This window comes from Myxine glutinosa, chromosome 9 (genome assembly GCF_964187855.1).
Source record: "Myxine glutinosa chromosome 9, kmMyxGlut1.1, whole genome shotgun sequence".
In the NCBI taxonomy this organism is placed as follows: domain Eukaryota; kingdom Metazoa; phylum Chordata; class Myxini; order Myxiniformes; family Myxinidae; genus Myxine; species Myxine glutinosa.
Genome location: NC_136269.1, coordinates 7,085,049 through 7,157,137, shown reverse-complemented (window position 1 = coordinate 7,157,137; position 72,089 = coordinate 7,085,049). Strand labels below are relative to the sequence as shown.

The 72,089-nt window shown below is 44.4% G+C and overlaps 1 long non-coding RNA gene across 1 annotated transcript; it reads left to right on the top strand.

Annotated features, from left to right (window-relative positions):
- Positions 1-15,761: 15,761 nt before the first annotated feature.
- On the top strand, positions 15,762-64,020 carry LOC137418930 (uncharacterized). Its single transcript, XR_013624440.1, has 3 exons — positions 15,762-15,887; positions 63,185-63,261; positions 63,418-64,020. It is a non-coding gene; the product is annotated as an uncharacterized LOC137418930 (long non-coding RNA).
- Positions 64,021-72,089: the final 8,069 nt, after the last annotated feature.

Below are 72,089 nucleotides of genomic sequence, written 5' to 3'. Positions count from 1 at the left end.
GCCATTGGAGAAGAGGAAAGATTTCATATCCGAAGCAATGATGGATTCCATGACTTTGCTGATAATTGGGAGAAGGCTGATTGGTCTGTAGTTGCTAGGATGTGTTTTTGCACCTTTTTTGTGCAAAGCGGTGATGTTGGCTGATTTCCAAGCAGATGGCAGTTGACCTTGAGCAAAAGAGAGGGTGAAGAGAACAGAGAGAGGGAGTGAAAGAGCGGAAGAACAGGATTTTAGGACCCGTGGGCTGATGCCATCAGGTCCAGTTGCAGAATCAGAATCAGAGTCGAGGGTTGACAGAAACTTTTCCACCTTGTCAGGAGGAAAGGACACGGAGTCCTGGAGCAGCTGGGTACGACTGGGTATGGTGGGTACAGAGAGGGATGGGTTTGGGAAACAAAATTTAGAGGCAAACACAGAGTTGAGGCATTCAGCTTTTTCAAGTGCGGAGTCAGCTGTGTAGCTGTTTGAGGTAAGGGAGGGGATGGAAGGGGAACAAACACCAGAAACAGATTTGACCAGATGCCACCAGGATTTGGAAGAGGGACAAAGATAAGAGAGTTCGGTCTTGAGAACGGAGAGATATTGTTTCCTGGCACTCCTGAGGGTGGACACACACTTGTTTCGGGCTTTGTGAAAGGAAATGAGATTTCCTTCCGTTGGATTTGCTTTCCAGGAGACGAAGGCAAGTTGTTTCTGGGCAACAGCCTCATCACAAGATTCCGTGTACCATGGACGGGAGGAAGGGTATGACAACTGAAGACGAGATGGGATAAATCTGTGCATGAGAGAGAGCAATTTACTTTGGAAGAATTCCCAGGATGAGTTGATGTCAGAGGTGGTAGAGATTTGAGACCAGTCCAGATGATTGATGGCTGCTTGAAGACCGTGCCAGTTGGCCTGAGTGAAATGCCATACTCGTCGACGCTGAGCAGGCTCCCTGAGAATGGTCAGAGAGATGTCCACTTTAACAAGGACATGATCAGATGATCCGATCGGAGCAGAAGAAGAGCAGCAGACATTTTCAGGGAAGTTAGTCATAACCAAGTCCAGAAGAGAAGATGCTCCGTTGACTGAGATCCGGGTCGGGAAATTGACAGATTGTGTCAGTCCCAGTGAGTCGCAGAAGTCCTTTGCTGAGGAGCCATGGCTGGTGAGAGAGGTACCCACACCCATCCAACTGGCATGGTGACAATTGAAATCACCACATATGAGGAAGAGAGAGTTGGGATGAGTAGCTAGAAGTTGGTCCATATTATCAGACAGCAAGATGTAGATGGAGTCATCACTGTTTGGTGGGCTGTACAACACACATATGAACAAGAGGTGGGAGCGAAGGGGAAGCCGCAGCCAGAGGTATTCCTGGGGGTGAGGTGGAGAGAGTGCAGTGCAGGGCGAGTGAGGAAGAGAGTTTTTGATAAAGATAGCAACCCCACCTCCAGGACGAGGCTCAGGTCTATCATACCGGAGGAGGGAGTAAACCGGGAGAGATACTAAGGAATCAGAGACATCATGAAGGAGGAAAGTTTCTGTTAAGCAGATCACGTCTGGTTTGACAGAAGCAACCTGTATGGAGAGATCAGTTAAGTTTGAACGAAGGCCCCGGATGTTTGAGGTCCATACCGTTAATGAAGAGGAAGGGGGAGCATCGGATACAGAATGGGGGAGGAGGGGTAGGGTAAGATGTGGAAGAGGTGGAAGAGGTAGGGAGAGCAGTTGAAGTTGTGTCAGAGATTTCAGAATAGCTCGGAGAAAGGGAAGGATGGGGCAGCCAAAAGGTTTGATGGTGATTGGGTGAGGCACAATGAGGTGTTATTTGAGGAGGGGGAAGAGCGAGGCAGAAGGTTGGGGGAGATGGAGGTGAGAGTTGAAAGCGGGAAGAAGTGGGGAGGACGCTTTGAGGAGGGGGAGTGAGAGGGGGGAAATTGCGAAGAAATGAGGGTGGGGAGATTTGAAGGGGAGGGGCGAGGGGGAGTTTGGGAGGGTAGGGACAAGGGGAGGGATTTGAAAGGGATTGGATATGGGGGAGATTTGGAGGGGAGGGGTGAGGGAGGAGTCTAGGAGGGGAGGGCCGAGGGGGAGTCTTGGAGGGGAGGGGTGATGGGGAAGATTTGGAGGGGAGGGGTTATGTGGAAGATTTGGAGGGGAGGGGTGAGATTGGATTTTAGAGAGTGTACGATTAATGGGAAACGAACATTTATTGCAAAATGAGTTTCTTGTGACATTCGAGTTAAAAATACGTTTAGGGACGCTGGATGGAGGCTGGAGTGCAGGAGAGTTTAGGGAATGTAGAAAAAAGGCACTATAGGAGATGGAATTTTTTTTTGGGATGAATAGATTTGTGAGCAAGTCGAAAGCAGCCTTTTAAAGAAGAAGAAGAAAAAGGTGTTATAATATATGATGGAATACAGAACTTGAGGGGAAAGTGTAAACATTGAAGGTTAATAACAGTGAAAACTATCTGGGGAAATGGGGGAGAAACACGTGGTCGAAGAACGAACGAATGAACGAACGAATAAGAATGAATAAACGAATGAGAACAAAGAATAACAGAGAAGGAAATGTTTTTTTTGTTTTTTTTGAGTTGAGATTTACACTAGGAAGTAGGCTATGGGGTGAAAAGACTGGGAAAAGCAGAGAACGAAAGTTATTGGAGCACAAACGGCGGACCGCTGAGAGAAAAACAAAGCCTCAAGGTTGTACACTGTACAAGGCCTCAAGACACGACACAAATTAACACGATTTTCAATGCAGGTATGAAAGATTTGCACCGAAAATCTTCCTCGGGACACAATATACGTACACACACCATAAAATAAATACAGTTATGATGAAAATACAAATGGGAACAATTACTTAACTTCAATTTCAAATCGCTCGCGACGCGGCAAAGGCCTTGCTCGCGATGCGGCAAACAGACGATTAATTTATGAAAGATAAACACCGAGAAACTTCCAAGGTGCGCACTATAACTTCACACACCGAAAGATAAATACAGTTTCGACAAAATACGATTGTGAACAGACTTAACTTTGAAAACGTGGAGACCGTGTGGAGCTTCGAAAATCCCTGCCGCCGTCTCCAAGATCTCGCGAGATCTCAATGGTAAACATATTATTTTATAATTACCAATACAGATGGTAAACATATTATTTTATTATTACCTATACAGATGGAAAACATGATTTTATAATTACTAATACAGATAATAAACACTATTTTATTTTTTACTAACACAGATAGTAAACATTTTATAATTACTAATACAGATAGTAAACATATTATTTTATATTTACAAATACAGATGGTAAGCATATTATTTTATAATTAATGATAGATAGCAAACATATTATTTTATATTTATGAATACAGATGGTAAACATATTAGTTTATAATTACTAATACAGATAGTAAACATATTATTTTATATTTACAAATACAGATGGTAAACATATTATTTTATAATTACTAACACAGATAGTAAACATATTATTTTATATTTACAAATACAGATGGTAAGCATATTATTTTATAATTAATAATAGATAGTAAACATATTATTTTATATTTATGAATACAGATGGTAAACATATTATTTTATAATTACTAATACAGATAGTAAACATATTATTTTATATTTACTAATGCAGATGGCAAACATATTATTTTATAATTACTAATACAGATGGTAAACATATTATTTTATATTTACGAATACAGATGGTAAACATATTTTATATTTACGAATACAGATGGCAAACATATTATTTTATAATTACTAATACAGATGGTAAACATATTATTTTATAATTACTAATGCAGATGGTAAACATATTGTTGCGGTTCTGTCGCCGGCCATCTCCCCTTATCAAGGGGGGATCAATCCCCTTGTCTTTACTGACCTGGCGCGAACCGAGACCTATTACGTCCCTTCCGGACAGCGCAAAATAGGGTTTCGGGAACAAATTCTCGCTCGTACCTAAGTACTCGCGCTGCCCTGGAAGCGAGGAAACAAGCCTCGCACGAACCACTTGAGGTTGGAATACGCCGAGCGGTTTGCGTACACGTGATCCGCGCAGTTATAATTAATGGACCCCGATTTGAGCGATCTTATTCGTGCCACGCTTAGTCAATGGAGAAATCACGGGAACGATCGAATTCAGAAGAAAGGAAGAACAGATTGATTTTATGGTTATCACACGTATATACAGTTCAGGACGAAGAGACACAGGGAAATCCTTATACAGTCTTATTCTTAATTCCAAAGACAACGGGCCCGTCTCACACACTCACACGGGGTATTGCAGATGGTCAGGTGTTCCCCAGCGCGTCCAAGGATGGTACTCGTTCAGCTCTCCACGGTCCCCGGCACGTCCGCGAAGATGGGGATCGGCGAAGACAAGGCTACGTAGCGCGTCTCTCGAGCAAAGGCGATACATCAGGGCAAACTGTAGGGATGGCTTTTACGGCAAAGGCGGGACGGCTTTTATGGTGAAGGGCGGTTATGCAGCCTCGTTCACTCGCTTGGCTTGAATGCTCAAGTTCGTTATAAACCGCGCCTGGCTGCGCCCGCGTATCTCTCGCGGCCAACTCTTCTTCCTCAACCCTTGTGTTGGTTAGCGCACGCGTTCTTATTCGATCGTCAAGTTCAACAATCCGTACAATGCAAGCCCTCTCTCTCTCCTTTGCAAGTCCTCTTCCCCCGGCAAGTCCTCTTCCCCCGGCAAGTCCTGTTGAGGGCTTTGCGCATCGGGTTATATAGGCCCGCCCTGCGAGCCTTCTGGAACTCACCAGACTCTTCTCACCACGCCCTCTGACGCAACCACCTCTGAGCTCTGATTGGTGGCTCATGCTTACCGTTATCGCCTCTGCCGCCCCCGACCTCAATGCCGCCCCCATCTTTTTAGGCCTACCTCGTGTTAACTCGACTAGTGAGAAAGCAAAGGGCAGCGAAAATGGATTGCGCCTACTGAGGTAGAATGGTTTGCCGAAGTAGGACCTATTCTCCTGTCTTTACACAACGCAGGATTAACACTGGAAAGGGCCTACTCTCACACATACCAAGAAATAACTATACCACAAATGAGGCTACATGTTACTTGTGTGACTATCTATGGGGGACAACCTTTAACCTTTATTGAGCTCACTGTACACATCTCAAAACCGTAGCAATATTATTTTATAATTACTAATACAGATGGTAAACATATTATTTTATAATTACTAATACAGATGGTAAACATTTATTTTATAATTACTCATACAGATGGTAAACATATTATTTTATAATTACTAATACAGATAGTAAACATATTATTTCATAATTACTAATACAGATAGTAAACATATTATTTTATAATTACTAATACAGATAGTAAACATATTATTTTATAATTATTAATACAGATAGTAAACATATTATTTTATAAATACGAATACAGATGGTAAACATATCGTTTTATAAATACTAATACAGGCGGGAAACATATTATTTCATAAATACTAATACAGATGGTAAACATTATTTTATAATTACTAATACAGATGGTAAACATATTATTTTATAATTACTGATACAGATAGTAAACATTATTTTGTAAACACCAATACAGACAGTAAACATATTATTTTATAAACACCAATGCAGATAGTAAACATATTATTTTATAATTACTAATACAGATGGTAAACATATTATTTTATAATTACTAATACAGATGGTAAACATATTATTTTATAATTACCAATACAGATAGTAAACATTATTTTATAATTACGAATACAGATGGTAAACATTTTTTTTTATAATTACCAATACAGATAGTAAACATTATTTTATAATTACTAATACAGATGGTAAACATTATTTTATAATTACCAATACAGAAAGTAAACATATTATTTTATAATTACGAATAAAGATGGTAAACATATCATTTTACAATTACGAATACAGATGGTAAACATATTAGTTTATAATTACTAATACAGATGGTAAACATTATTTTATAATTACCAATACAGAGAGTAAACATATTATTTTATAATTACAAATACAGATAGTAAACATATTATTTTATAATTACTAATACAGATGGTAAACATATTATTTTATAATTACCAATACAGATGGTAAACATATTATTTTATAATTACCAATACAGATGGTAAACATATTATTTTATAATTACCAATACAGATGGTAAACATATTATTTTATAATTACCAATACAGATGGTAAACACATCGCACGTGACATAGCCGAATGCCTCAACTCTGTGTTTGCCTCAAAATCTTGTGTCCCAAACCCATCTCTCTCTGTTCCCACCTTTCCCAGTCGAACCAAACTGCTCCTGGACTCTGTGACCTTCTCTCCTGACAAGGTGGAGGAGTTTTTGTCAAACCTAGACTCTGATTCTGCAACTGGACCAGATGGCATCAGCCCACGGGTCCTAAAATCCTGCTCTGCCGCTCTATCTCACCCTCTCTCTGTTCTTTTCACCCTATCTTTTGCTCAAGGTCATCTGCCAGCATCCTGGAAATCAGCAAACATTACCGCCTTACACAAAAAAGGTGCAAAAACAGATCCTTGCAACTACAGACCAATCAGCCTGCTCCCAATTATCAGCAAAGTCATGGAATCCATCATTGCTTCGGATATGAAATCTTTCCTCTTCTCCAATGGCTTGATCTCTGACCATCAATTTGGTTTCAGACCAGGTCACTCTACTCTGGACATGCTGCTTCTGCTGTCTCAACAATGGATGGAGGTCCTCAATGCCAAACAGGAAATCAGAGCTGTCTCCCTTGACATATCACGGGCCTTTGATACGGTCTGGCACCCAGCTCTGCTCACCAAACTCTCCTCCTATGGTATCCATGGAAATCTCCATGCATGGCTTGCGGACTTCCACTCTGGTCGTAGTCAACGTGTGGCCCTGAATGGATTTCTCTTATCTCCCCCTTCCTGTTCAGGCTGGAGTTCCCCAAGGAAGTGTGCTGGGCCCTGTCCTTTTTCTGGTCTTTATCAATGATCTCTCCGACTCTCTGGAAAATCCTCTCTATCTCTTTGCTGATGACTCCACTCTCTGCCGCTCCATTCCTCTTCCCTCAGATCGGCAGTCTGCAGCCTCCTCACTCTCTGAAGACCTGGACAAAATCACAGACTGGTCAAACAAGTGGAACATGTCTTTCAATCCTGACAAATCTCACTCTCTTACTATGTCTCTCCGAAAAGATCGACTGGACAACCCTCCCATCTACTTTCTCAACAATCCTCTCCAAGAAGTTCTGTCGCTCAAGCTTTTGGGTCTCACTATCTGCCATGATCTTTCTTGGGAAAACCACATTTCCAAGCTGGCCTCCAAAGCCAGTCGCCGACTGGGCAGCCTCCGTCGTGCGAAGTCCTTCCTCGGCACACCTGAGCTCCTCACCACATACAAGGCTTTCATCCGCAGCTCAATGGAATACTGTTCTCCCCTCTGGGCTGGTGCTCCTGCCTCACACCTGGCTCGGCTTCACGCTGTTGAATCCAAAGCTTTCAAAATCATTGGAATCTCCCGCGATGAAGCTATCTCTGAGGGCCTTTCACTCACTCACCGCAGGCAGGTAGGGGGTCTTTCTGTCTTCTACCGACTCCTCTCCGGCCTTGCTCCCCCAGCTCTCTCTGTGCTCTGTCCCCCAAATATTCCTACAGGTCGCACAGGATCTGCCAGCAACCCTCTGATGGTTAAACTGCCGAAATCTCGGCTCTCTGCTCACCTTCACTCTTTCATTCCTCTTTTCTCCCGCCTCTGGAACAAACTCCCACACTCCCTTCAATCCCTCTCCTCCCTCCAGGTCTTTAAAACAGCTGTTCACCACCATCTCTTATCTTCCCCCATCCAAAACCTTGATCTTTTCTACCCCCACTAATTCACCCCAGATTCACCTTGTTTGAAATTCCAACTTCCTTCCTGGAAATCCTGGCAGTGTCCATATGTTTATACCTCTCCCACCCCCCCCCCCTTCACATGCCTCCCCCCCCAAAGCCCTCTCCCTCCCACAGATCTCTCGATGTCTCCATGTCTCTCGGTCCCTGCTCTCAAATGTTGTGTTTGTGTCCTTCCCCCTCTCTCCCCATCTTGTCTACCGCTCCCGATGTTATTTGTTTTATGTGTCTGTTTGTCTTTCTGTGTGATTCATGTTCGCTCTTTCACGAGCCTCGATCTTGTATACAAAAAAACAAACAAAAAAAAAAACCCCAACACCCAACACCATCCCTGTACTGTATAATATTACATAATTTATTATTTTCTCTCACGATGTACCTCCTGTGCTTTATGCTGTGGGTGGTGTCGAGACTGGGTCGTTTCGTGCGGAGAGGCATCCACTGCAACTTTGCGGAATTGCAGAAGTACAACCGCTTCGGTCTATGGGGTAGGTGAGGAAGATACAAACCACGTGATGAGTAAATGAAACATTGGTGAGGAAGACACAAACCATGTGATCAGTAAATTAATTATTTAAAACGAGTAGAAAACCCGTCAAAAATGACAGGTTGGAACAGTTTATTTGCCGGGGCAGCCTCGTGATCGTGCCAAAGTCTGAAGCCTGGGCCTCGTGTCAGGTGTGCTTATATCTTCTTTATTTATTAGACATCCTGCAGACGTAAATGAACACTCGGTTTACTCTGCGCATGTTGAACATTACATGCAGTGAATTTCACCTCCACGTGCCTTGTATTTATTGTGATGAAAAAAAACTCCCGCTTCTGTACAACATCCTTGAGGTTCAGTTTGCAAGCCACCATCTACAATTCCAATGTAAGAGACATAATTACTCTTCTTTTATGTCTTTGGAGTCCTCAAGGTCTTTTGGGTTAATTGGGTCCTCGGGGTCTTTTGGGTCTTCTGGTTTCATGGCATCTTTTGGGTCATTTGAGTCTTTTGGGTCCTCTGGATCTTTGGGGTCCATGGGTATTTTCGGTCCTCTGGGTCGTTGGGGTATTTTAGGGTTTTTGGGGTATTTTGGGTCATCGGGGTGATTTGGGTATTTGGGGTCCACTGGGACCTCGGGATCTTTTTGGTGTTTTGGGGTCTTTTTGATGTTTTGGATATTGCTTGGGTCTATGGAGTCGTTAAGGGTCTTTGGGATCTTTTGGATCTTCAGAGTCTTTTGGGTCTTTGTGGCATTTTGGTTCTCAGGGTATTTTGGGTCTTCGTGGTGTTTTTTTCGGCCTTTCGTCTTTTTGGATATTTGGGGTCTTCATGGGGTCTTCGGGGTTTTTTGGTTCTTCGTGGTGTTTTGGGTCACATGAAGAGTCACATGAAGTGTATGAGTCACATGAAGAGTGAAAAGTGTTCGCATTAATTATATAGAGTGAATGAATCATGAATGACTTATGAAGGGTGTTTTATTGATAGCATAAGATAAGAAAAACCAATCGTGTTCTTACGTTAACTAGTTAGACCAGCGACGAAAGAATCTCGTCACAGAGCAGTAACTGAAGTCTCATTCTCAACGACAACGGTACTCAGTGGAAAGCACACCTCCGCCAGGTTGAACAGTTTACGTTTTGTGTCAACTGAACCGTTCGTTCTGGATCCGACATCAACCAAAATCGAATCAGCTTGTTCTCGTCACAAACCCAACTCATCCACAAAGTTTTGTCGTAACTCGTCCACAACTTTTTTCAAATTTCATGCTGCATATCGTTTTTGTCCCGATCACTCAACAGTGAAGAATCGCTTTAAAATGTTTAAATCCTGGTATCCGTTTTTCGGATCTTCACCAAATTTAAATCAACTCGCAACGGCACCTGCCCTATGGGCGGGGCTCCAATTGGGAAGCCCAAATGAAAAGGTAAAATATCAGAAATTGAAGGTTTTTTTATTTTAAACGATTCATATAAACATCCGATGAATCATATCACACGCAAATCATCAAAATCTAAACAGCATCTTAAGAATTTCAATAAAAGCCACATCACTGTTCATATCGGTAAATATTATTCCATCGTGTTTCAAATCGTGATCGATGCACGATGATCGTGATGATCGTGATCGTGAATCGTGTTCACAACCGCGATGTCGAACGTAAAACAATTATTACCTGACGATCGTTTCTCTTCCACTTTTTCTTCATCCTTGTAAACCAAGACCACATCTTGCTTTGAATGCAGAAGGTGGATAAAGGGAGCGCAAAAGACTCACACGCGAACTCGAACACGAAAATTCCGAAACGCAACAAAGCTCCGTGCGTCACAATGATAGGGGGCGGGGCTTCATCTCCATCCACTCAAACACCAACGTTCCGAAACGCAACAACAAAGCACCGTGTCACAATGGATGTGGGCGGGGCTTCATCTCCATCGTTGCCCTCATTAACAATGACTTATGGAATAAACTTAAAACTGGTGACACATCCACACCTTTTGGTTTTTAAAATATCGATTTGAAAAAAAAACAAAAAAAAAACACTTTTCTTCGGACCACAGAAGAGGCTCAGTTTTCTCGACCTCACTGAACTTGATGGTTCTGGTTCGGGAACGTTTGGTGCATCGCGATGAACCCGAACGTTCATTTCCAGCCCAGGTGTGGGTGCGTGGCAGGATGGTCTCGAGGTGCACACCTGACCTTTAAGCTGCACTGTCTAGCCTGCGTACGAATGCCGACTCAGCTGTAAACTCCCATCCTGGTGTTTCACAAACATCTTGCCACCACTGTGCTTCCCTTCGAAAAATCACTCCGCGTGCCATTCCTCAATCGTCCTATGATCCTCCCGATACAGTTGGTGTGACTTTTGCAGCAGATGTCCTAAAGCGTGGGCGTCAACTGATCTTGATCTTGCGCGAGTGCATCACTTCCTGCACCCGTTCCCCTCTCATTTATGACGAACGCCATGACACCCTACGTGACGGCCTGCTCAAACTCATCAGTGAACTTCATCCGATGGAGGAGCTCCCTGCTGTCATCCGGACTGATCAAGCCTCTGCATTCAAGTCTCCCACTAATGACAAGCTCCTGCAAGATCACCGCGTCTCCCTCGAGCTTCGTCGCGTCAAAAACCCTGTCGCCGAGAAAGCCATTCAGGAATTAAAAGCTGAATTATTACACAAAGACCCGTTAGCAGGTCCAGTGTCGCCTCGTCAGCTTTCCACGGCTACTGCCCGATTAAACTCACGTATCAGATCTCGCGGTATGTCTGCACGGGAGATGTGGATACAACGTGACCAGTTCACTAACCACCAGATTCCAATCTTGAATCAGAACCTTGGCCGAGAGCAGCATGCCCAACGCTCCAGGAACCAAACTTATAGTGAGAAGTCCAAGTCCCCATCAACAAAACGCTCTGCTACTCCGACAGCTCATGTTGGAGACCTGGTGTACTTGCACTCACATGGATCCAAGTCTCGAGCACGGGATCGTTACCTGGTTGTGTCTGTGGACGTGAACTGGTGCGACATCCGCAAGTTCGCTGTCTCTCAACGACGACGCTCGTCGTATCATGTACTACAATCGGAATGTTACATGGTACCTACATGGACTACACATACCATCCCACACCCGCACAGAGGTTCCTGTGATGATTCTCTCGGTGATGAAGACGACTTGGATGGGCCACCTATTGCTCCCCCCCCCCCCCCCCCCCGATCCACCCCACATACCTCCCATTCTCTCAACTCCAGCTGAACGTCTTCTGCGCCCAAGTCCTCCTCCTGTGGTTCTACCCTCTGTCCCTCTATGCTTGCCCATCCCTGTGATTCCCAGGTCCAACGCCATGTTACTGACAGCACGGCAACCGCATCACCTCCTATCAGGTCAGGACGTCTTCGTTCACGCCCCCAAACACTTGGATGACGACGTTCTTGATGGATGACTGGTTGCATATGTGTCAATGGGGCAGGAGAATCCCGAGGCATCTGAGGACAGCCTATCCAGTGATGCGGTTGCAATGGTAAAGTGATGCGGTAAACGCTTTTCCTCTTAACCTGACATCATCGGTCTACTGCCTTCAGGCACGTGTACAAATACTGTTCTGCTTTTCAGTTTTGTGACCCGACAATGCAGCATTTCATGGTTTGACTGAATTTTTGCTGTTTTTATATTCCCATACATGTGTACATGAAAAACCATTCAACGGAGGAAATTTAAACTTCACCACATGTCTCATGACCATTTGATATCGCGCATATTGAGTGTACATGAAAAATCATTCAACGAAGGAAATTTAAACTTTACCACATGTTACATGACCATTTGATATCGCGCATATTGAGTGCACATGAAAAATCATTCAACGGAGGATATTTAAACTTTACCACATGTTACATGACCATTTGATATAGCGCATATTGAGTGCACATGAAAAATCATTCAACGGAGGAAATTTAAACTTCACCACATGTCTCATGACCATTTGATATCGCGCATATTGAGTGTAAATGAAAAACCATTCAACGGAGGAAATTTAAACTTTACCACATGTTACATGACCATTTGATATAGCGCATATTGAGTGCACATGAAAAATCATTCAACGGAGGAAATTTAAACTTTACCACATGTTACATGACCATTTGATATCGCGCATATTGAGTGCACATGAAAAATCATTCAACGGAGGATATTTAAACTTTACCACATGTTACATGACCATTTGATATCGCGCATATTGAGTGTACATGAAAAACCATTCAACGGAGGAAATTTAAACTTTACCACATGTTACATGACCATTTGATATAGCGCATATTGAGTGCACATAAAAAAACAATTCAACGGAGGAAATTTAAACTTTACCACATGTTACATGACCATTTGATATAGCGCATATTGAGTGTACATGAAAAACCATTCAACGGAGGAAATTTAAACTTTACCACATGTCACATGACCATTTGATATAGCGCATATTGAGTGTACATGAAAAACCATTCAACGGAGGAAATTTAAACTTTACCACATGTTACATGACCATTTGATATAGCGCATATTGAGTGTACATGAAAAACCATTCAACGGAGGAAATTTAAACTTTACCACATGTTACATGACCATTTGATATAGTGCATATTGAGTGCACATAAAAAAACAATTCAACGGAGGAAATTTAAACTTTACCACATGTTACATGACCATTTGATATAGCGCATATTGAGTGTACATGAAAAACCATTCAACGGAGGAAATTTAAACTTTACCACATGTCACATGACCATTTGATATAGCGCATATTGAGTGTACATGAAAAACCATTCAACGGAGGAAATTTAAACTTTACCACATGTTACATGACCATTTGATATAGCGCATATTGAGTGTACATGAAAAACCATTCAACGGAGGAAATTTAAACTTTACCACATGTCACATGACCATTTGATATAGCGCATATTGAGTGCACATAAAAAACAATTCAACGGAGGAAATTTAAAATTTACCACATGTTACATGACCATTTGATATAGCGCATATTGAGTGTACATAAAAACCATTCAACGGAGGAAATTTAAACTTTACCACATGTTACATGACCATTTGATATAGCGCATATTGAGTGTACATGAAAAACCATTCAACGGAGGAAATTTAAACTTTACCACATGTCACATGACCATTTGATATAGCGCATATTGAGTGCACATGAAAAACCATTCAACGGAGGAAATTTAAACTTTACCACATGTTACATGACCATTTGATATCGCGCATATTGAGTGTACATGAAAAACCATTCAACGGAGGAAATTTAAACTTTACCACATGTCACATGACCATTTGATATCGCGCATATTGAGTGTACATGAAAAACCATTCAACGGAGGAAAGTTAAACTTTACCACATGTCACATGACCATTTGATATAGCGCATATTGAGTGTACATGAAAAACCATTCAACGGAGGAAATTTAAACTTTACCATATGTTACATGACCATTTGATATCGCGCATATTGAGTGTACATGAAAAATCATTCAACGGAGGAAATTTAAACTTTACCCCTTGTTACATGACCATTTGATATAGCGCATATTGAGTGTACATGAAAAATCATTCAACGGAGGAAATTTAAACTTTACCACATGTTACATGACCATTTGATATAGCGCATATTGAGTGTACATGAAAAATCATTCAACGGAGGAAATTTAAACTTTACCACATGTTACATGCCCATTTGATATAGCGCATATTGAGTGTACATGAAAAATCATTCAACGGAGGAAATTTAAACTTTACCACATGTTACATGACGTGACGGCCTGCTCAAACAGGCCAAAGCCAAAGGCCAAAGATTGCATCTTCTCAGGAAGTTGAATTCATTTGGTGTTCTCTCTCGTGTGATGCGGATGTTGACAAATTCCTTACTGATCAGTGTTTTGTCATTTAATTTGATTTCCTGGTACAGTTATCTTAATGTGCGGAATAATTCACGATTGAGAAAGGTCATTACACTGGTATTTAAAGCTGTCGATGGGCCTCAACCAGTCTGGAGTCTCTATACTTGCGAGCACTGAAAAGGAGGGCGGTGCAGGTGTGTACTGATGAAAGTCATTTCTTGAACGGACTTTTTGAAAAACTGCCATCAGGGAGACGTTTTCGTGTAAGGAGGTTGAAGAAGAACATTTTCAAACGGTAATTTGTACCATGTGGAATTCAAATGCTAAATTCAAATTCATAGACATTTAGCTGTTTCGTCCATCTTGCATATTTTTATATTTTATATTTATTTTATATTTTATATCTTATATTGTTTTCTTATTCCCTTTGTGTTTTACGTGTTAATGATGGTCAACTTACGGTGTCACCAAAGAATAATTTCCCTGAATATTGGAAAATAAAGATTTATTATTGTTATTATTATGACCATTTGATATCTCGCATATTGCGTGCACATGAAAAACCATTCAACGGAGGAAATTTAAACTTTACCACATGTTACATGACCATTTGATACAGCGCATATTACTCGGGTGACGCCCGTCCCCTCAGAACTTACCTGTTGAATTAAACAAAGCCTAACGCCCAGAGATATATATACAACAGGTGTTGTTGTCGTTTGCGTTAGCACTGGCTGGGGGTGCTGCTGGCCCACCTTTGCTGACGGTATCGAGGTTGAAGGGCCGAAACGGGATGATGCTGAGGACCCCGTCAGTGCGGCACACGTGTGACCAGGTGTGTTTTGAACTTATATATATATATATATATATATTCGCACCAAGTCCATCTGAAGACTGCGCGGGGTAAGTATTCTCTGAATACTTCTAGTTCATGGGAAGTAATTGCCATTGAAGGAATGTCATTCAGTGTAGTTTACGAGCTGTAAAGGGACACGAGGACCGGAACTTGTCGATGTTTCAAAAAGAAACAATCACAAACACCTTCTGTTTGTCTCTGTTTCACTGGTTACATTCAAATCGTTCAGCGTGTGTTTCAAGGTCTTTTTGTGGATTCACCATCGACATACTTTGGATGTTTCAGTTCATGTACAATAAACACAATGGGCTATCTGTTCTCAAAGAGACGCCCCTCGTGTTCCGCCATGATTCGTTTTGCTCTGGAATTCATTCGGTGTGGGCGCGAGTGTCGATGGACGAACGTGTGTCGCGTTTGCAAAGGTCGAGTGTACATTTCCCAACTCGGTGAGGGTGCATGGACCTCGTGCAGGAGGAGGAGGAGCTTGCATCGAAGGTACTCTGGAGGCGGTGCTTGCCACGCGGAGGGGCGGAGCCAAGGGGGCGTGGCCAAGTGCGAGTCGCGCTCGCGCAGCGCATTTAATCGGGACATTTCCGCCGGCGTGGACCTTCTGACCGTAAGGAGACATTCGGACCGGCGTTCGTGTTCACGTCTTCCGAAGTCGGTGCTGCTCTCTAGCGACTCCGCATGTTGGGCTCTTCCTGCTGATTGGTGAGTGACCTTACCGTACGTGGGTGATGGGGTACGTCTTGGGTGCGACTCTTCAATGCGCAGTATTCCACACTGGAACGTCCTGTCCTGGAATGGTACTTTATATCTGATTCCATGGTAAAGCACAACACGGACGAGAAACCATGCTGAGAATTCTGCTGATACGGGTATCCTTTGATTCATCTTATTCTCACCAAAAAATCCTTGTCTCGGTATATCATGTGTTAATGTGTGTTGTGTAGGAGCTGTGCTCCCACGTCAATCGGAAGAATCGACGCGACAAAAAGCTGGAATTCGCCCGAGTTTCTTTATTCTTTGTTTTCACTGACGTCACAGTTTCTGTGTACACACTTCAAATTACCCATCTCGCATTGCGCGGCGGCCATTTTGATACCCATGCTAATCTGTCCGTGTGCGCTGATATTGATTTGTTGCGTTGGTTTATGGTGAATGCGGATCGCAAAAAGTCTGTTTTATAAAGTAATTTTGTTTGTTTTGTCACGTTCATGTGGAGTGTGGTGCCATCTAGTTTATATTACGTATTGTTGCCCAACAAACACAGAACATTCGGTTTAAGTTTGCCGTGGACCAGTGAACTGGTGAACACCTGGGCAGTGGGTCAACCTGCAACCAACTACCTGTAGAACAGACTTGGAGTGTACGTAAGGATACGGTAGATCCAGGCTTGAGTATGGCTAGCAGTGCGAGTGCCAACCATGGCTACCAAGAGACGCTCCCCCCGGACGTTCTTGTTCGTTACAAAGAGAAGATTTCTGTCATTGGGTGTGACCCTTATGGTCTATCAAATGATCAATTTGAGAAGAATGTGAGCAAGTGGCCTCAGGTGACCCACATCGACGTGATCAACTACCTGTTGTTCAGCAAATCGGCCTCTACCAAAGATGAGCAGAAAGAAAGATAACTTCAGACCCATCTCCAACCTACCCTTTCTGTCAAAGGTTTTGGAACGCGCTGTAGCCACTCAACTCAAACATCACCTCTCTGCCAATAACCTGTATGAAACATTCCAATCCGGATTCCGCTCCAACCACAGTACTGAAACTGCTCTCCTCAAAATCACCAACGACCTTCTCCTCTCCTCTGACGCTGGCAACCTCAACATTCTCATCCTCCTCGACCTCAGCGCCGCCTTTGACACCATCGATCACACCATCCTCCTCACCCGACTTGAAACCACCTTTAACATTACCGGCACTGCCCTCTCTTGGATTAAATCATACCTCTCTGACAGACGTCAGTTCATCTCCATCAATAACTGCAAATCCCCCACTGCTCCCCTCCCCCAAGGTGGCCCCCAAGGTTCAGTTCTTGGCCCCCTCCTCTTCATCCTTTACCTGTCCCCCCTCGGTCACTTAATCCGCCGTCATGGTCTCCAATTCCACTGCTTTGCTGGTGACATCCAGCTTTTCATCTCCACCAAGTCCATCTCCACCGCCACCCACTCTATCCTGACAAACTGCATCACTGAAATAAAATCCTGGCTTCAAATCAACTTCCTCAAACTTAACTGTGATAAATCTGAAATAATCATCATTGGCCCAAAAACGCTCACCAAGTCCACCCATAACTTTGCCCTCAACATCGACGGTTTCCCAGTATCCACTTCCCCTCACATCCGGAATCTTGGCATCATCTTTGACCAAACCCTCTCCTTCGACAAATACACTAAACAGATCACAAAGACAGCCTTCTTTCACCTGAAAAACATCGCCCGTCTCCGTCCATCCCTCTCCTCCGTGGCTGCAGAAACCCTCATCCACGCCTTCATCACTTCCCGTCTGGACTACTGCAATAGCCTCCTTTATGGTTCACCCTCAACAATCACCAATAAACTCCAATACATTCAGAACTCCGCTGCCCGTCTACTCACCCATTCCCGGACCCGTGACCACATCACCCCCGTCCTTTACAAGCTTCACTGGCTCCCCATCTCCCAGAGAATCCAGTACAAAATCCTCCTCTTGACATACAAAGCCCTCCATAACCTGGCCCCATCCTACCTGGCTGACCTCCTCTCCAGACACACTCCCACCCGCAACCTCCGCTCTGCTGATACCAACCTCCTGACCCCCCCCCCATCCGGACCAAATTTAGATCCTGGGGGGACAGGGCCTTCTCCATCGCTGCTCCCACCCTCTGGAACTCGCTACCTCACACCATCAGAGACTCCTCCTCACTCACCACATTCAAAACATCACTCAAGACCCACCTGTTCAACACTGCATTCAACATTTAACCCACAGCATCTAACCCCTGACTATCTCCTCTCATTCTCCCTCCTTTGTGCTTTGAATATTTCCCTATTGATTCTTCTTTTTTTGCAATTGTTTTTATGTTTTGCTATGCATTATGTTTTGCACTCTGTCAAAGCGTCTTTGGGCTTCCTGAAAAGCGCTATATAAAATAAATGCATTATTATTATTATTATTATGAGTTGAAGAAGTATAAATCCCTCGAGGCATACAGGTTGTACCAAGATGGATGGGTGCGACAAATCCTACACAAAGAACTGAATGACGTCCACTTGATTCGATCCAAGGTATTAATATATTAAACAAACATGTATTTTTTAAAGCTGCTTGTGTTCATCTTATGGACCTGATTGATTAAGTGCCCTCCATTTGTTCAAAAACCACTGCAGTTTTAAGCTGTGCATGCATGTGTGCATACTTTGTAGACTTGTGACGCACAGTGCGAAGTGAGTGCCGCCATGTGTGCTTTGTGCGTATGGCCATAAGTCATCACCTATATTTATCATGTAAGCAACGAATACATAGCACGTTCTTCACATGATAAAATCGAGATTCATTTTGACCGAGTTGATAAGAGTACATAACTTTAGAAAGTTTATTGGACAGTTTCAAATTCAATACTTTTATGTTCCAGGTTTCGCATTCCATGAGGATCCATGACAAGCCGCTGGAGCCGTGGATAATCCTGAGCAGTAATGGTGTGATTCAGTCAGCCCATTGCACTTGTGTGGCCGGTCTTGGCGAAGGCTGTAGCCATATAGCAGCCGTGCTGTTTGCGCTAGAAAATGGAACGCGCATCACACAAGAAACATCTGTCACTGATGTGCCAGCCTACTGGATGTGTCCCACACCAGCCAATTTTCAGACTCCATTGAAAAGAATACAGGACATGGACTTGCGATCTGCTGCCAAGAAACGGAGATTAACTGAAGAATTTCCACCCAATGAGCAAGTGCATGCATCCAGTGACCTCAATACTTTGGGCACCATACCTTCCCCCACAAAGCAGGAAGTAGATGCATTCCATGCCAAACTGTTCAAGGCGCTGCCAAACTCTGCTCTATTATCACTGACGGACACGTACAGTGATACCTTTGTGCCAAAGTCTGTTCTAGGGCTACTACCCAAAGAAATGACATTGTATTATGACAAAAAGTTGGAGAAGAAAAGCTACAAGGACTTAATGGCTTATTGTGCTGATTTAGAGATCTCTGTCAGCACCGAGCAGAAAAAACAAGTAGTGAAAATGACATCAACACAATCATCTTGTGCTTTGTGGCATAAAATGCGACTTGGTCGTGTGACAGCATCAAATTTTTATGCTGCATGCCATTCAAGTGTGCTGCAACCTGCACTATCAACAGTGAAAGCGATTTGCACACCCCAGTCCAAAAGCTTCACTTGTGCCGCCATAGAATGGGGGAAGGAAGTACGAAGGTGTTGCCCGTAAACAGTACGAACTGGGGCAGCACAAGATGCACAATGACTTTATTCTTCAGCCGAGTGGCTTGTGGTTGAGTGAGGAATATCCAATGTTTGGAGCCAGCCCAGATGGACTGGTGAGCTGTGCGTGCTGTGGATCCGGATGTGTCGAAGTAAAGTGTCCATACACACTAAAGGATGCGGATGTCAGTACTTTGAAGTGGATTGAAGTGGATGACAATGGCGATATGCACTTAAAAAGAGGCCACAAGCATTATTACCAAGTGCAAATGCAGTTGTTCATGACAAAGACACAGTATTGCGATTTCATTGTCTGGAGCCCCGACAAGATCATGAAAGAGCGCATATTCGTTGATGAGGAATTTTGGGAGAAGATGTCGGAAAGAGCAAAACAATTTCACCAAAAATGTGTTATGCCGGAACTTTGTGCAAAATATTTGACCTCTCGTGCCACACTGAAACCTGGGAGGGTCAGCGAGAACACTGCTGCAACGCCTGCAGCACAGGACACCGAGCTGTACTGCATATGTCATGGGCCAGACAATGGGACAAAGATGGTGTGTTGTGATGGAGAGAACTGCAAGATGCGTTGGTACCACACACACTGTATTCAGATGAAGCGTGTGCCTAAAGGTTTGTGGCTGTGTCCACAGTGTAAATTAGATTTGTAAAGTGTATGTACTATCATGTCTTGGATGGCAGGCCTTCCAGAAGGAAAACCTACAACTCCCAGGACAGGATCAATATTTGTGATTGAGATATTTGTTTATTATTATTAACAAGAGTTCCCTTGTGCATTCCAATTCTATACATGAAACCGAAAATAAGACCATATATATTTTATTTAGAAGAGTATCAGATGAAATGTGGGTTTTGAAGCCACCTTTCTGCAATCTGTGTGCTAAACCTGGCCAGCGAACTGCCTGGGTAATGAGATGAAGAGTGAAACATATATTATTTTATCGGATTGTCTACGACCAGCACATTGATGCAGTTCAGCATAGATTTCATTCGAATGGAACAACAGAAGGACAGAGACTTGCAAAGCAGCAACACACACGGACAACTTTATCAATGGTTGGCGTTTTATCACTTTTCTTTTTCTTCAAGAATTCCAGAGGTATTTCCGTGTCGAAGATTCTGAATTTCCTCACGACAAGCCCGATGACGCGTTCAACGTGGATGCGAACACTGGCGATTTTGCGAGTGTTTTCCACTTCCATGGGGTGGAGTTGGTTTTTTCCACCTTTGAAGTCGGGAATCACCAGCTTTGCCTGATAAAAGGCAATATCATCCGCAATTTTGAAGCCTCTATCTGCAAGCACAATATCTCCAGGCAACAGATTTTGTAAGAAGCCAGATTTCTGTACAATGTGCTTGTCAGATGTCCGACCCCCCCAACCAGCAGAAATGAATATGACTGTCCCTTGTGGAGAAATACCGATCAAGTATTTCACTGTATGGTGTTGCTTGTAGTTGGAATATGTGTACACCTGGTTCAAAGCACCACTAGGTTTTTCTGTGAATAGTTCAAAGCAATCAATTATCACCGATACTCGGTCACCAAAAGTTCTCCGAAAACACATGGGCATAGACTTTCGTAGATTTTCACGATCAGGCCATCTGACACAAAACTCTAATCTCACATACAGCACATCAAGTGTGGCATGGAACACGCGCTGTGCTGTGGACAGTGATATATTTAACTGATATGCTATATCTTGGAACACATAATTCATTCTCAGTTTTATCAGACACAATAAAAGTTGTTGATACTTTGAGATATTTTGCATATTTGGAAGCTGGTGTTCTACCATCTCATAAACTACGTCCATAAGTTCAATATTCGGCAACCCAGTGTACAACAGAACCTTGTCGGGGGATGCAACATAGGTACATCGGTCAAAATTGTTGTTTCTTTGTTTCACCATGTCTTCTGCTTCAACAATTCGCGCTTTGTTGTCACTTTCAAGTTGTGATATTGCATACGACGTCAAATCAGTCTGGACCAGCTGGTGTGCAGATTCAATGGTGTCCAAAGAGGATGTGCTTCCTTCATTATCAATCATCACACTTACCGCTGGCTGCTCCAGATCAGGTGACTCTGAGGCAGAAGCAGCTTCACCAACGCTGCATTGCTGTCTTCTGTTCAGAGACAACAGCGATGAAACGGCATCAGCTTCTTGTCTTTTCCGTTTGCGACCGCGCGCTCTGTCATACCTCCCAGAGGCTGGTGTGTCCTGTCCACACTTGGTATAACCAAGTTGCAAGGTTGGCAACCAAGAAGGATTTGTCTTGAGATGGAGATAGCATTTCTCATCTGAAATATCACAAAACATACAATAATTGCAAATAATTTAGGGTGTTCAGAATAACTAAAAATGTGTCGAGAGACACAGCTGATGCCCTCCCCATTAAAAGAAATACAAGGCGAGTTTCTTAAGTCCAAATACATGGCCAAAAAAGTGAAATATTCAATCAACAGTCAATATTTTATATTTAAATGTCACTATCACTGATATCATAAAAACCAAATATTGTATTCAATATCATTAATGATTTATAGTAATTGTATGGTTATACAATGAAACATGTTCTTACTTACTGTTAACAAAATGCTCGGAGCAGACAAGTGTGCGATCCCACTGTGATTCTGTTTGGATGTCACTGCGATTGATGGCAGCCTTCCACAAACGCTGCCTCTCTTCACTTAAATTTCTTGTTTCCTCACCCTGATTCAGTAGAAGTTTGGGTGTTTTGTAAAACTTAACTCCTGGCCTAACGCCTGGCCTCTTTGAACAACGAAATACGCCGCAAATTGGCATGACTGGTCGTGAACAAAAACTATTTAATGTGAATCCGCTGACGACGTTGTTCGAGAGGGTATCAAAATGGCCGAGGTGTCCCAGGGTGCCCTGCGCGCGTGCTCCGATGGTCACAAGAAAACAAAGAATTGTCACAAAACAACTCAGGTACTCTGAAAAGCCCGTTAATCGGGCAGCAATATATATATATACACATTATCCCGGAGCGTTTGCCCGGGAAAGGCGAGAGGGGATGTGGCCGGGCGTCCTGGCCGCGGCCTGGCAAGTCGAGAGCGGGCATGGCAGGGCATGCCCGGGCGTCCCGGCCGAGGCCTGGCAAGTTGAGAGCGGGCCTGCCCGGGCGTCCTGGATGAGCCCGGCATGGTGATCGCTCCGCATCCTTGGTAGGTGCAAGGCGATTGTGTAAACCCAGCGGTAGCCGCTATACACGTCCCCCCAGAATCGACTTGCACCGGCAGGGTCAATTTAATGGGGGTCGTGATGACCTGACCGAAGCGACCCCTGGCGGGTCGTGGGGGGGGGGGGTCCGGTGTGGTGGTGGGCGGTCGAGTGGGGGGCACCGTGGACGGGGGGCGGCCTCGCCGCGGCGGAAGGGCCAACCATGGCGGTTGGTCGATGTCCACGTGCGCCGGCTTGAGGTGGTCCACCGCAATCCGGTCCGCCCTGCCGCCGATGTCGATGACGAACGACTTGTCGTCCCGTCGCAGGACCCGGAAGGGTCCGTCGTACGGCGGCCGGAGTGGCCCCCGATGTGCGTCATGACGCAAAAAAACGTACTACGCTGTGCGAAGCGCTGGGGGGGACGTAGGACTGGGGGTCACCGTGGTGGGACGTTGGGACGGGCGCAAACCGTCGGGCGGCCGGCCTCCTGGAGGTCCGAGCGCTGGTGAGCTGCGGACCAGCGACTGGTAGCGTCGGGCACGAATTCGCCCGGGACGCGTAGCGCCTGGCCGTAGACAAGCTCGGCGGTGGATGCCCGGAGGGCCTCCTTGGGGGCCGTGCGGAGGCCCAAAAGGACCCACGGCAGCCGGTCGGCCCAACCGCCGTCCTGAAGGCCGGGCATGAGTGCGGCCTTCATGGGGCGGTGGAAACGCTCGCACAACCCGTTGGCTTGGGGGTGGTAGGCCGTAGTACGGTGAAGCTTGACCCCTAGGTTGCGGGTGACCGCGCCCCACAGCTCGGAGGTGAACTGCGGTCCGCGGTCCGACGAGATGTCCGCCGGTGCGCCGAAGCGGGCGACCCAGGTGGCGATGAAAGCCTGCGCCACGTCGGCGGTGGTGGTGGAGACGGGAACGGCCTCCGGCCACCTGGTGGTCCTGTCCACCATGGTGAGCAGGTGTGTGAACCCCCGTGATGGGGGGAGGGGGCCCACCAGGTCCACGTTGACGTGGTCGAAACGTCGTTCGGGCACGGTGAAAGGTGCCATCGGGGCCTGGGTGTGTCAGTGAACCTTGGCCTGTTGGCAGGCTGTGCAGGTGCTGGTCCAATCGCGGACGTCCCGTCGAAGGCCGTGCCAGACGAATCGCGCCGACACCAGCTTCTGGGAAGCTTTCCGGCCCGGGTGGGAAAGGCCGTCGAGTGAGGCGAAGATGCGGCGTTGCCAGGTAAAGGGCACGATGGGGCGAGGCTGGCCTTGGGAGACGTCGCAGAGCAGGACAGTGTCCGCGAAGGGGATGTTGGCCAGGCGGAGGCCCGTGTCCGCCGCCCGGAGGGCTTGCACCGTGGTGTCGGTGGTTTGTTCTGCCGCCATAAGCGCGAGGTCCACGCCGAGGTGGACCATGTTCGCGCTGGCCCGAGAAAGACAGTCGGCCACGGCGTTGTCTTTGCCGGCGACGTGCCGGATGTCCGTGGTAAACTCCGACACGGCGGAGAGGTGGCGCTGTTGGCGGGCCGACCACGGCTCCGTGACCTTGGCCATTGCGTAAACCAATGGCTTGTGGTCGACGAACGCCGTGAAGGGTCGGCCCTCCAGGAGATGGTGGAAATGGCGAACGGCCAGGTGTAGACCGAGGAGCTCACAGTCAAACGTGCTATATTTGAGCTCGTTCGGCCGGAGCTGCCAGCTGAAAAAAGCGAGTGGCTGCCAAACCCCGTTCACCCATTGCTCATGTACGGCGCCCACCGCGTAGTCGGAGGCATCCGTGGTGAGGGCGATGGGAGCGTTGAGCACCGGGTGAGCGAGCACTGTTGCGTCGGCGAGGGCCCGCTTTGAGCTGTTGAAGGCCGCGTCCATTGCTGCGGACCAGACGACGTCGTGCTTGGCCGGCCTGCCCCGGAGGGCTTCGTAGAGGGGCCGCATGAGTTGAGCAGCGCGGGGCACGAAGCGGTGATAGAAATTCACCATTCCCAGGAATTCCTGCAGGGCCTTTATGGAGCGGGGACGCGGAAACGTGGAGATGGCCTCGACCTTGGTTGGCAGCGGCACAGCCCCGTTCTTGGTGATGTGGTGGCCCAAAAAATCAACGGCCGTCGTGCCGAAGTGGCATTTGGCCGGGTTGACGAGGCCGCGCTCGCTGAGGCGCCCGAACAGTATTCGGAGGTGGAGGAGGTGCTCGGCCCGGGACGTGCTGGCGACGAGGATGTCGTCCAGGTAAACGAAGAGGAACGGCAGGTCACACAGCACGCCGTCCATCAAGCGCTGGAACGCCTGAGCCGCGTTCTTGAGGCCAAACGGCATCCGCAGGAATTCGAACAAGCCGAACGGCGTGATGACGGCCGTTTTAGGGACGTCGGCCGCCCTGACAGGTACCTGGTGATATCCCTGTATTAGATCGATTTTTGAAAAAATGACCCGTCCTGCCAGACGGGCGGAGAAGTCTTGGATGTGCGGGATCGGATACCTGTCGGGGGTGGTAGCGTCATTAGTGCGGCGGTAGTCGCCACATGGGCGCCAGCCACCCCCTGGTTTTGGGACGATGTGTAGTGGCGAAGCCCACGCGCTATCGGAGCGCCGCGCGATGCCGAGGTGTTCCAAAGCGTCGAACTCGGCTTTGGCCACGGCGAGCTTCGCTGGGTCGAGGCGGCGGGCTCTGGCGAAGACCGGCGGGCCCGTGGTTGGTATGTGGTGCTCGATTCCATGTCATACCGCGACGGCCAAAAACGTCGGCCGCGTGAGGGCCGGGAACTCCGTGAGCAGGCGAGCAAACTCGTTCGCCACCTGGAGGGCGCATGCCAGCTCGGTCGGAGCGGAGCTGCTCAAGGAGTCTCTCGTTGAAAAGGAGTCTCGCGAGATCACGGCGAGGTCACGTCTTTTCGAAGCTGCTCCATGCGCTCACGCTTTCGAAGCTAAGTGATATTTCTCAATCGTGTTTTTGTCGAGACTGTATCTATCTTTCGGTGTATGTACCTATAGCGTATCTTTTGGAAAATTTTCGGTGCTAATTTTTCGTACATGTATACACAATCGTCGGTTAATGGTATCGAGTATTCTGCGGCCTAGTACTCGTAGGCTTGGACTACCGTACCGTCTCCGGCCTTGTGGTTTGTTTTTCTCTCAGCGATTCGTCGAATGCGCTGAAATTATTTTCGTTCACTGTTTCGTCCCAGTCGTTCACCCCGTACCTCCTTGTTTAATATCTGTACTCACAAAAAAAAAAAAAAAAAAAAAAAAAACCCCCAAAAAACTATTTCCTTCCCAGGTCTTATTCGTTTATTTGTTCTTTTTGTTCGTTCGTTCTTCGTTCGTGATCACGCGGTTAGAAATGTATAATCTCTCCCCTGAACAACTATTTTCTCTCATATATTATAACACCCTTTTCTTCTTTTCCTACAAAAGGATGGTTTCGTCTTGCTCACCAAATCTATTCATTCCAAAAAATATATATAATACCATCTCTTACAGTTCCTCCTTTCTACATTCCCTAAACTATCCAGAACTCCATCCCTCCTCCAGTGTCCTCAAACGTATTTTTGACTCGAAGGTCTCAAACTCATTTTGCAAAAAATGTTCGTTTCCCATGAATCGTACACTTTTCAAAATCCAATCTCACCCCTCCCCTCCAAATCCTCCCCATCACCCATCCCTTTCAAATCTCCCCCCTTGCCCCTTCCCTCCCCTCCCTCCTAAACTCCCCCCACACCCCTCCCCTCCGAGACTTTCCCTCGCTCCTCCCCTCCTAGACTCCCCTCTCACCCCTCCTCCTCAAAGCATCCTCCCTGCTTCTTCCTCCTTCGAACTTTCACCTTCATCTCCCCAAACCTTCTGCCTTGCTCTTCCCCCTCCTCAAATAACACCTCACTGTGCCTCACCCAATCTCCATCAAACCTTTTGTCTGCCCCATTCTTCCCTTTCTCCAAGCTATTCTGAAATCTCTGACACACCTTCAACAGCTCTCCCTACCTCTTCCTCCTCTTCCACATCTTACCCTACCCCTCCCCCCCCTGTTCTGGACCCGATGCTCCCCCTTCCTCTTCATTAACGGTATGGACCTCAAACATCCGGGGCCTTCGCTCAAACTTGACTGACCTCTCCATACAGGTTGCTTCTGACAAACCAGATGTGATCTGCTTAACAGAAACTTTCCTCCTTCATGATGTCTCTGATGCCTTGGTATCTCTCCCAGGTTACTCCCTCCTCCGGTATGATAGACCTGAGCCTCGTCCTGGAGGTGGGGTTGCTATCTTTATAAAAAACTCTCTTCCTCACTCGCCCTCCACTGCCCTCTCTCCACCTCACCCCCAGGAATACCTTTGGCTACGGCTTCCCCTTCGCTCCCACCTTTTGTTCATATGTGTGTTGTACCGTCCACCAATCAGTGATGACTCCATCTACATCTCACTGTCTGATAATATGGACCAACTTCTATCTACCCATCCCAACTCTCTCTTCCTCATATGTGGTGATTTCAATTGTCACCATGCCAGTTGGCTGGGTGTGGGTACCTCTCTCACCAGCCATGGCTCTTCAGCAAAGGACTTCTGCGACTCACTGGGACTGACACAATCTGTCAATTTCCCGACCCGGATCTCAGTCAACGGAGCATCTTCTCTTCTGGATTTGGTTATGACAAACTTCCCTGAAAATGTCTGCTGCTCTTCTTCTGCTCCAATCGGCTCATCTGATCATGTGCTTGTCAAAGTGGACATCTCTCTGACCATTCTCAGAGAGCCTCCTCAGCGTCGACGAGTCTGGCATTTCACTCAGGCCAACTGGCACGGTCTTCAAGCAGCCATCAATCATCTGGACTGGTCTCCCATCTCTACCGCCTCTGACATCAACTCATCCTGGGAATTCTTTCAAAGTAAATTGCTCTCTCTCATGCACAGATTTATACCATCTCGTCTTCAGTTGTCATACCCTTCCTCCCGTCCATGGTACACGGAATCTTGTGGTGAGGCTGTTGCCCTGAAACAACTTGCTTTCGTCTCCTGGAAAGCAAATCCAACGGAAGGAAATCTCATTTCCTTTCACAAAGCCCGAAACAAGTGTGTGTCCACCCTCAGGAGAGCCAGGAAACAATATCTCACCATTCTCAAGACCGAACTCTCTTATCTGTCTCCCTCTTCCAAATCCTGGTGGCGTCTGGTCAAATCTGTTTCTGGTGTTTGTTCCCCCTCCATCCCCTCCCTCACCTCAAACGGCTTAACGGCTGACTCCGCACGTGAAAAAGCTGAATGCCTCAACTCTGTGTTTGCCTCTAAATCTTGTGTCCCAAACCCATCCCTCTCTGTACCCACCGTACCCAGTCGTACCTAGCTGCTCCTGGACTCTGTGTCCTTTCCTCCTGACAAGGTGGAAAAGTTTCTGGCAACCCTCGACTCTGATTCTGCAACTGGTCCTGACGGCATCAGCCCTCGGGTCCTAAAATCATGTTCTTCTGCACTTTCACTCCCTCTTTCTGTTCTCTTCACCCTCTCTTTTGCTCAAGGTCATCTGCCATCTGCTTGGAAATCAGCCAACATCACCGCTTTGCACAAAAAAGGTGCAAAAACAGATCCCAGCAACTACAGACCAATCAGCCTTCTCCCAATTATCAGCAAAGTCATGGAATCCATCATTGCTTCAGATATTAAATCTTTCCTCTTCTCCAATGGCTTGATCTCTGATCATCAATTTGGTTTCAGACCTGGTCACTCTACTCTGGACATGCTGCTTCTGCTTTCTCAACAATGGATGGAGGTCCTCAACGCCAAACAGGAAATTAGAGCTGTCTCCCTTGACATTTCACGTGCCTTCGATACGGTCTGGCACCCTGCTCTGCTCTCCAAACTCTCCTCCTTTGGTATCCATGGAAATCTCCACGCATGGCTGGCGGACTTCCTCTCTGGTCGTAGTCAACGTGTGGCCCTGAATGGGTTTCTCTCATCTCCTCTTCCTGTTCAGGCTGGAGTTCCCCAAGGTAGTGTTCTGGGCCCTGTGCTTTTTCTGGTCTTCATCAATGATCTCTCTGACTCTCTTGAAAATCCTCTCTATCTCTTTGCTGACGACTCTACTCTCTGTCGCTCCATTCCTCATCCCTCAGATCGGCAGTCTGCAGCCTCCGCACTCTCTGCAGACCTGGACAAAATCACAGACTGGTCAAACAAGTGGAACATGTCTTTCAATCCTGACAAATCTCACACTCTTACAATGTCTCTCCGAAAGGACCGACTGGACAACCCTCCCATCTACTTTCTCAACAATCCTCTCCAAGAAGTTCTGTCGCTCAAGCTTTTGGGTCTCACTATCTGCCATGATCTTTCTTGGGAAAACCACATTTCCAAGCTGGCCTCCAAAGCCAGTCGCCGACTGGGCATCCTCCGTCATGCGAAGTCCTTCCTTGGCACACCTGAGCTCCTCACCACATACAAGGCTTTCATCCGCAGCTCAATGGAATACTGTTCCCCCCTCTGGGCTGGTGCTCCTGCCTCACACCTTGCTCGGCTTCACGCTGTTGAGGCCAAAGCTTTCAGAATCATTGGAATCTCTTGCGATGTAGTCAACGCCGAGGGCCTTTCACTCACTCACCGCAGGCAGGTTGGTGGTCTTTCTGTCTTCTACCGACTCCTCTCCGGCCTTGCTCCCCCAGCTCTCTCTGTGCTCTGTCCCCCCAATATTCCTTCAGGTCGCACAAGATCTGCCTGCAACCCTCTTCTGGTTAAACTGCCAAAGTCTAGGCTCTCTGCTCACCTTCACTCTTTCATTCCCCTTTTCTCCCGCCTCTGGAACAAACTCCCCCACTCCCTTCAATCCCACTCCTCCCTCCAGGTCTTTAAAACAGCTGTTCACCACCATCTCTTATCTTCCCCCATCGAAAACCTTGATCTTTTCTACCCCCGGTAATTCACCCCAGAGTCCTTGCAGTGTTCATATGTTTTAATCCTCTCCCACCTCCCCCCAAGTCCTCCCGATGTCCCTGCTCTCAAATGTTGTGTTTGTGTCCTTCCCCCTCTCTTTTGTGTCCTTCCCCCTCTCTCCCCATCTTGTCTACCGCTCCCCTTGTTTTTTGTGTTTTGTGTGTCGGTTTGTCTTTTTGTGTGATTAATGTTAGCTCTTTCACGAGCCTCGATCTTGTATACAAAAAAAAAAAAAAAAAAAAAAAAAAAAAAAAACATAAAAAAAAACAAACAAAACAAAAAAAAAACAATGTGCATACCAGGGAGCTGAAGGTCTCGGCGTTGATGAGGCGACGCCGTTGGACGTCCACCAGCAGTCCGTGTGCGCAGAGGAAGTCGGCGCCTAGCAGAGCCATGGGCACGCTTGCGGTTACAAACGTCCAAGTAAAGCGTTGGCCGCCGAAGCAGAGGGTGACGTTGCGCGGGCCGAAGGTGCGGATGGCCGATCCGTTGGCCGCAACCAAGGAGGGTCGCAAACCGTGGACTGCTTGTCCTGATCAGAGGCAGGTATGATGCTCAGTTGGGCGCCGGTGTCGCACAGGAAGCGCCGTCCGGACGCTTTGTCCGTGATGAAAAGTAAGTTGCCCATGTGGCCGGCGCTCATGGCTGGTAATGAAGGCCGGCCCGGCCGTTTCCCGGCCTGCCGAAGGTGCACGGGGGTCGGCATGTCCGGGCCTTCTGTCCGAACCTGGCATGATAGTAACACCACGCTTGGTCAGGTGGAGGCCCCGGTCGTCGTGCTGGAGGTGGTCGGCTCGGCGTAGCGGCCGCCAATTGCGTCGGCAGATGGTCGTCGACCGTGCCGGGTGCTCCGGCGCCATGGGCGTTGCGTCGGACGGTGGTGGGCCCCAGGTCGCTGCTGCAATGTGTTGGCCTGCCGCGGAGATCTTGTCGGCTTCTCTGGCGAGGGCGCGGGGATCCGTGATCGTCGTGCTCGCCAGGGCGAGGCGTACCGGGCTAGGCAGCTGACGGAGGAACAGCTCCCGGAACAGGAATGCCGGAGAGTGCTCGCCGAGCAGCGAAAGCATGTAGTCCATTCGCTCGGACGGGCGCGTGTCGCCGAGCTCGGGCAGGTCGAGCAGGCGCCGTGCGCGTTCCGCCGATGAGAGGACGAAAGCGTCGAGGAGGAGCTTTCTTTCATTTCTCCAACCAAAAAGTCGAAAATTTGGAATATACCCCAACTACAATAAACTTAGAATCCAGACACATGCTTTCTTCTCTCATTCGTTCATGAAGTTGCTTGTTGTGAAACAACGTGACGCCCATTTGAGATTGGGGAATGAGTGGTTCTCAGTAAAGAAAAAAGTGAAATCATTTCAGGAAACAGACTGAAGTTTTCTGTGTAGAAGTGTCAATGGTGGTGATCATCACACAGTATCAGCTGGTGAGGAGGCTCGCACTTGTTTATACAATAGATTGCCTGGTGAGGGCTTCGATGCCCTGCGTTCCCGAAGGTTCTCCGAGAAGATATCAACAAGTTCTACCTTTGCAGGTATGCACATCCCTCCAATATAGTAGCCACAGTACACTATTATAGTACCTGTGTGTATCTTAAGGTTCAACGGTGGATGGGAAAATCTCGCAACATGGATCCAGAAGGCCTTAGAATGGGTAGAAATTCAGGGTAAGCTTTTTTCCCCCCTTTTTTTTTTGTATACAAGATCGAGACTCGTGAAAGAGCTAAGATTAATCAGGGGAGCGGTAGACAAGAAAAAGTCAAACCGACACATAAAACACAAAATAAGGGGAGCGGTCAACAAAATGGGGAGAGAGGGGGAAGGACACAAACACAACATTTGAGAGCAGGGATATCGAGAGAAATGTGGGAAGGAGAGGGCTTGGGGGGAGGTGGGAGAGTTATAAAACATATGGACACTGCAAGGACTTCCAGGAAAGAAGTTGGAATTTCAAAAAAGTGTATCTGGAGTGAAATAGTGGGGGTAGAAAAGATCAAGGTTTTGGATGGGGGAAGATAAGAGATGGTGGTGAACAGCTGTTTTAAAGACCTGGAGGGAGGAGTGGGATTGAAGGGAGTGGGAGAGTTTGTTCAAGAGGCGGGAGAAAAGTGGAATGAAGGAGTGAAGGTGAGCACAGAGCCCAGATTTTGGCAGTTTAACCATAAGAGGGTTGCTGGCAGATCTTGTGCAACCTGTAGGAATATTTGGGGGACAGAGCACAGAGAGAGCTGGGGGCGCAAGGCCAGAGAGGAGTCAGTAGAAGACAGAAAGACCACCAACCTGCCTGCGGTGAGTGAGTGAAAGGCCCTCGGAGTTAGCTTCATTGCAGAAGATTCCAATGATTCTGAAAGCTTTGGTTTCAACAGCGTGAAGCCGAGCTAAGTGTGAGGCAGGAGCACCGGCCCAGAGGGGGGAACAGTATTCCATTGAGCTGCGGATGAAAGCCTTGTCTGTGGTGAGGAGCTTAGGTGTTCCAAGGAAGGACTTCGCACGACGGAGTATGCCCAGTCGGCGACTAGCTTTGGAGGCCAGCTTGGAAATGTGGTTTTCCCAAGAAAGATCATGGCAGATAGTGAGACCCAAAAGCTTGAGCGACAGAACTTCTTGGAGAGGATTGTTGAGAAATTAGATGGGAGGGCTTTCCAGTCGGTCTTTTCTGAGCGACATAGTAAGAGTGTGAGATTTGTCAGGATTGAAAGACATGTTCCACTTGTTTGACCAGCCTGTGATTTTGTCCAGGTCTGCAGAGAGTGAGGAGGCTGCAGTCTGCTGAACTGAGGGATGAGGAATGGAGCGGCAGAGAGTGGAGTCATCAGCGAAGAGAAAGAGAGGATTTTCCAGAGAGTCGGAGAGATCATTGATGAAGACCAGAAATAGGACAGGGCCCAGAACACAACCTTGGGGAACTCCAGCCAGAACAGGAAGGGGAGAGGAGAGAAATCCATCCAGGGCCACACGTTGACTATGACCAGAGAGGAAGTCCACAAGCCATGCATGGAGATTTCCATGGATACCATAGGAGGAGAGTTTCGTGAGCAGGGCTGGGTGCCAGACCGTATCGAAGGCACGTGATATGTCGAGGAAGACAGCTCTGATTTCCTGTTTGGCATTGAGGACCTCCACTCATTGTTGAGACAGCAGAAGCAACATGTCCAGAGTAGAATGACCTGGTCTGAATCCAAATTGATGATCGGAGATCAAGCCATTGGAGAAGAGGAAGGATTTGATATCCGAAGCAATGATGGATTCCATGACTTTGCTGATAATTGGGAGCAGGCTGATTGGTCTGTAGTTGCAAGGATCTGTTTTTGCACCTTTTTGTGGAAAGCAGTAATGTTGGCTGATTTCCAAACTGATGGCAGATGACCTTGAGCAAAAGAGAGGGTGAAAAGAACAGAGAGGGGGTGAGATAGAGCAGAAGATTGAAGCTTGAACCTCAAACAACAGATCTACCACCAGCTTCAGATGCTCTTCCTGGAGTGAAATCAGATTGTGATAAAAGAAAAGGTGTACTGTACCTGCAAGAGACATGACCTGGAATGGTATCTTGCCTGCGGAGACTGAATGGGTGATGGCGATGCAAATTTGGCTCATCTTCCATTTGCCACTGTTGGTGATGAACTCTGAACTATCACATGCAAGGAGCTAGAAGAATGTTTTTGGGATTTTTCTGCAATGTTTGGATAACAAGGTGAATTTTCGTGTATGCTGATGATTAAAAATTGTTCTTGATGAAAATATTAATTATTGTCAGAAATGATTAGTTTTGAGATCCTGATTATGACCGGAAATGGCAAATTTAAACTTTGTTTATCCAGACAAAATAGACTGGATAGCAGAATTTATTGAACAAGAATTAATTAACTGCTTTAAAATGGTAATCCACAATAAGTCTCATACGTTCGACATGACAAATGTACCTATGTCCTCTTACATCTTTAACATGAAAGAAAATAGTTTGTTGAAATTTGAATTAACGACACTCTGGAATACCCTTATATCCTACATTTAAGGATGAATTTATAAATGTTCCGCCAAGGCCATTTATCTACATTTTTAGTATGTTATTCAACAATATTTAAACTACTAGCCGAAACCCGTGGAACATCCACGGAAGGGAGGATGTGGTGTATGGATAGAGTGTACCAATATGGATGGCATAGGGGATTTGCTTGTCCGAGTAAGAGTTAGGAAGAAAGATGAGAATGAAGAGGGATCTCGCGAGATCTTGGAGACGGCGGCAGGGATTTTCGAAGCTCCACACGGTCTCCACGTTTTTCGAAGTTAAGTCTGTTCACAATTGTATTTTGTCGAAACTGTATTTATCTTTCGGTGTGTGAAGTTATTGTGTGCAACTTTGGTTGTTTCTCGGTGTTTATCTTTCATAAATTGATCGTCTGTTTGCCGTGTCGCGAGCAAGGCCTTGTACAGTGTGCACTGTACAACCTTGAGGCTTTGTTTTTCTCTCAGTGGTCCGTCGTTTGTGATCCAATAACTTTCGTTCTCTGTATTCCCAGTCTTTTCACCCATAGCCTACTTCCTTGTGTAAATCTCAACTCCACTCAAAAAAAACAAAAAAACAAAACAAAAACATTTCCTTCTCTGTTCTCATTCGTTTATTCATTCTTATTCGTTCGTTCGTTCTTCGACCACGTGTTTCTCCCCCATTTCCCCAGATAGTTTTCACTCATTAACCTTCAATGTTTACACTTTCCCCTCAAGTTATGTATTCCGTCATATTTTATAACACCTTTTTCTTCTTCTTCAGACATAAAGGTGGATAAAGTCTGGTTTAATGCAACTTATTTACAGGCTATAACGCAACAAAAGGTGAACATTTTGAAAAGGGGGTGTAGACTTTCTACAGGCCCTGTATGTATCCTGAAAATAATCCTGGTTGAGCCCTTCGGTGGTGGAGGCCCCAGGCACGTGCCCAGTTGTCCTTACATATATCCGGCCACACACACACACACACACACACACACACACACACACACACACACACACACACACACACACACACACACACTCACACACACACACCAAAAACCTCTACTGGTACGAAATTAGAAATACACAGAAACCTTGAAACAGGAGGAGGTCATTTGGCCCATCAAGCCTGTGTCATGTCCACATTCACCACAACCCCACATTCCACATTGTCCACATTGTCCACAACATGTCCACAACATGTCATGTCCACATTGTCCACAACACAATTTGGTCTTGCTGGCGAGGGTTCGTTTATTCTCAGCTCTCCATGCTATCCATCGAAATCGAAGTTAAGTAATTGTTCCCATTTGTATTTTCGTTATAACTATTTATTTTATGGTGTATATATTGTCTCCCGACGAAGATTTTCGGTGCAAATCTTTCATACCTGTATTGAAAATCGTGTTAATTTGTGTCGTGTCTTGAGGCCTTATACAGTGTACAACCTTGAGGCTTTGTTTTTCTCTCAGCGGTCCGCCGTTTGTGCTCCAATAACTTTCGTTCTCTGCTTTTCCCAGTCTTTTCACCCCATAGCCTACTTCCTAGTGTAAATCTCAACTCAAAAAAAACAAAAAAAAAACATTTCCTTCTCTGTTCTTATTCTTTGTTCTCATTCGTTTATTCATTCTTATTCGTTCGTTTGTTCGTTCGTTCTTCGACCACGTGTTTCTCCCCCATTTCCCCAGATAGTTTTCACTGTCATTAACCTTCAATGTTTACACTTTCCCCTCAAGTTATGTATTCCGTCATATTTTATAACACCTTTTTCTTCTTCTTCTTTAAAAGGCTGCTTTCGACTTGCTCACCAAATCAATTCATCCCAAAAAAAATATCCATCTCCTATAGTGCCTTTGTTCTACATTCCCTAAACTCTCCTGCACTCCATCCTCCATCCAGCGTCCTTAAACGTATTTTTAACTCGAAGGTCACAAGAAACTCATTTTGCAATAAATGTTCGTTTCCCATAAATCGTACACTTTCAAAAATCCAATCTCACCCCTCCCCTCCAAATCTTCCCCATAACCCCTCCCCTCCAAATCTTCCCCATCACCCCTCCCCTCCAAATCTTCCCCATCACCCATCCCTTTCAAATCTCCCCCCTTGCCCCCTCCCTCCTAAACTACCCCCTCACCCCTCCCCGCCAAGACGCCCCCTCGCCCCTCCCCTCCTAGACTCCTGCCTCACCCCTCCCCTCCAAATCTCCCCCATATCCCATCCCTTTCAAATCCCTCCCCTTGTCCCTTCCCTCCCAAACTCCCCCCTCACCCCTCCCCTTCAAATCTCCCCACCCTCATTGCTTCTCAATTTCCCCCCGCTCACTCCCCCTCCTCAAAGCGTCCTCCCCGCTTCTTCCCCCTTCAAACTCTCACCTCCATCTCCCCCAACCTTCTGCCTCGCTCTTCCCCCTCCTCAAATAACACCTCATTGTGGCTCACCCAATCACCATCAAACTTTTTGTCCGCCCCATCCTTCCCTTTCTCCGAGCTATTCTGAAATCTCTGACACACCTTCAACAGCTCTCCCTACCTCTTCCACCTCTTCCACATCTTACCCTACCCCTCCTCCCCCCTGTTCTGTATCTGATGCTCCCCCTTCCTCTTCATTAACGGTATGGACCTCAAACATCCGGGGCCTTCGTTCAAACTTAACCGATCTCTCCATACAGGTTGCTTCTGTCAAACCAGACGTGATCTGCTTAACAGAAACATTCCTCCTTTATGATGTCTCTGATTCCATAGTATCTCTCCCGGGCTACTCCCTCCTCCGGTATGATAGACCTGAGCCTCGTCCTGGAGGCGGGGTTGCTATCTTTATCAAAAACTCTCTTCCTCACTCGCCCTGCACTGCACTCTCTCCACCTCACCCCCAGGAATACCTCTGGCTACGGCTTCCCCTTCGCTCCCACCTCTTGTTCATATGTGTGTTGTACCGTCCACCAAACAGTGATGACTCCATCTACATCTCGCTGTCTGATGATATGGACCAACTTCTATCTACTCATCCCAACTCTCTCTTCCTCATATGTGGTGATTTCAACTGTCATCATGCCAGTTGGCTGGGTGTGGGTACCTCTCTCACCAGCCATGGCTCCTCAGCAAAGGACTTCTGCGACTCACTGGGACTGACACAATCTGTCAATTTCCCGACCCGGATCTCAGTCAACGGAACATCTTCTCTTCTGGACTTGGTTATGACTAACTTCCCTGAAAATGTCTGCTGCTCTTCTTCTGCTCCGATCGGAACATCTGATCATGTCCTTGTTAAAGTGGACATCTCTCTGACCATCCTCAGGGAGCCTGCTCAGCGTCGACGAGTCTGGCATTTCACTCAGGCCAACTGGCACGGTCTTCAAGCAGCCATCAATCATCTGGACTGATCTCCCATCTCTACCACCTCTGACATCAACTCATCCTGGGAATTCTTCCAAAGTAAATTGCTCTCTCTCATGCACAGATTTATCCCATCTCGTCTTCAGTTGTCATACCCTTCCTCCCGTCCATGGTACACGGAATCTTGTGGTGAGGCTGTTGCCCAGAAACAACTTGCCTTCGTCTCCTGGAAAGCAAATCCAACGGAAGGAAATCTCATTTCCTTCCACAAAGCCCGAAACAAGTGTGTGTCCACCCTCAGGAGAGCCAGGAAACAATATCTCTCCGTTCTCAAGACCGAACTCTCTTATCTGTCTCCCTCTTCCAAATCCTGGTGGCGTCTGGTCAAATCCGTTTCTGGTGTTTGTTCCCCCTCCATCCCCTCCCTTACCTCAAACGGCTACACAGCTGACTCCGCACGTGAAAAAGCTGAATGCCTCAACTCTGTGTTTGCCTCTAAATCTTGTGTCCCAAACCCATCCCTCTCTGTACCCACCATACCCAGTCGTACCCTGCTGCTCCTGGACTCCGTGTCCTTTCCTCCTGACAAGGTGGAAAAGTTTCTGTCAACCCTCGACTCTGATTCTGCAACTGGACCCGACGGCATCAGCCCACGGGTCCTAAAATCCTGCTCTGCTGCTCTATCTCACCCTCTCGCTGTTCTCTTCACCCTCTCTTTTGCTCAAGGTCAACTGCCATCTGCTTGGAAATCAGCCAACATCACCGCTTTGCACAAAAAAGGTGCAAAAACAGATCCTAGCAACTACAGACCAATCAGCCTTCTCCCAATTATCAGCAAAGTCATGGAATCCATCATTGCTTCTGATATGAAATCTTTCCTCTTCTCCAATGGCTTGATCTCTGATCATCAATTTGGTTTCAGACCAGGTCACTCTACTCTGGACATGCTGCTTCTGCTGTCTCAACAATGGATGGAGGTCCTCAATGCCAAACAGGAAATTAGAGCTGTCTCCCTCGACATATCACGTGCCTTCGACACGGTCTGGCACCCCGCTCTGCTCACCAAACTCTCCTCCTTTGGTATCCATGGAAATCTCCACACATGGCTGGCGGACTTCCTCTCTAGTCGTCATCAACGTGTGGCCCTGAATGGGTTTCTCTCATCTCCTCTTCCTGTTCAGGCTGGAGTTCCCCAAGGCAGTGTTCTGGGCCCCGTGCTTTTTCTGGTCTTCATCAATGATCTCTCTGACTCTCTCGAAAATCCTCTCTATCTCTTTGCTGATGACTCCACTCTCTGCCGCTCCATTCCTCTTCCCTCAGATCGGCAGTCTGCTGCCTCCTCACTCTCTGAAGACCTGGACAAAATCACAGACTGGTCAAACAAGTGGAACATGTCTTTCAATCCTGACAAATCTCACACTCTTACTATGTCTCTCCGAAAAGATCGACTGGACAACCCTCCCATCTACTTTCTCAACAATCCTCTCCAAGAAGTTCTGTCGCTCAAGATTTTGGGTCTCACTATCTGCCATGATCTTTCTTGGGAAAACCACATTTCAAAGCTGGCCTCCAAAGCCAGTCGCCGACTGGGCATCCTCCGTCGTGCGAAGTCCTTCCTCGGCACACCTGAGCTCCTCACCACATACAAGGCTTTCATCCGCAGCTCAATGGAATACTGTTCTCCCCTATGGGCCGGTGCTCCTGCCTCACACCTAGCTCGGCTTCACGCTGTTGAAACCAAAGCTTTCAGAATTATTGGAATCTCCCGCGATGAAGCTATCTCTGAGGGCCTTTCACTCACTCACCGCAGGCAGGTAGGTGGTCTTTCTGTCTTCTACCGACTCCTCTCCGGCCTTGCACCCCCAGCTCTCTCTGTGCTCTGTCCCCCAAATATTCCTACAGGTCGCACAAGATCTGCCAGCAACCCTCTGATGGTTAAACTGCCGAAATCTCGGCTCTCCGCTCACCTTCACTCTTTCATTCCTCTTTTCTCCCGCCTCTGGAACAAACTCCCTCACTCCCTTCAATCCCACTCCTCCCTCCAGGTCTTTAAAACAGCTGTTCACCACCATCTCTTATCTTCCCCCATCCAAAACCTTGATCTTTTCTACCCCCGCTAATTCACCCCAGATCCACCTTGTTTGAAATTCCAACTTCTTTCCTGGAAGTCCTGGCAGTGTTCATATGTTTTATACCTCTCCCACTGCCCCCTTCCCACGCCCCCCCCCAAAGCCCTCGCCCTCTCTCAGATCTCTCGATGTCTCCATGTCTCTCGGTCCCTGCTCTCAAATGTTGTGTTTGTGTCCTTCCCCCTCTCTCCCCATCTTGTCTACCGCTCCCTATGTTATATGTTTTATGTGTCGGTTTGTCTTTCTGTGTGATTAATGTTCGCTCTTTCACGAGCCTCGATATTGTATACAAAAATAAATAAATAAATAAATAAATAAATAATAAAGAGTGCGTATATGAACAACGTATTTATTGCAATCTACTTAAATGACAACGCTACGATATACTTTTGAAAAATGAATGGATTCGTAATAGGAATCGGCATAGCACCACTCTGGCCATTTTTTATGAGACTATATGGTGTGGGTTGGATTTGTGTGAACAAAATCAAGAAAAAGGCGACACTTTGTGGAATCCAACTTACACTGTGTATAAAGTGTCACCTCCTGACTTTGTATTTTATATTGTTAGAGACAAAACAAACACTAAATAACATAGCCACATACCAAAAACGTGTATTTTCAATTTTCACTTGTGCAAAAATGCTACTCACAATTACATCGCCTGTGCGTCGGCCTGTGATTGAGCCAGAGAGTTGGCCTGTGAGTCGACTTCCTTTCCAATGTCTGCAAGAGTTGAAATACTGATTGTGCATGTGTAAAATTATATGAAAGAAGAACATGCATATCAATAGATGATGCCATTGAAAAGGAGCGCAGCTGTCAATAGAAAAGGATGTCTGACTTATCAATTTGACATTATTGCACAGGAAATGACAAACAAAGAAACAGTTCATTTCCATCGGGTAATATTACGACGAGAGATCAGCCGATACCTTTATTATGTCCATCAGCATCCATGGCACTTAGGAAAAAAAAAAACGTGGCATCAGCCAGCCGCAGCCAACTATCACGTACCGTCTCGAAGTCAATGCCATCCTTTTATCTCTTCGTATACACCTCACTGATTTCTACCTTATCGTGAACAGGGTAAAGCCTACTTTGATAATCATGAACGGTGGCAGATGCAGGAGCGAAACGTAAGCATAGGCCTCGGCCCTACCTATCCAGTTGTTGTTTCCGTTGTGTAAGGGGGGGAAAAAAACAAACATTTTGGCCTCAGACCTTTGAGAGTACGTCGTTCCGTGAACTTTTTGAACGGGCCTCGTATGCCATGCTTCGTCAACGTTGGGTGGTTTTTAAATGATTTGAAGGATTAACTTAAGCACCGTGAATAGAGCAGATACTGATGGGCTGCTGATCGGTTTCACTTCGTTGTTATCACAGTATATGGAAGAAATTATGGTAAACCCACCTGATGAGGTTAGCGTGCACCGCCATCGATGACACCGGCACAAATGGCGGAACAGATGGATTCTTCTTCATCGCATTGCATCGCATTCTCTTCCTGTGAAACTGTTTCATAGAACTGTGTCGTTTATGTACATTTTTAGCCACGTCGCAGACGCTGCTCATAGAGTGCACTCTGCTGTTGTTGTTGTTACCACGTCTTCTTCTTCTTCTTGTTGTTGTTCTTGCAGAGAAGACAAAACCTCAAAGCTCCACCCATTCTGGGAACCATAGCTCCACCCATTCTGGGAGAGCCTTCATATAAACAAATATCCACCATTTTATTAACTCGCATCGCTTTGAGGCCTGTTTTGTAGGCCCGTGGTGGCTTCCTCTCACAGTTTTCTTTCAAATCAAATTCGATATATCATTTCATTTTTCACAGTCGCTAACATAGTTTTAGACTCGGTTGAAAAAAAAACGGGAAGAAAATGCGATGAAAGTTGCCCTTTATAGAACGAAATGAATTCTCAAAGGCCTGTAACTTCAAGTCCATTGACATTTTTTTTTTTTAAATCGCGGCATGCTCAGTCATACACCGCCCGAAATAAGAGACGGGAAAATGCCGAGATATATATACAGTGAAACCTTGACTTACGAGTTTAATTCGTTCTGTGACCGAGCTCGTAACTCAATTTGCTCGTTTCTCAAATTAAATTTCCCCATTAAAATGCATTGAAATGCTATTAATCCGTTCCAGCCCGCCAAAAACTACACCAATTTTTTTTTAAATATACAGTATATATAAAAATATCTCGCGCTTTATATTTCACCTGTATGCAGCATACAAGTTGGCAGGATGGCCTGGACTGGAGGTATGCACACTTGACTCTAAACTGTCCAGCCTGGGTTTGAATCCCGACCCAGCTATAACCTGTCATGTCGGTGTTTCACAGGCAGGGTGATTCATCAATGTGTGTACCGCTAAACTGGGCGCCCCGTTTGCGTCCCATTAGTTGTTGGATGTTAAGGATCTCACCGTGTTTTCCACAAAGAGAAGGCGAGCTATCGCCGGCACTCTGAACAAGTTGTGGCCTGGCATGCTCTTCTCCTCTGCCATTATATACGTCCTCCTCGGCATCTTTTTCCAGAAGAGCCCTGTCTCGTCAGAGTTGAAGATTTGCTGGGGGATGTATCGTTCGGCTTCTATCAGTTCGGCAAAAGTTATAAGAAAATCTTCAGCTGCCTTCACATCCGCCTCACCAAGTCGACAACACGCACACCTCGCTCATGTTTTTCGACGATTGCGTGTTTTATATCCAAGCACATCATCCTCTTCTTCTTCTCAGTACTTCCCTTGGCACTAAATTTCTTAGGACCCATGGTTAAAACTAAGAAATTTTCCAAAATAACCAAAATGCGAAAACAAAGCAGCAGCTATATATGGCAGAGATGCTTGCACGGCAAGATAACCACGTGACCTGAACCCACCTGGTGGCGGGTGGCGTAAGCTCCAAAATAACCAAAATGCGAAAACAAAGCAGCAGCTATATACGGCAGAGATGCTTGCACGGCAAGATAACCACGTGACCTGAACCCACCTGGTGGCGGGTGGCGTAAGCTCCAAAATAACCAAAATGCGAAAACAAAGCAGCAGCGATATACGGCAGAGATGCTTGCACGGCAAGATAACCACGTGACCGGAACCCACTTGGTGGCGGGTGGCGTAAGCTCGTAACTCAGATCTCGGCTCGCATCTCAAAGCAATAAACCGCCCGAGCGACGGCTCGTATCTCGGAAAACTCATAAGTTGGTGCACTCGTAAGTCAAGGTTTCACTGTATTTTGTTTAAATCGCGGCATGGTCAGTCATACACCGCCTGAAATAACAGTTGGAAAATTGCCGAGATATATTAAAAATTCGTCCATTTGATGACAATCGTCACGATGAAATATTTAATTTATACGTCGTCACAATAATGTGGAGAGAGGAGCATAGCTTCGTTCACGTGTCGCCACACACGGGAAATTGCCGAGATATATATTTTTTTCAATCGCGGCATGGTCAGTCATACACCGCCTGAAATAACAGACGGGAAAATGCCGAGATATATTAAAAATTCGTCCATTTGATGACAATCGTCACGATGAAATATTTAATTTATACGTCGTCACAATAATGTGGAGAGAGGAGCATAGCTTCGTTCACGTGTCGCCACACACGGGAAATTGCCGAGATATATATATTTTTCAATCGCGGCATGGTTAGTCATACACCGCCTGAAATAACAGACGGGAAAATGCCGAGATATATTAAAAATTCGTCGCCACACACGGGAAATTGCCGAGATATATTTTCACTTTGCACAAAAATAACATCAAGTAATCGAATCAATAGGAATGTCCTGTGCTTAAAACATCGACGTTATAGGCACAGCTGCATCTAGGCATTGTGTAACATCGACGCGGCTTTTGTTTTAATTAAAACTTTTTGTACTTGTTATTTTATTACATTCACGTAGTTTCACATCCTTGACTTCGTGGACCTTCAATCTTTTGTGGTTCAAAAAAATAAAATAAAGATGGATTCTTCTTCATCGCATCGCATTCTCTTCCTGTGAAACTGTTTCTCCATTTAACGTTTCCAAAATCAAAACTTCAAAAACTTCTTCACTTCGATTCGAAAAAACTTCAAACTTCAAAAAACGTTTCCAAAACGTCACTCCATTTAACTTTATTAAAATGACGATAAAGACCATTTGACCATCGCCTTCGCCCAGCAGACGCCAATACGATGGTGTCGTAAGATGGCGTCGTATCGGCCGATTAATCGGATGCTTTTGGGTCCCAAAGTCGGCGAATTCAGATTTTTCGAGTATGGCTGTACGTGATAAACAAAGAGCGCGGTTCGTAGATGGAAAATGCATTAGTGCCGTGGGCATCGGGTCACTGGGTGCGGCGTAAAAGGGATAACAAAGTCGAGTCCTTCCGCTATTATTATATAGATTCATCACGATTAAAATAATTTATTTTGCAATTTGTTTGAGGTTGGAACCTACTGGACTATTAGTCACAGATAAGTGCGTGGTTACATTTCTCTTACCTTGGACAGGTACCAGAGGACTGTAATATAGTAAATGTAGCGTTGATTTAACAAAGGATAAATGCAGAGAGGACACAGAGATTTGTCGATCTGTTCGTTTAACGTTTTCATTTGTGGGGAAGATATGTTAAGGAGGGATCAGATGTGGAAGCATTTCGATAAATTAAAACTTATTCAAGGTAGTCAGCACGGATTCATGTTTAACAACTTCATTGGAGTTCTCCGAGTCAGCTTCTCATTGGCCGGCCAAGGGGAGTGCAGTGGATGTAGTTTAACTCGTCTTTCAAAAGGCTTCTGGTAAGGGCCCACACAGAACGGCTGTTGGTAGACTGGATTGTGGAGTAACTGGTAGAGAAGATAACTGGATTAGTGATGGGAAGCTGTGACTCGGAGGTTGTAAATTGTGGGGTACCCCAGAGATCATTTTGATGATCATTATTATTCATTCTTTACATTCATGAATTGGATAGTGGGGTTAAGAGGAGGCTTTTCAAATTTTCAGATAACACTAAACTTGGAGGTAAAACTATAGAGCAGATATGGAGGGCAGGATCAGATTCAGAAAAGTCTAGATACTTTGATGGATTGGGTAAAGGATTGGCAAATGTAATTTAACATGGACAAATGTGCGGTGCTTGGGGTGAGTAAGAAAAAAGAAAGTAGGGATTATATAATACAAGGGACAGTCTTGGAGCGTGTCACACAGAAAGAGGATCGACCTGGGGATGGTAATAGACCAGGGGGAAGGAGGGGGAGGGAGAGGCTGGGTCAAGTGGTGCAGATAGCACAGTGCAGGGCAGGTATTGGTTAAGCTAACAGGGTTTTCGATTGTATTTGTGGGGACATAAAGGATAAACTAGAACGGCGCTCAGTAGAGAGCATACCTCTGCTGGTGAACAGTTTACGTTTTGTATCTCAGAGTAGACCAGAAAATCACAATACAGAATTTATATGATGTAGAAACATTCTTCACCAAAATTGAATCGATTCTTCCTTGTCACACACACGACCTAACCTGTCCAACAAGTTTTGTCCAAATCCATCTGTAACTTTGAGATATCCTGCTATGTATCGTTTTTGGCCCCATCTCCCAATGTTGAAGAATCACTTAAAAATTAAATAATTCTCATATCCTAATCCATATTCAGATCTTCACCAAAATCTAATATATTTGTCCTTGTCAGACACCCAACCCTTCCACCAAGTTTCGTCCAAATCCGTCCACACCTTTTTGAGATATCCTGCTATGTATCGTTTTTGGCTCGCTCTCCCAATGGTGAAGAATCGCTTTAAAATTCTAGTAGCCGGATCCGAATCCGGATCTTCACCAAAATCTAATCATTTTGTCCTTGTCACATACGCTACATCTCTGCCAAATTTCGTCTGAATCCGTCCGCAACTTTTTGAGATATCTTGTTCACAAACGGACAGACCGACAAATGGACAGACAGACAAACAGACAGAAACTGGTGGTTCGTCCGTTGCGCGTGGTGAGGGACCGAAGTGCTCAACTCAGACGGAGCCACATGGGTTTATTCTCGGACCGAACACCATGCAAAGAAGACACAACAAATGAAATAGCACAATAATGAATTTAATGAAATAAAACATGGCAAATTAAAGGTTGATGTTACAGTTTGTGATACCAAAGTGTGTGTTAACAACCCCCCCCCCCCCCCTCACCACACCGTGGGTGTTCCACACCCCCATGGGTGACCCGTGTGTGTGTGTGTGTGTCTGTGTGTATATATGTGTCTGTGTGTATATATGTGTCTGTGTGTATATATGTGTCTGTGTGTATATATGTGTCTGTGTGTATATATGTGTCTGTGTGTATACATGTGTCTGTGTGTATACATGTGTCTGTGTGTATACATGTGTCTGTGTGTATACATGTGTCTGTGTGTATACATGTGTCTGTGTGTATACATGTGTCTGTGTGTATACATGTGTCTGTGTGTATATATGTGTCTGTGTAGGTGTGTGTGTGTGTGTGTGTGTGTGTGTGTGTGTGTGTGTGTGTGTGTGTGTGTGTATGTGTGTGTGTGTCCCACCCACTCTCCCTCGTAAGTGTGTTCCACTCTCCCTCGTAAGTGTGTGTTACCCACACCCCACGGGTGACCCACGGGTGACCCGACTAGTTATTTCATAAATGCGAATACAGATGGTAAACATTATTTTGTAAACAGGCTGGAGTTCCTCAAGGCAGTGTTCTGATCTTCATCAATGATCTCTCCGAGTCTCTGGGAAATCCTCTCTTTCCGCTCCATACCTCATCCATCAGATCGGCAGTCTGCAGCCTCCTCACTCTTCGCAGACCTGGATAATATCACAAACTGGTCAAACAAGTGGAACATGTCTTTCAATCCTGACAAATCTCACACTCTTACGATGTCTCTCCGAAAAGACCATCTGGATAACCCTCCCATCTACTTTCTCAATAATCCTCTCTCATAAGTTCTGTCGCTCAAGATTTTGCGTCTCACTATCTGCCATGATCTTTCCTGGGAAAACCACATTTCCAAGCTGGCCTCCAAAGCCAGTCGCTGACTGGGCATCCTCCATTGTGCAAAGTCCTTCCTTGGCACACCTGAGCTCCTCACCACAAATAAAGCTTTCATCCGCAGCTTGATTGAATACTGCTCTCCCCTCTGGGCTGGTGGTCCTGCCTCACACCTAGCTCGGCTCCACGCTGCAGAAACCAAAGCTTTCAGAATCATTGGTATCTCCCGTGATGAAGCTGATTCTGAGGGCCTTTCACTCTCTCATCGCAGGCAGGTTGGTGGTCTTTCCGTCTTCGACCAACTCCTCTCCAGCCTCGCTCCCCCAGCTCTGTCTGCTCTGTCCCCCAAAAATTCCTTCAGGTCGCACAAGATCTGCCAACAACCCTCTTCTGGTGAAACTGCCCAAATCAAGACTCTCTGCGCACCTTCACTCTTTCATTCCTCTTTTATCCCGCCTCTGTAACAAACTCCCTCACTCTCTTCAATCCCACTCCTCCCTCCAGGTCTTTAAAACAGCTGTTCACCACCATCTCTTGTCTTCCCCTATACAAAACCTTGATCTTTTCTACCCCTTTTAATTCACCCCAGATCCACCTTTTTGAAATAGGTCGGTATTATTTCTTTCCTGGAAGTCCGAGCAGTGTCCATTTGTTTTATACCTCTCCCACCCCACCTGCTGCCCCCTTTCCCTGTCCCCTCCCGCCAAGCCCTCTCCCTCCCACAGATCTCCTGATGTCCCTGTTCTCTTCCGTTGATGTGCTTGTGTGCTTCCCTCTCTCTCCTCATCTTGTCTCCCGCTCCCTTTATTATATGTTTTATGTGTCCGTTTATGTTTTTTGTGATTAATGTTGGCTCTTTCACGAGCCTCAATCATGTATTCAAAAAAAACCATAAATACATATAGTGAACATATTATTTTATAAACACCAATACAGATAGTAAACATTATTTTGCAAACACCAATACAGATAGTGACCATATTATTTTATAAACACCAATGCAGATGGTAAACATATTATTTTATAATTACCAATACAGATGGTAAATATTATTTTATAATTACCAATACAGATGGTAAACATATTATTTTATAAATACCAATACAGATGGTAAACATATTATTTTATAATTACCAATACAGATGGTAAACATATTATTTTATAACTACCAATACAGATGGTAAACATATTATTTTATAATTACTAATACAGATGGTAAACATAGTTTTATAATTACCAATACAGATGGTAAACATATTATTTAATAATTACTAATACAGATGGTAAACATATTGTTTTATAATTACCAATACAGATGGTAAACATATCATTTTATAATTACTAATACAGATGGTAAACATATCATTTTATAATTACCAATACAGATGGTAAACATATCATTTTATTATTACTAATACAGATGGTAAACATATTATTTTATAATTACTAATACAGATGGTAAACATATCATTTTATAATTACCAATACAGATGATAAACATATCATTATATAATTACTAATACAGATGGTAAACATATCATTTTATAATTACCAATACAGATGGTAAACATATTATTTTATAATTACTAATACAGATGGTAAACATATCATTTTATAATTACCAATACAGATGGTAAACATATCATTTTATAATTACTAATACAGATGGTAAACATATCATTTTATCTATCTATAATTCCAGTAATCTCTGTGTGTTTGTTTGTCTGTGACCGCTGTTTCTCGACAACTACGGGTCCGATATACTTTAAACTTGCCAGGTATATTGCTGGGGACCCGAGGATGTGCCTTTTCAAGGTTTCATATTAATCGGACAATTACTTACCGAGCTATGTCCAAAAAACGATTCAACCAATCAGAGAGCAGCGAGCTATCGCGTGTGCCGAACGTGGCGAACACACTCTGCCTCGGATGGCACATTTGAGAGCGTATTCATTTATTTCATGTTTGCAAACTATGTTGGCGCTATGTTGGCGTTAAACTATGTTTTAAAACTAATAAAAACGAATTTGCGATTCATCGTAACTGCGATATACGACCTTCCGGAGCTCCCGTGAGAGCGTGCGCCATTACGGATAGTAATTCAATTAAAAACATAAAAACATTGTCCCAATTCAGTCAGAGCGAAGGGCGTTGTTTTAAGCGAAGAGCGTTTTATTTTTCCCCTTAAATTCAGTCGCCGGACGGTGAAAGCTTTTTTTGGGGGGCAGCTACTGGCAGCCACGTTCGGCCAATCACAGGACACGTTGTTGTGTCGACGTGCCGTGTTGTTTTCCCTCGCGGTTTGGAATGTTTTTCCTTTTCATTTTTTTTCTCTTCTCTTTCTACTTGATGATGGTAGCAGTTCTGTACTCGCAAGCCGTTCGCCGTTCGCTTTGGCGTTGCGAATGGACCAAAACATTTCATGGAGCAAACCATTTCATGTAAAGCGTTCGCCGTTCGCTTTGGCGTTGCGAATGGACCAAAACATTTCATGGACCAAACCATTTCATGTAAATAGAGGGGGGGATATAATTTTAGATATAGATATAGTACGGGCATGCCCTAGCATGGGCATGAAAACATTTCATGGACCAAACCATTTCATGTAAATAGAGGGGGGGATTGTCACCGTACTCGCAAGCCGTTAGCTTTGGACCAAACCATTGCATGTAAATAGAGGGGGGGGGGATATACTTTTAGATATATATATATAGTACGGGCATGCCCTAGTATTTTATAATTACTAATACAGATAGCAAACATATTGTTTTATAATTGCTAATACAGATGGTAAACATATTATTTTATAATTACTAATACAGATAGTAAACATATTGTTTTATAATTACGAATACAGATGGTAAACATATTATTTTATAATTAGTAATACAGATAGTAAACATTATTTTATAATTACGAATACAGATGGTAAACATATTATTTTATAAATACCAATACAGATGGTAAACATATTATTTTATAATTAGTAATACAGATAGTAAACATTATTTTATAATTACAAATACAGATGGTAAACATATTATTTTATCATTACTAATACAGATAGTAAACATATTGTTTTATAATTACGAATACAGATGGTAAACATATTATTTTATCATTAGTAATACAGATAGTAAACATATTGTTTTATAATTACGAATACAGATAGTAAACATATTATTTTATAATTACTAATACAGATGGTAAACATATTATTTTATAAATACCAATACAGATATTTTTTTTTTTTTTTTTTTTGTGTACTGAGTCGAGGCTCGTGAAAGAGCTAACATTTATCAAACAAACAAGCAAACAAAGTATATAAAAAGGGGAGCGGTCGACAAGATGGGGAGAGAAGGGGAGGAAGCACACAAACACAACATTTGAGAGCAGGGACATCGGGAGATGTTTTTGGAGGGAGAGGGCCTGGGGGGAGGCAGGATAGGTATAAAACGCAAGGACACCAAGGACTTCCAGGAAAGAAGTCAAAAGTCACCTCAAAAAAGTGGATTTGGGGTGAAATTAGTGGGGGTAGAAAAGATCAAGGTTTTGGATTGGGGAAGATAAGAGATGGTGGTGAACAGCCGTTTTAAAGACCTGGAGGGAGGAGTGGGATTGAAGAAAGTGAGGGCGTTTGTTCCAGAGGCGGGAGAAAAGAGGAATGAAGGAGTGAAGGTGAGCAGAGAGTCTTGATTTTGGCAGTTTAACCATAAGAGGGTTGCAGGCAGATCTTGTGCGACCTGCAGGAATATTTGGGGGACAGAGCCCAGAGAGAGCTGGGGGAGCAAGGCCGGAGAGGAGTCGGTAGAAGACGGAAAGACCACCAACCTGCCTGCGGTGATTAAGTGAAAGGCCCTCGGAGATAGCGTCATCACGGGAGATTCCAATGATTCTGAACGCTTTGGGTTCAACAGCGTGAAGACGAGTTAGGTGTGAGGCAGGAGCACCAGCCCAGAGGGGAGAGCAGTACTCCATTGAGCTGCAGATGAAAGCCTTGTATGTGGTGAGGAGCTAGGTGTGCCAAGGAAGGACTTCGCACGACGGAGGATGCCCAGTCGGCGACTGGCTTTGGAGGCCAGCTTGGAAATGTGGTTTTCCCAGGAAAGATCGTGGCAGATAGTGAGACCCAAAAGCTTGAGTGACAGAACTTCTTGGAGAGGATTATTCAGAAAGTAGATGGGAGGGTTGTCCAGTCGGTCTTTTCGGAGAGACATCGTAAGAGTGTGAGATTTGTCAGGATTGAAAGACATGTTCCACTTGTTTGCCCAGTCTGTGATTTTGTCCAGGTCTGCAGAGAGTGAGGAGGCTGCAGACTGCCGATCTGAGGGATGAGGAATGGAGCGGCAGAGAGTGGAGTCATCAGCAAAGAGATAGAGAGGATTTTCAAGAGAGTCAGAGAGATCATTGATGAAGACCAGGAAAAGCACAGGGCCCAGAACACTGCCTTGGGGAACTCCAGCCTGAACAGGAAGAGGAGATGAGAGAAACCCATTCAGGGCCACACGTGGACGACGACTAGAGAGGAAGTCTGTCAGCCATGTGTGGAGATTTCCATGGATACCAAAGGAGAGTTTGATGAGCAGAGCGGGGTGCCAGACTGCATTGAAGGCACGTGATATGTCGAGGGAGACAGCTCTAATTTCCTGTTTGGCATTGAGGACCTCCATCCATTGTTGAGACAGCAGAGGCAGCATGTCCAGAGTAGAGTGACCTGGTCTGAAACCAAATTGATGATCAGAGATCAAGCCATTGGAGAAGAGGAAAGATTTCATATCCGAAGCAATGATGGATTCCATGACTTTGCTGATAATTGGGAGAAGGCTGATTGGTCTGTAGTTGCTAGGATGTGTTTTTGCACCTTTTTTGTGCAAAGCGGTGATGTTGGCTGATTTCCAAGCAGATGGCAGTTGAACTTGAGCAAAAGAGGGTGAAGAGAACAGAGAGAGGGAGTGAAAGATCGGAAGAACAGGATTTTAGGACCCGTGGGCTGATGCCGTCAGGTCCAGTTGCAGAATCAGAATCAGAGTCGAGGGTTGACAGAAACTTTTTCACCTTGTCAGGAGGAAAGGACACGGAGTCCTGGAGCAGCCTGGGTACGACTGGGTATGGTGGGTACAGAGAGGGATGGGTTTGGGACACAAAATTAGAGGCAAACACAGAGTGGAGGCATTCAGCTTTTTCACGTGCGGAGTCAGCTGTGTAGCCGTTTGAGGTAAGGGAGGGGATGGAGGGGGAACAAACACCAGAAACAGATTTGACCAGACGCCGCCAGGATTTGGAAGAGGGACACAGATAAGAGAGTTCGGTCTTGAGAACGGAGAGATATTGTTTCCTGGCACTCCTGAAGGTGGACACACACTTGTTTCGGGCTTTGTGAAAGGAAATGAGATTTCCTTCCGTTGGATTTGCTTTCCAGGAGACGAAGGCAAGTTGTTTCTGGGCAACAGCCTCATCACAAGATTCCGTGTACCATGGACGGGAGGAAGGGTATGACAACTGAAGACGAGATGGGATAAATCTGTGCATGAGAGAGAGCAATTTACTTTGGAAGAATTCCCAGGATGAGTTGATGTCAGAGGTGGTAGAGATGGGAGACCAGTCCAGATGATTGATGGCTGCTTGAAGACCGTGCCAGTTGGCGTGAGTGAAATGCCAGACTCGACGACGCTGAGCAGGCTCCCTGAGAATGGTCAGAGAGATGTCCACTTTAACAAGGAGATGACCAGATGATCCGATTGGAGCAGAAGAAGAGCAGCAGACATTTTCAGGGAAGTTAGTCATAACCAAGTCCAGAAGAGAAGATGCTCCGTTGACTGAGATCCGGGTCGGGAAATTGACAGATTGTGTCAGTCCCAGTGAGTCGCAGAAGTCCTTTGCTGAGGAGCCATGGCTGGTGAGAGAGGTACCCACACCCAGCCAACTGGCATGGTGACAATTGAAATCACCACATATGAGGAAGAGAGAGTTGGGATGAGTAGATAGAAGTTGGTCCATATCATCAGACAGCGAGATGTAGATGGAGTCATCACTGTTTGGTGGACGGTACAACACACATATGAACAAGAGGTGGGAGCAAAGTTGAAGCCGTAGCCAGAGGTATTCCTGGGGGTGAGGTGGAGAGAGTGCAGTGCAGGGCGAGTGAGGAAGAGAGTTTTTGATAAAGATAGCAACCCCACCTCCAGGACGAAGCTCAGGTCTATCATACCGGAGGAGGGAGTAACCCAGGAGAGATACTAAGGAATCAGAGACATCATGAAGGAGGAAAGTTTCTGTTAAGCAGATCACGTCTGGTTTGACAGAAGCAACCTGTATGGAGAGATCAGTTAAGTTTGAACGAAGGCCCCGGATGTTTGAGGTCCACACCGTTAATGAAGAGGAAGGGGGAGCATCGGATACAGAATGGGGGAGGAGGGGTAGGGTAAGATGTGGAAGAGGTGGAAGAGGTAGGGAGAGCAGTTGAAGGTGTGTCAGAGATTTCAGAATAGCTCGGAGAAAGGGAAGGATGGGGCAGCCAAAAGGTTTGATGGTGATTGGGTGAGGCACAATGAGGTGTTATTTGAGGAGGGGGAAGAGCGAGGCAGAAGGTTGGGGGAGATGGAGGTGAGAGTTGAAAGGGGGAAGAAGTGGGGAGGACGCTTTGAAGGGGAGTGAGAGGGGGGAAATTGAGAAGAAATGAGGGTGGGGAGATTTGAAGGGGAGGGGCGAGGGGGAGTTTGGGAGGGAAGGGACAAGGGGAGGGATTTGAAAGGGATTGGATATGGGGGAGATTTGGAGGGGAGGGGTGAGGGAGGAGTCTAGTAGGGGAGGGCTGAGGGGGAGTCTTGGAGGGGAGGGGTGATGGGGAAGATTTGGAGGGGAGGGGTGATGGGGAAGATTTGGAGGGGAGGGGTGAGATTGGATTTTAGAGAGTGTACAATTAATGGGAAACGAACATTTATTGCAAAATGAGTTTCTTGTGACCTTCGAGTTAAAAATACGTTTAAGGACGCTGGATGGAGGCTGGAGTGCAGGAGAGTTTAGGGAATGTAGAAAAAAGGCACTATAGGAGATGGAATTTTTTTTGGGGATGAATAGATTTGGTGAGCAAGTCGAAAGCAGCCTTTTAAAGAAGAAGAAGAAAAAGGTGTTATAATATATGACGGAATACAGAACTTGAGGGGAAAGTGTAAACATTGAAGGTTAATAACAGTGAAAACTATCTGGGGAAATGGGGGAGAAACACGTGGTCGAAGAACGAACGAACAAACGAACGAATAAGAATGAATAAACGAATGAGAACAAAGAATAAGAACAGAGAAGGAAATGTTTTTTTTTGTTTTTTTTGAGTTGAGATTTACACTAGGAAGTAGGCTATGGGGTGAAAAGACTGGGAAAAGCAGAGAACGAAAGTTATTGGAGCACAAACGGCGGACCGCTGAGAGAAAAACAAAGCCTCAAGGTTGTACACTGTACAAGGCCTCAAGACACGACACAAATTAACACGATTTTCAATGCAGGTATGAAAGATTTGCACCGAAAATCTTCCTCGGGACACAATATACGTACACACACCATAAAATAAATACAGTAATGACGAAAATACAAATGGGAACAATTACTTAACTTCAATTTCAAATCGCTCACGACGCCGCAAAGGCCTTGCTCGCGATGCGGCAAACAGACGATTAATTTATGAAAGATAAACACCGAGAAACTTCCAAGGTGCACACTATAACTTCACACACCAAAAGATAAATACAGTTTCGACAAAATACAATTGTGAACAGACTTAACTTTGAAAACGTGGAGACCGTGTGGAGCTTCGAAAATCCCTGCCGCCGTCTCCAAGATCTCGCGAGATCTCAATGGTAAACATATTATTTTATAATTACCAATACAGATGGTAAACATATTATTTTATAATTACCAATACAGATGGTAAACATATTATTTTATTATTACCTATACAGATGGAAAACATGATTTTATAATTACGAATACAGATAGTAAACACATTATTTTATTATTGCTAACACAGATAGTAAACATTTTATAATTACTAATACAGGTAGTAAACATATTATTTTATATTTACAAATACAGATGGTAAGCATATTATTTTATAATTAATGATAGATAGCAAACATATTATTTTATATTTATGAATACAGATGGTAAACATATTATTTTATAATTACTAACACAGATAGTAAACATATTATTTTATATTTACAAATACAGATGGTAAGCATATTATTTTATATTTATTAATGCAGATGGCAAACATATTATTTTATAATTACTAATACAGATGGTAAACATATTATTTTATATTTACGAATACAGATGGTAAACATATTATTTTATATTTACGAATACAGATGGCAAACATATTATTTTATAATTACTAATACAGATGGTAAACATATTATTTTATAATTACTAATACAGATGGTAAACATATTGTTGTGGTTCTGTCGCCGGCCATCTCCCCTTATCAAGGGGGGATTAATCCCCTTGTTTTTACTGACCTGGCGCGAACCGAGACCTATTACGTCCCTTCCGGACAGTGCAAAATAGGGTTTCGGGAACAAATTCTCGCTCATACCTAAGTACTCGCGCTGCCCTGGAAGCGAGGAAACAAGCCTCGCACGAACCACTTGAGGTTGGAATACGCCGAGCGGTTTGCGTACACGTGATCCGCGCAGTTATAATTAATGGACCCCGATTTGAGCGATCTTATTCGTGCCACGCTTAGTCAATGGAGAAATCACGGGAACGATCGAATTCAGAAGAAAGGAAGAACAGATTGATTTTATGGTTATCACACGTATATACAGTTCAGGACGAAGAGACACAGGGAAATCCTTATACAGTCTTATTCTTAATTCCAAAGACAACGGGCCCGTCTCACACACTCACACGGGGTATTGCAGATGGTCAGGTGTTCCCCAGCGCGTCCAAGGATGGTTCTCGTTCAGCTCTCCACGGTCCCCGGCACGTCCGCGAAGATGGGGATCGGCGAAGACAAGGCTACGTAGCGCGTCTCTTGAGCAAAGGCGATATATCGGGGCAAACGGAGGGACGGCTTTTACGGCAAAGGCGGGACGGCTTTTATGGCGAAGGGCGGTTATGCAGCCTCGTTCACTCGCTTGGCTTGAATGCTCAAATTCGTTATAAACCGCGCCTGGCTGCGCCCGCGTATCTCTAGCGGCCACCTCTTCTTCCTCAACCCTTGTGTTGGTTAGCGCACGCGTTCTTATTCGATCGTCAAGTTCAACAAGCCGTACAATGCAAGCCCTCTCTCTCTCCTTTGCAAGTCCTCTTCCCCCGGCAAGTCCTCTTCCCCCGGCAAGTCCTGTTGAGGGCTTTGCGCATCGGGTTATATAGGCCCGCCCTGCGAGCCTTCTGGAACTCACCAGACTCTTCTCACAACGCCCTCTGACACAACCACCTCTGAGCTCTGATTGGTGGCTCATGCTTACCGTTATCGCCTCTGCCGCCCCCGACCTCAATGCCGCCCCCATCTTTTTAGGCCTACCTCGTGTTAACTCGACTAGTGAGTAAGCAAAGGGCAGCGAAAATGGATTGCGCCTACTGAGGTAGAATGGTTTGCCGAAGTAGGACCTATTCTCCTGTCTTTACACAACGCAGGATTAACACTGGAAAGGGCCTACTCTCACACATACCAAGAAATAACTATACCACAAATGAGGCTACATGTTACTTGTGTGACTATCTATGGGGGACAACCTTTAACCTTTATTGAGCTCACTGTACACATCTCAAAACCGTAGCAATATTATTTTATAATTACTAATACAGATGGTAAACATATTATTTTATAATTACTAATACAGATAGTAAACATATTATTTTATAATTATTAATACAGATGGTAAACATATTATTTTATAATTACTAATACAGATAGTAAACATATTATTTCATAATTACTAATACAGATAGTAAACATATTATTTTATAATTACTAATACAGATAGTAAACATATTATTTTATAATTACTAATGCAGAGAGTAAACATATTATTTGATAAATACGAATACAGATGGTAAACATATCGTTTTATAAATACTAATACAGGCGGGAAACATATTGTTTTATAAATACTAATACATATGGTAAACATTATTTTATAATTACTAATACAGATGGTAAACATATTATTTTATAATTACTGACAGATAGTAAACATTATTTTGTAAACACCAATACAGACAGTAAACATATTATTTTATAAACACCAATGCAGATAGTAAACATATTATTTTATAATTACTAATACAGATGGTAAGCATATTATTTTATAATTACTAATACAGATGGTAAAAATATTATTTTATAATTACTAATGCAGATGGTAAACATATTATTTTATAATTACCAATACAGACAGTAAACATTCTTTTATAATTACGAATACAGATGGTAAACATATTATTTTATAATTACCAATACAGATAGTAAACATTCTTTTATAATTACGAATACAGATGGTAAACATATTATTTTATAATTACCAATACAGATAGTAAACATTATTTTATAATTACGAATACAGATGGTAAACACATTATTTTATAATTACTAATACAGATAGTAAACATATTATTTTATAATTGCTAATACAGATGGCAAACATATTATTTTATAATTACCAATACAGATGGTAAACATATTATTTTATAATTACCAAAACAGATGGTAAACATTATTTTATAATTACCAATACAGATAGTAAACATATTATTTTATAATTACGAATACAGATGGTAAACATATTAGTTTATAATTACTAATACAGATGGTAAACATATTATTTTATAATTACTAATACAGATGGTAAACATATTATTTTATAATTACCAATACAGATAGTAAACATTATTTTATAATTACGAATACAGATGGTAAACATATTATTTTATAATTACCAATACAGATAGTAAACATTATTTTATAATTACTAATACAGATGGTAAACATATTATTTTATAATTACCAATACAGATAGTAAACATTATTTTATAATTACTAATACAGATAGTAAACATATTATTTTATAATTACTAATACAGATGGCAAACATATTATTTTATAATTACCAATACAGATGGTAAACATATTATTTTATAATTACCAAAACAGATGGTAAACATTATTTTATAATTACCAATACAGATAGTAAACATATTATTTTATAATTACGAATACAGATGGTAAACATATTAGTTTATTATTACTAATACAGATGGTAAACATTATTTTATAATTACCAATACAGATAGTAAACATATTATTTTATAATTACGAATACAGATGGTAAACATATTATTTTATAATTACCAATACAGATAGTAAACATATTATTTTATAATTACTAATACAGATGGTAAACACATCGCACGTGACAAAGTCGAATGCCTCAACTCTGTGTTTGCCTCAAAATCTTGTGTCCCAAACCCATCTCTCTCTGTTCCCACCCTTCCCAGTCAAACCCAACTGCTCCTGGACTCTGTGTCCTCTCCTGACAAGGTGGAGGAGTTTTTGTCTAACCTCAACTCTGATTCTGCAACTGGACCAGACGGCATCAGCCCACGGGTCCTAAAATCCTGCTCTGCTGCTCTATCTCACCCTCTCTCTGTCCTTTTCACCCTCTCTTTTACTCAAGGTCATCTGCCATCATCCTGGAAATAAGCAAACATTACCGCTTTACACAAAAAAGGTGCAAAAACAGATCCTTGCAACTACAGACCAATCAGCCTGCTCCCAATTATCAGCAAAGTCATGGAATCCATCATTGCTTCGGATATGAAATCTTTCCTCTTCTCCAACGGCTTGATCTCTGATCATCAATTTGGTTTCAGACCAGGTCACTCTACTCTGGACATGCTGCTTCTGCTGTCTCAACAATGGATGGAGGTCCTCAATGCCAAACAGGAAATCAGAGCTGTCTCCCTCGACATATAACGTGCCTTCGATACGGTCTGGCACCCAGCTCTGCTCACCAAACTCTCCTCCTATGGTATCCATGGAAATCTCCATGCATGGCTTGCGGACTTCCTCTCTGGTCATAGTCAACGTGTGGCCCTGAATGGATTTCTCTCAACTCCCCTTCCTGTTCAGGCTGGAGTTCCCCAAGGCAGTGTTCTGGGCCCTGTGCTTTTTCTGGTCTTTATCAATGATCTCTCCGACTCTCTGGAAAATCCTCTCTATCTCTTTGCTGATGACTCCACTCTCTGCCGCTCCATTCCTCTTCCCTCAGATCGGTAGTCTGCAGCCTCCTCACTCTCTGAAGACTTGGACAAAATCACAGACTGGTCAAACAAGTGGAACATGTCTTTCAATCCTGACAAATCTCACACTCTTACTTTGTCTCTCCGAAAAGATCGACTGGACAACCCTCCCATCTACTTTCTCAACAATCCTCTCCAAGAAGTTCTGTCGCTCAAGCTTTTGGGTCTCACTATCTGCCATGATCTTTCTTGGGAAAACCACATTTCCAAGCTGGCCTCCAAAGCCAGTCGCCGACTGGGCAATGGGCATCCTCCGTCGTGCGAAGTCCTTCCTCGGCACACCTGAGCTCCTCACCACATACAAGGCTTTCATCCGCAGCTCAATGGAATACTGTTCTCCCCTATGGGCCGGTGCTCCTGCCTCACACCTAGCTCGGCTTCACGCTGTCGAAACCAAAGCTTTCAGAATTATTGGAATCTCCTGCGATGAAGCTATCTCTGAGGGCCTTTCACGCACTCACCGCAGGCAGGTAGGTGGTCTTTCTGTCTTCTACCGACTCCTCTCCGGCCTTGCACCCCCAGCTCTCTCTGTGCTCTGTCCCCCAAATATTCCTACAGGTCGCACAAGATCTGCCAGCAACCCTCTGATGGTTAAACTGCCGAAATCTCGGCTCTCTGCTCACCTTCACTCTTTCATTCCTCTTTTCTCCCGCCTCTGGAACAAACTCCCTCACTCCCTTCAATCCCACTCGTCCCTCCAGGTCTTTAAAACAGCTGTTCACCACCATCTCTTATCTTCCCCCATCCAAAACCTTGATCTTTTCTACCCCCGCTAATTCACCCCAGATCCACCTTGTTTGAAATTCCAACTTCTTTCCTGGAAGTCCTGGCAGTGTCCATATGTTTTATACCTCTCCCACCCCCCCCCCCCCTTCCCATGCCCCCACCCCAATGCCCTCTCCCTCTCACAGATCTCTCGATGTCTCCATGTCTCTCGGTCCCTGCTCTCAAATGTTGTGTTTGTGTCCTTCCTCCTCTCTCCCCATCTTGTCTACCGCTCCCGATGTTATATGTTTTATGTGTCGGTTTGTCTTTCTGTGTGATTAATGTTCGCTCTTTCACGAGCCTCGATCTTGTATACAAAAACAAAACAAAAAAAAAACATATTATTTTATAATTACTAATACAGATAGTAAACATATTATTTTATATTTACGAATACAGATGGTGTTGAAGAACAATTTTTTGTACATAAACAAAGTCATGAACACTTGTAAATATTTTAATAACACTGGGAAAAATACTCATTTGATTACAACACAAATACATTATAGAACTCACAGCACAGGATTCACAGCACAGGATTCACAGCACAGGATTCACAGCACAGGACCTGGGTCGGAAATGAGCATTCTTCACCGATTGCGCGAACCTAGCTCATTCTATATCATTTTGAACAATAGGGGAATGATGACTGTGTCTCCAACGTAGGAGGGGATATGGGGGAGGAGATCGGGGGCCGAGGGATTCCGATAAGGGGTTAGGGAGGGGTAGACGGGGATCACTGATTACTAGTCTTCCTGGCGCCATGAGGGTCTGCTTTCCATCGCAGAACTCACAGCTGTCCAGTGGCCGCTCAGTCTTCCTACTCAAACTGCACGTTTTGAGAACCCATTTGATCTTAAAATAAATTACGATTTAACTTTTGCCTATACAGATGGGATGCCGGTGATAACTCACTAGCCCTCCTCACACACATGTATGTCCTTTTATAATTCCACAATATACATACATCCTTAATAATATAATTACTCCTTTCCTACAAGGTCATTATGAACTTATAGCATAGTGCTATTAAGATTCAGCAAATAACTAAACTATTTCTATCTCATTGTCATTTTATTAATTAAGTGGGTCAGGGACAAGTTTGAATTTGACTGCCTGCGATAACTCGCCGACCCGAACAAATATAGAGGTCTTCTATAATTCCTCAATTTTTTTTTTTTGTTTAAATTAAAACAATTAATTTAAATAACTACCTACAAGGTACTCAAATTACAAATTGTTTATATGTACCATTAATCTAAACATCAATTGCAAAATACTCAAACTACAAATTTGGTAATCCAATTTTCAATACCAAAGGCATACACCGTCATCCTGGAAGAATCTGATCATAAAACATTTCTTTGTTCGTTGACTCTTTCCATGTTGATAATTCAGTTCATTTCATTTGCATCACAAATATCTCTGCAAACAAACTTCACCTTCACCAAGACACAACAATTTTAATTTACCATTTTAAAATAATAAAGCATCTGCAACATTTGGCAATTATTCTTCGAAAATACGTTTTGCTTCAGAACAAATGTTGACTTTCTATTTGAAAAGAAGAGGCTGATCACTTTTGTTTGAAATTCAAATATGAAACATTTTCTTCTGATGTCTTCATAGCACCTACACTATTTCGCGTAGGGTTTCCGCTGTTGTGATAGCTGGGCGGAGTCATAAACTGACCCTGCTCTGCATGTAGCATCCTTGCCACTCTTGCTGTGAGCCATAGTAGATTTGAACAAGGCCTTCGTCCAGTTGTAGTTGACTTGCCTCCTCACTCATCGTGAGTGGCCAGCAAGTATTGATGTGATGTTGGTTGACCAGCAAGATGTGGAACAGAGATGCCAGATGCATTCACAACGATGTTAGGACCATGGTGTTCAAGTTCTCCATGGTCCATACCAGTAGCAACCAGCAGAATCGTGCACAGCCATTGTAGAGGAAGAAGCACAGCCGTCCACTTACAGCTCCGCGCTGGTTCCCCGGAAGTTGGTGGAGCAATGACACAAGTCACCGCATCCAGTAGAAGTTGCAGGTAAGATGTCGTCGTCCCGCAATTGCTGACGTGATGAATGTTCGAGGCATTCGAACAGAAGCAAGTGATCGCTTTTCTTCCATACGTTGCAGTGTGATCCAGGCAAGCGGTCACATAAATTTTCCTTGGTAAAGGTAAGCATCCGTTTCCAATCTTGCAAAGGAGAATGCCTTCATCATTCTTTGAGAAGGAGAGTGTATGCCAAGAAAACCAAAGAAGTACATATGTGGATACCAAAATATTTTTTAATTTCGATGATTATCTTGAAGAAATGGTGCATTATTTTAAAAAAGTGCAAGGGTGCCAATATTTTTGGCTACGACTGTATGCCCGACCGATCCAGAATAAGTTGCAGTTTCTGTAACTTATCATAAAAAAGCAATGCACCAAGTTTCATTTCAATATGTTACAGGGTAAGGGGAAAAAAAAGTCTGGAAAATTGATCCTTGTATAATGCATGATATTTTCCAATTGTCCAAAAAGGGCATAACTCTGAAAAATTGACGAAACACCCTGAAACTCAAACTTGTTCTGTAACCGATCATAACGAGATGGTATTCATAGAATACTTACCCTGCGCAGTCACCTTGGTGCGAGCCAACTCTGTTTTTGAAGTGTTTTTCTTCTTTGATCCAACCTCTGCGAGATCACGTGAGCGATAAAATCATAAATTAATATTCTGTAATATAATTGTTGCGTAGATCACGCTCAATAAATTTCAAACTGATCAGACGAAGTGTTGTCCCTGTCAAATTATGACATCATAATTACGACACCAATTACCTCATCGTTCACAGCACTTCTTCCCCATGTGTAGTTCTTTACAATGACCCATTTTTCAATTTTTTCCATGGAGCGATTTTGGAGATAAAGAGGTGGAACGATTTTCCAAGGTGGTGTCTGTGCCACGTGACATATGACGTCATAATTATGAATTTTAAAAATGATACAGGCGGAGGTGCTCCTATGGTAAAAATTTCGTGTCAATCGGACCAATGTTTGCCGAGAAAAATGAATTTTTAAAATGCAGACACACCACATGTATGCATCCGAATGCCTCACCCTGCTTTTCGCTTCGTGAGCGCAGGGTAATAAAGCCATGTAACATGCTTCAGTTGAATATGTTAACGGGTATGAGAAAAAGGTCTGAAAAACCACATGTGGGATGGACAGACCGATGGAGAGCAAACCTAAAATCCCCGCCGGTGAAACCCGTAGGGGACTAATAAGTGCAGAAGAGATCTTCAGCCGAATAGACAGTGATATGACCAGAGGACAAAGCCCGAGTTAAGATGGTAGTAAAACAAGGGTCTTTCACTCAGAGATTTGTTAATGCGTCAGTGAAACACTTCCTGAAAAGGGAGTGCTTTCAAATAGAGCGGGTAAGATTGAACTAGAAAAAATGGGGATAGAGGGGCACATGGATGTTGGCAGGTAGATGGCTGATATATATTGATGGATGATTGGATACCCATGTATTGATTGTTTCTATGAATATTCTATGTAAGTATTTTATGAATACCATCTAGTTATGATAGGTTACAGAACAAGTTTGAGTTTCAGGGCGTTTCGGCTGTGAGAGGGTCTCGTGAAACGGTGAATTTGTCAGTGTTTGTTCATTCCTCATCCTACAACCATGTTCATCTCTTACCTCTTTACCCCAAAAATTGTGCATATTCGTATTGGTCTGCCAACCCGATCATGAACAGCCCCTCTCGGACCCGCTTCCCAACCTTTGACCCTGTAGCACGATGGGTTGCTAAGCAACCACAGACGCTATCTGAGGTGATCAACTGAGGTATGGAACGCTGACAGAATCAGATGCAGAACTTGGGTGTGGATTAATCTTGGGGGTAGGCAGAGGGAGGAGTGGAGTCATGTTTGCATACTTATTATGTCGATCGGCCCTAATATGCTTGTTTCTTCTTTAGGGCACCAGATTCTGCTCCTCTTAAGAGCAAAATGATTTATGCAAGTTCGAAAAGTGTGATAAAAAGGAAATTCACAGGTATGTAAAATCCAACTCTCATGAATTGTTTTCAGTTATTTCATTGTTGATAAGTGATGCATAGTTTTTACTGAGTGGTTGGTGTGCTGGGAGTCCTGGAATTCAGACCAATTCCTAACAGATTACTTGCCTATGGCCATCGATCTCATATTATAGGCATCAAGCACGAATGGCAGGTGAACGGGCTGGATGATATTCAGGATCGCTGTGCTCTCGCAGAAAAGCTAGCCTGTAATAAGGTCGTGTCTCTAGAAGGAAAACCCATCTGAGGTCTTCACCTCGATTCTGCATTTGCACCGAACCGCATTCCAGCTGGACACGGTGCACGTGGGATCGTGATATCGGTACATCTATGGCTTGTGATTTATGTTGTAAGAAAGCGCAGGCTCGACCTTCCTGCTGCCTGGTAGAGGCTGCCACGTGCCGTCCATTGCTCGTTGTCTTCCTGTCAGCCGGCTGTAAAAGCCAAAGGAGACCAAAGGTGTCCCTTTGCCATTGGACGTTTCAACAAACTTTCAATGCATGTTGTGTCTGCACCAACTTTATATACAGCAAAATTTTCCAACGTTTTGTTGTTGCTCAATGTAGAAAAAGCCAGATTTCGCCCCCCCCCCCTCCCCACCTCCTTCTCCGATATTCTGAACAGGATATGCAGTGATTGAATTTGTGGAGAGTTGTAGAAGTAGAAATATAAATTAATGTTTTCTACCGATCAGCGTGTACCTGATTCAACATTGCAATAAATCTCAGCTGACAGTTCCTTTTGTGAAATGCGGGTTTTCAAACAAATTGTGAAATATTTATAACCTGTGTAGAAGATTTCAGTGTTTATCAAATGATTATATGAACAGATTTTCTTGATCACCACGAGTGGAGCCTTCAATAAAACGGGGATTTCTCTAAATGTGTTTGCGTAATGGTGGACTGATCTTTTTGTCCCAATAATGTTACTCAAGTACTTCTTCCACTCAGGTCTTCAATTACGGGCACATTTAAAACATTTTTTAAATGAAACTTTGTCTATAAAATCAACATCAGGGGATACCTGAAATATGTTGTAGTTTTTTCGGGATTTGACTCCCAGTTTATGCCCCAAGGGGTGGAGACTTGGGGTCACTGGGGTCAAAACGGAAGATGTTTTTTTTAAATCAAAATTTGATCTTGTGTCATTTCTGGTGGAACTTTAAGCCATTTTTAAACTTTGCTTTAGTTGGGAAGCGTGGGGATTTGCGATGGCGTGCCATCTTCTTCGATCTTGTTTCATTTGTGATTACATTGGCAGATATAGTGGAAATCGGGCAAGGATCATGAAGGAGTGAGGTAAGCATTTCGGAATGACGTAATGAGTAAGGATCGGTGGATTTGGGAAGACCACGCAGTGCAAATTTCACTGTGGGTTAGACTGGAGCGGAAGGTCACGATGGGTCAGCGAGCAGGAACCCGGAGAACACAAGGAGGAGCCGCAATGGGGGTGAGGTGAGGAAGGTGGGAGTTGACGAAGGTCTAATGGGCATTGGGTGGGTGTTATTGAAGGTGTTATGAGGTGGAGTGGCGAGGGGGGGTCCTCTAAGATTTAATGAAGCTGTGAAATAGGGGGCACGAAAAACAACCGTCTGAACAAAGAGCAGCAGCTGCAACCGTCCTGCCGACATTGCGGGTTGCGGCAATCGCATTCCCAGATGTCTACCTGAGCTGTTCCCATTACCACCAAGTGTTTTGTCTGTCGACTGTTTCCGAACTCAAATGTTTTGAGAACGGCCGTATGACTGTGCTCCCAAGTGAATGTGACCATTTCTCTCTCCCACCGGTTCAGCTGCAGTTCGGACTGCGCATTAAATGGTTGTGGTACTGTGGTTAGAGGGTGGGGTTGATGGATTTTGGGGAATAAGTGATTTTTCAACCAGACTGAAATAAAACAAGAACGGCACTCGGTGGAGCGCATACCTCCGCCAAGGTGAACAGTTTCCATTTTATATGCCACTGATACGCGGGAGCTGAATCAAAATGTAATCGGCTTGTTTGTGTCACCGACCCAACTCATCCACCACATTTTGTCATAATCCGTCCACCACATTTTGTCATAATCCGTCCACAACATTTTAAATATAATGCGAAATAATATTGGACATACTTTATCGATGTACTCACATTCTAATTGCACATACTTTATAGATGTACTGACATTCCAATTGTACATCATTTGTAGACATAGTCACATTCTAATTGTACAGACTTTTAGACTTGCTCACATTCTAATTGTACATACTTTATAGACTTACTCACATTCTAATTGTACATACTTTGTAGACTTACTCACATTCTAATTGTACATAATTTATAGACTAACTCACATACTAATTGTACATGATTTATAGACTTACTCACATTCTAATTGGACAGACTTTGTAGACTTACTTACATTCTAATTGTACATACTTTATAGACTAGCTCACATTCTAATTGTGCAGAATTTATAGACTTGCTCACATTCTAATTGTACATACTTTATAGACTAGCTCACATTCTAATTGTGCAGAATTTATAGACTTGCTCACATTCTAATTGTACAGACTTTATAGATTTACTCACATTCTAATTGTACAGACGTTATAGATGTAATCGCATTATAATTGTACATACTTTGTCGACTTACTCGCATTCTAACTGTACAGACTTTGTGCACATAGTCACATTCTAATTGTGCAGACTTTATAGCCTAGCTCACATTCTAATTGTACATAATTTATAGACTAACTCACATACTAATTGTACATACTTTATAGACTTACTCACATTCTAATTGTGCAGACTTTATACACGAGCTCACATTCTAATTGTACATAATTTATAGACTAACTCACATACTAATTGTACATACTTTATAGACTTACTCACATTCTAATTGTACATAATTTATAGAATTACTCACATTCTAATTGTACATAATTTATAGACTTACTCACATTCTAATTGTACAGACTTTATAGATGTACTTGCATTCTAATTGTACATAATTTGTAGACTTACTTACATTCTAATTGTACATAATTTATAGACTTACTCACATTCTAATTGTACATAATTTATAGAATTACTCACATTCTAATTGTACATAATTTATAGACTTACTCACATTCTAATTGTACATACTTTGTAGACTTACTCACATTCTAATTGTACATAATTTATAGACCTACTCACATTCTAATCGTGCAGACTTTGTAGACTTACTCGCATTCTAATTGTACATACTTTGTAGACTTACTCACATTCTAATTGTACATAATTTATAGAATTGCTCACATTCTAATTGTACATAATTTATAGACTTACTCACATTCTAATTGTACATACTTTGTAGACTTACTCACATTCTAATTGTACATAATTTATAGACTTACTCACATTCTAATTGTACATAATTTATAGACTTACTCACATTCTAATTGTGCAGACTTTGTAGACTTACTCGCATTCTAATTGTACATACTTTGTAGACATTGTCACATTCTCATTGTGGTGAGGGCAATAATAATTCACAAATACCTTCCTTTGCTCATACTTGGTATTTACATAGATACTCGAACAAGAAATCCTCACACTCATTCCCTTTGTGCCAAATCTGGATGAAAAATAAATGATTTAAAATAATCAAAAAATTGGAAAAACTTACCTCATGCAAGATAAAGTGATCTCGCCTTTTGACCCCATTCACCGGCATTGCGGTCTCCGTCTTCGCGTCTTCTAATAGTCTGCTGTGGGTCAAAAGACAAACGATAGTGGATACGTGAGATGGAATCTTGTAGATAATGCATCGACGAGGATTGAGGGCATCGACGATGGTGAGATGGGGCCCCTAAACCCCTGGTGGTGTTGCTGTGGAAGGAAATGCCCAGTGAGATGGGGCCCCTAAACCCCTGGTGGTGTTGCTGTGGGAGGAAATGCCCAGTGAGATGGGGCCCCTAAACCCCTGGTGGTGTGGCTGTGGGAGGAAATGCCCAGTGAGATGGGGCCCCTACATCGATGGTGGTGTGGCTGTGGGAGGAAATGCCCAGTGAGATGGGGCCCCTGAACCCCTGGTGGTGTGGCTGTGGGAGGAAATGCCCAGTGAGATGGGGCCCCTAAACCCCTGGTGATGTGGCTGTGGGAGGAAATGCCCAGTGAGATGGGGCACCTAAACCCCTGGTGGTGTGGCTGTGGGAGGAAATGCCCAGTGAGATGGGGCCCCTAAACCCCTGGTGATGTGGCTGTGGGAGGAAATGCCCAGTGAGATGGGGCACCTAAACCCCTGGTGGTGTGGCTGTGGGAGGAAATGCCCAGTGAGATGGGGCCCCTAAACCCCTGGTGATGTGGCTGTGGGAGGAAATGCCCAGTGAGATGGGGCCCCTAAACCCCTGGTGGTGTGGCTGTGGGAGGAAATGCCCAGTGAGATGGGGCCCCTAAACCCCTGGTGGTGTGGCTGTGGGAGGAAATGCCCAGTGAGATGGGGGCGCTAAACCCCTGGTGGTGTGGCTGTGGGAGGAAATGCCCAGTGAGATGGGGCCCCTAAACCCCTGGTGGTGTGGCTGTGGGAGGAAATGCCCATAGACCGGTAATGACACCATCACAGATGAAGGAAAACATCTGGCCTACAGACGAAAACCCGTGGTTGGAGGAGTTACCACCCCATCTCCGAATGCAGCAGCCCTACAAGTACTTGAAAATCATGATGTACACAAGCACCAGCGTTAGAACACCTGCTTTTCTTCCTGTCACCACAAGCAGGATGGTGGATGATTATCTGGCCTATTGTACTCCCAGCGGTCCCAGGAATACCCACCCAAAATATCGTTGCGATCGGTTGAGCCGTTTTTGCGGTTCATTCGAACAGACGGACGGACATTTGGTGAATTATAGTGAGATTGTCTGCGACACTGGGCTGCATTCGGACGAACTGAAACCCGCCGCAGCTGCCATAGCTGTTTGGGCAAATCTGACAAAGTAACTTTGCTCTGTCACTCTGGTTTATTTTTGGTGTTTTGTTTGTGATTGTCTGATCAACATTATGCATAAACAAGTATTGTGGTCATCCTTTCCCTGCAATGCTCCCCCTACGTCTATGTAGTGGTTGCTTTCCTTAGACTTCTTTAACGTAGCTGTGGCACACTATCAGGTCATCGGCCATACTTATAATATTTTATTCTCCTATTGATGTATCTGTCCATCCTTGCCTTCAGGCCCTTCATGTAACTGATCTTCATGTTTTTCCAGTTGAATTCCAGTCACGTCCATGAATCCCTTCAAGTTTTCACGACAGCTGTTCACCATGTTCTCAGATTATCGCCATCCAAACCCATGACATCTCATCTCGTTACCCCCACCCTAAACCCCCTCCTTCCAAATCTAGTTTTTATCCTTCCTGAGAGTTTGCTTATGTATCCATCTTGTCCACACCATGTGTCCCCTACATCTCATCCCTTCGCCAACACCCATTGTTTGTCGAAGTCTCCCCATCCTCTATTTTGTCCTTCTATCCTGCGGTTGGTGCCTTCCTCTCTCTACTGTTCCTTTTGTTCAGTTGTGTCCGGATACATTATTTGTTATATCGCTTCCACGAGTCTTCACTCTGCATACAAAAAAAACTACGGCCTTGAAAGGGTACCAAGACTGGTCCTCTCTGCATCCACTCCTGGTCTCTTCCTTGGTGTCATAGGCCTTACCACAGGCTAGAAGCCTTCGTATAGGACGTTATGTAGGCCTTGGATTAAAGACTGGGAATTTGATGACGTTACCAGGCCAACAAATTATTCCACCTGCTGGAGTGAGAAAGAAAAGTGTCTCACAAGAATGCTTGAGGGGATTGGATGGAGGATGGTTTCCTTGTGGAAGGTAAGAATTAGACTGAGAAGGTGGTTTAAGGGGTTCCCGCATCTGGACCGTTCAGGCCTTCAGGGTGTGAATGAGGCCCTCCAGTTTACGACAACTGGTTACTCTTCATCACCGAATGGTGAACCTCGGGGGCAACTGGAATGATTTATTTAATCTGTATAATGAACATTGTCTGTCACCTGTATGCTTATTCGTCTCCCCATTAATGTGTGCACCTCACAGTCTGAATTTGCACTTGCCTGAACAAATAAATAATATAACCTCTTCCTTTATCAAATATCTTGTGCAAAGTAATCCAAAACATTTTACTTCCTCATGGTACCTTACCTTGGCAGCATTCCATTGTCGATATGCACGACGAGTCTTCAGGTCATGCATGAAGCCTCCTCCAAGGTGAGGTGTTGCTTCTTTCACCTGAAGATACTGAGGGAAGTACTGATTTGGGAAAGCTCTCCGAGCTTCGATGTCGAGGTCTGAAGTGGGAAACAGGTGGCAATGAAGGTCACACGTATGATGTCATTACGGTGTGAACACCTCACTTCGAGAGCGGCAGGAAAGGTCATTCATCTTTGGAGTAGAGATAGGTTACAGACGATGTATGGTCGGGTCTCAAGAACATTGGGGTTGTGTTCATTTCCCAAGTTTCTTGTGGAGAGATCGCCAAGTGGTTTAAACATTCGAGCAAGCACTCCATTCAAAACCGGTAAGGAACGGCTGGCTTGGTAAGCGCTAGCTAGCTGCTTGGCAAAGGAGCACACCACCAACCCTTGTGGGGTATATAGATTACAGTAGATCTTCGCTCAATTCTGTAAGTAAAACTTACCTCACGGATGTCGGGATTCCTCCAAATTTCTTTGTTTAATGTTATAAACAGCATCAGCGACTGTTTAAAAAGCTAATCATACGTGTTTGTGGTTCATAATATTTTACAAGTCCGGTTACACCGCTGTTAGACTTCCGGGCTTTTTTATGGAATAAAGCGTGACTAACACAGAAGAAGCACACAAACAACAACAACAACAGCTACAATGTATTATAAAACATCCTTTTTTCACGTTTCACTTCATTTTACATCCTCAATGAGATTCACAGATACACGTGCAATATGTTTATGAAGTACAACTTGCCGTCATTTGATTAAGAATCGTCATCGAAACGACCGGGTGGCATGCACACCTAGTTGTAATAAAAACAAGGTAACTATGAAAGCAGCAATTGGTAATCTTCCATTCCTGATGGTTACCTCGGCAGAATTTCTCATGTGTCACGGGGCTCCGACAAAGCGCACAGTGCACCTGTTCGGTGCTGTGACGACGCACTTCCTGCAGGCACGAGACACAAAAAACATGGTGACAGGGAAGGTACTTGTGCGGCCCAACTGCTATGTCAAGGCAAATGGGACAGGTGAGATCCTGCAGGTGTTCGGTCTCCTTCTGGGTCGTGTTTGGTTCCACCTGCACTCACAAGATAAATGAATCACTCACGGTCGTTGAACAATGTTGTGGAAATATACTATTTTTATCTTGAAACTAACAATATTTATATTGGGAGCATCGATACCCAGAATTGATGATATATGATGAATGGCATGTGATTTAAAAACACCTCTTTTAATTAACAAAGGGTTAAAAAAAATCAACACTTGATCTTGAATCCGAACCACAAAATGTCGGGTTTTTCCAAACCCATGAAAAGCCGGACAAAGGCACATTGGCCTAAAAACCAAGATGGACGATCATGCAAAGAGCCGCTGTTTCTCCAATCCCCCATAACATAACAACATAACACACACATAGCACCAGATTTATGGTGGTGGAGGCCCCAGTGCACACATGGGTGGTGGTGGCCTTCACAACAACAACTACACCTCCAATATAATAGGAGTGCTCTGAAAAAATTACCTCAACATTGCCTTCACAACAACAACAACAAGTGCAAACACAACACATCACCAAAAGAACACCATCCCTACTGTGAAGCATGGTGGTGGCAGCATCATGTTATGGGGATGTTTCTCATCAGCAGGGACTGGAGCACATGTCAGGATAGAAGGGAAAATGGATGGAGGAAAATACAGAAAAATACGAGAGGAAAACCTGCTGCCCTCTGCAAGAAAGCTGAAATTGGAATGGAAGTTCACCTTTCAGCATGACAACGACCCGAAGCACACAGCCAAAGCTACACTGGAGGGGTTCAGGAACAAAAAGATAAATGTCCTTGAGTTGCCCAGAAAGAGCCCTGATCTAAATAAAATTGAAAATCTGTGGCATGACTTGAAGATTGCTGTTCATCAACGCTCCCCACACAACTTGACTGAGCTTTTAAAACTTGACAGTTTTTTTTTTTTACAGAATTATGGGCAAATATTGCTCAATCAAGGTGTGCAAAGTTGGTAGAGACCTACCCAAACAGACTCACACCTGTAATTGCTGTCAAAGGTGTTTCCACCAAGTATTAACTCGGGGGGATGGACACTTATCCACTCAAGATATTCTAGTTTTGTTTTTTAAAGCAACTTTCTGAAATTTGTAGAATTTGTTTTTCACTTGGAAGTTGTGGGTTACGATGTGTAAATAAAGGTGGATAAAGTCTGGTTTAATGCAACATTTCCAGGCTATAACGCAACAAAAGGTGAACATTTTGAAAAGGGGGTGTAGACTTTCTACAGGCCCTGTATGTATCCTGAAAATAATCCTGGTTGAGCCCTTCGGTGGTGGAGGCCCCAGGCACGTGTCCCAGTTGTCCTTACATATATCCGGCCACACGCACACACACACACACACACACACACACACACACACACACACACACACACACACACACATACACACACACACACATACACACACCAAAAACCTCTACTGGTACGAAATTAGAAATACACAGAAACCTTGAAACAGGAGGAGGTCATTCGGCCCATCAAGCCTGTGTCATGTCCACATTCACCACAACCCCACATT